Source organism: Protopterus annectens, chromosome 11.part0 (assembly GCF_019279795.1).
Source record: "Protopterus annectens isolate FY-2018-M chromosome 11.part0, PAN1.0, whole genome shotgun sequence".
Taxonomy (NCBI): Eukaryota; Metazoa; Chordata; order Ceratodontiformes; family Protopteridae; genus Protopterus; species Protopterus annectens.
Genome location: NC_056745.1, coordinates 271,649,172 through 271,721,260, shown reverse-complemented (window position 1 = coordinate 271,721,260; position 72,089 = coordinate 271,649,172).

Genomic DNA, 72,089 nt, shown 5'->3' with positions numbered 1-72,089 from the left:
ACCTGAGCCTGCCACATTAGGCAGAAGGAGGCGTGCCCAGTATGCCCTGGCCTTGGCAAAGAGGCAAAAAATAGCACATACAATGACACAGAAGGGACCCAGGGAATGACACCTCTCTCTGACTCATACATACAGTAAAAGGGATGCCAAGCATGACACTACCTGTGCTCAACCATGTGTAGGGAGTGTACTATGTGCATCCAACATAGGCAGGCCTTTAGCACCACCCTCAATACTGGCACACCCACAAGGTCAGTCACTCAACTTACCAATTGCCGAATGTAGCAGTATTTGTTGTTACCTGTATGTATGGTATGGATGTGAGCATGCAAGGGAATCGGGTGGCTGAATGTAATGCCAGCAGATAGTAGACACCTATAGTGAAATCATGAGATCTATAAAAAATATGGGTGCCACCATAGTAGCCAGTACTACACATGGTAACAAAATCCACTGCAGAAAATGTGCTGGGCCACATGTGTATCCATATGACACACACATGCCAGTCAGGGAGGTTCATATACCCAACAACAGTCACAGCCAGCAGGACGGGTGTAGACAAACACAAGCAAAGGCTGTGCTAAGGCCACTGAATGATGCATATTGGGTAACCTCCCCCCAGGCCTACACAGACAGACTACATCAGGTCAGGCAGTGGAATGTTAGTTCTGAAGGGTAGGAAGTCAGAAACTAATATGTAGGTCAATGAAACATAAGACCTGTAGTATACTGACATGCCTCTAGTCAGCATGATAGGTTAGAAAACATAATGGAATGGAGTACCTGACATACCAGTACAGTCATAGCAAATGTGGACAAGTATCAGGTGTGCCCCCCCCCAATCCTGTGTATCAATGTAGAAACCATCAGGTGTGCCCCCCCCATATCCTATGTAGACAGTAGCAACCATCATGTGTGCCCCCCCAATCCTATGTAGACATGTAGTAACAGTCTTGTGTGCCCCCAATCCCATGTAGACATGTAGTAACAGTCAGGTGTGCCCCCCCAATCCTATGTAGAAATATAGTACTGGTCTGGCATGCCTCCCCCAATCCGATGAACACACATTGTAACAGTCAGATGTGCCCCCCCATCCCTATGTAGAAATGTAGTAACAGTCAGTTGTGCCCCCCAATCCTGTGTAGCAATATAGAAACAGTCAGGTGTGCCCCCCAATCTGATGTACACATGTTGTTACAGTCAGATGTGCCCCCCAATCCTATGTAGAAATGTAGTAACAGTCAGGTGTGCCCCCCAATCCTGTGTAGCAATGTAGAAACAGTCAGTTGTGCCCCCCCCATATCCTATGTAGAAATGTAGTAACAGTCAGGTGTGCACCCCCCCAATCCTATGTAGAAATGTAGTAAAATATATGTGTAGGTATACTACCAGTGGAGCATAGATGCCCAGAGGTGGCCAAGGTCGCAGGATAGATTGTAGCATTTGCACAATATGCAGGTATGTGTGTGTTAGGTTGGTGTGTGTTTCATATTGTGTGAGAGTGGTCAGTAGGTATGCATGTTGAGGTATGACCTGGTGGCCATTGTCCACTACTGCTGATGACAGGGCCAAGTCCTCGCAACTGTAGTGCCAAAGACAATTCCCACCAGTATAACACATGCTAGCAGTAAGCCATTGTAAATGTATGGTAGTAATATGTGTCACCATCTGAAAGACTGACATGGCATGGCTGTTGGGCTAGATATACAAGCAGTACACAGGGGAAAGTACCCCAGACATACAGTATATAATATGTAACTGTGAAAAGGACACACACTTAGAATTATACATACAGGTATGCATCACATTATCTGGGCCTGTAGTAGGGGATACCAGTGTCATCTGCCCAAACACTTGCAGATCACAAAGATGGTAGGATTGATGTATTGGGAAACAGCTGATATACCTGCACATGCCAGCATAACTGGAATGCCCCATGCATGTCTGTGCATCAGATGCAAGTAATGTCCATAGCACACATGCACCCAGCTCACCCAAACACCATCCACAGGTACCTCTCTGGTTGTATCCCTGCTGTTGGGAATGGGTACAATATGACCCCATCTGTATATGGCAATAGCGAAGGAATGCAGCATGCAGTGCAGGTTTTCCATGCAGGTGTGTCATTAGCCATAGGTAGCACCCTGCCAGCAGCCACACCACCTGATCAAGACTGATAGTAAGTATTGGCATGAACACCTAACACACCTACCCTGTCACCCCAGGGGAATATACTGTATGGGGGCCTGAGATTGTAGGACTGACAGAATGCAACAGCCTGCCACAGCTGGCCCACATCAACACCAAATGGCCTACAGGCCTCTGCCAAATGCCTGTGTCTCACACGTACTGCCAATGCATGTTATGTCATAGGCACCCAAATAACAACATAACACACACTCCACATAAGTCATATGCAAGGCCATGTGGACAAACCACAGTAACATGTCCACCATGTCCCACTGCATGAACTGTGGACCAACACCAAAACACAGCTGTGATGAGGTGATAACCTTAGGGAAAGTATCAGAGAATGTATGCATAATGTATGGAAGAGGATAGAATAATAGAGGGGGTGGGAGCATGGGCAGCATGGAATGTGCAAGGTCCGACACACAGCTGTGTGCACACACTATCCCTGGCTGCAAACACATAAATGGGTGGCTACATACCTGCCCATATACCACAATAGGGGTAATGTCCTGACTCATGTTCCCTGCCTCTGGATAACCTGTGTGAATCTGTAAAGCTGTGAGGTATTGCCATGGCAAGATAAGGCCATACTGTCATGTCGATGGGGGTACAAGTATGGGATTCTCTTCCAGCACTGTACCAAGGTGCTGAACTGGATACACAGTCCCAGCAGTAAGTGTCTGCAACTCCCCTTCCAGAATGGCATAACTTATCATGAATATGTAGGCATCTGCCCACAATAAGGGACACAGCTGCAGTCACCCATGTCACCCAGGACATCACTGTGAGCAAGAATGTCCACCTGAGAGTACATGAGGACATAAAACATCACAGTGTATAACAGTACACATGTCTGAATATCTCTGCTAACACCAGTAACATGTAGCAGAAGCAGCACAGACACAATTACCTACAGTACACATTATCCCCTGCACAGTTTGTCCCCATATTGCCAAATGATCTACAGATACCCTGCAGAAACAGTTTGCTACCTGTAGGTGTACAGCACAAAGGTCTGCACTGGAGTACAACTACCTGGAATGGATCCACACATTCTATACAGAAGGGCATACTGGGCATGCTCACACACTTAGAGAAATGAAGGCAATGTCAGACAATAACATACTGAAAGGTCATACTGGGCATGTTCACACACAAACAAATGAAGCCCATGTCTGCAAACAACAGTGGACCATACATATCTGACAGTTGCAGATGTTAGTGCATACACTTCTCATTATGCACCAGTCATGCTTTGCACAAACAGTTGATAGGGACAGAGACATATATCCAAGGACAACACACTATAATAAGCCAAAAGTAGACATACATAGATGTGTGGAAGAGAGTGACTGTAACAAAGAGACATCCATCATGAGGCCCATCCCACCCAGCACACAGCCAAATGGCTACAACCACGTGATGTGTAAATGTCACTCACTGTAGACATTAGCCACCGGTATCCATCAGCATTACAAACTATGTGCTGCAAGTGCTAGCTGTGTAACATGACTGTACAAGGCAGTAGTCATCTAGCAGCTGTATACATGTACCTGTGGAATATAACCCTGCGTGTGCCCGCATGTGGTGTGTCAACCTCTAGATGAATGGATTATGGCCCATGCACACACACACTGCCCTCCCCATAGCCCTACTATGACAAGCCTGCTGATGTCATCCACTTTGAAATACACCTTTGGGAATGGAATAGCCCAGTAATCTCTGTGGCGCATCCTAAAACTGTGTAATGCTGTAGTGTGATAAACTAATTAGGTAGGAGCTCTAATCCCAGCCATGGCATGTGTGTTTGTGTCTCTGTCTGTATAGGGAGCAATGCTTTTTAGGCTAATCACAATCACTACAATTCAAATGCCGTACTTTGGCAAGGCTGATGATGTCATTCACTGTGAAATACACCTTTGGGAAAAATGTAGCCCATTAATCTCTGTGGCACATCCTATAACTGCGTGCTACTGTAGTGTGATAAACTAGTTAGGTAGGAGTTATAATTCCAGACATGGCAACTGTGTGTGTTTCTCTGTCTTTGTAGGGAGCAATGCTTTTTAGGCTAGTCAAATTCACTACAAGGCTGCTGATGTAATTCACTGTGAAATACACCCTTAGGAAAGCTGTAACCCGTGTATTGCTGTAGCGTGATAAACTAGTTAGGTAGTAATTCTAATCCCAGACATGGCAACTGTGTGTGTATGTCTGTCTGTGTAGGGAGCAATGCTTTCTAGGCTAGTCACACTCACTACAACTCAAATGTTCTACTTTGGCAAGGCTGCTGTCATTCACTGTGAAATACACCTTTGGGAAATATGTAGCCCTGTAATCTCCATGGCATGCCCTATAACTGTGTACTGCTGTAGTGTGATAAATTAGTTAGGTAAGAGTTCTAATCCCAGACATGGCAACTCTGTGTGTGTCTCTGTCTATGAAGGGTGCAATGCTTTTTAGGCTAGTTACACTCACTACAATTCAAATGCCCTACTTTTTCAAGGCTGCTGATGTCATTCACTGTGAAATACACCTTTGAGAAAGATGTTCCCAGTAATCTCCATGGTGGGTCCTATAACTGCATACTGCTGTAGTGTAATAAACTAGTTAAGTAGGAGTTCTAATCCCAGACATGGCAACTGTGTGTGTGTTTGAGAGTCTCTTTCTGTGTAGAGAGCAATGCTCTTTAGGCTAGTCATGCTCACTACAATTCAAATGTCCTACTTTGGCAAGGCTGCTGATGCCATTCACTGTGAAATACACCTTTGGGAACAGTGTAGACTAGTAACCCCTGTGGTGTGTCTTGTCACTGTGTAATGTTGTAGTGTGATACACTAGTTAGGTAGGTGTTCTAATCCCAGACATAACAACTGTGTGTTTGTTTGTCTCAGTCTGTGTAGGGAGCAATGCTTTTTAAGCTAGACACACTCACTACAATTCAAATGCCATACTTTGTTATTGCTGCTGATGTCATTCACTGTGGAATACACCTTTGGGAAAGGTGTAGCCCAGTAATCTCTGTGGCGTGCCGTATAACAGCGTAATAGTGTAGTGTAATATAGAACTCTGATAGGGGTTCTAGTCCCACACATGGCAAGTGTGGATGTTTGTGTGTGTGTTCCTTTGTTTGTGTAGGGAGCAATGCATTTTAGGCTAGTCACACTCATTACAGATCAAATGTCCTACTTTGGCAAGGCTGCTGATGTCATTCACTGTGAAATACACCTGTAGGAAAGGTATAGCCCAGTAATCTCCGTGGCACATCCTATAACAGTGTAATGCTGTAGTGTGATATAGTACTCTGATAGGGGTTCTATTCCCATACATGGCAAGTGTGGATGTTTGTGTGTGTGTTCTATGTCTGTGTAGGGAGCAATGCCTTTTAGGCTAGTCACACTCACTACAGATCAAATTCCCTATTTGGCCAGGCTGCTGATGTCATTCACTGTGAAATACACCTTTGGGAAAAGTGTAGCCTGGTAATCTCCGTGGCACTTCCTATAACAGCATAATACTGTAATGTGATATACTACTCTGGTAGGGGTTTTATTCCCACACATGGCAAGTGTGGGTGTTTGTGTCTATGTTTCTATGCCTGTGTAGGGAGCAATTCATTTTAGGCTAGTCACATTCACTAAAATTCAAATGCCTTACTTAGAAGGCCTGCTGATGTCCTTCACTGTGAAATATACTTTTGGGGAAGGCGTACTCCAGTAATCTCTGTGGCGCATCCTATTACTGCGTAGTGCTGTAGTATAATAAACTAGGCGGGAAGGAGCTCTAATCCCAGAAATGGCAGATGTGTGTGTGTGTCTGTGTTTGTCATTTGTATGCTGTGAGTGTGTAACAACTGGACTCATTGTGGTGTGGGTTTCACAACTTTCTTATATAGTGGCCCTAGTATATGTCATAATGTCCACCTTGCAGGGATAACAGATGTGAAATAGCTGAGAGGCTGAGGTGCCAATCCATACCCCTACATGTGTCATCAGGGCCTGGAGAACAAAGTTAGCAATCCTTGTACTACCCAGAGAACACTCTCAACCCATGTCTCATACACAAACACACTTGCCTAGGCAACAACTGCTATGTTGGTAGTACTCTGCATATTGCCCACAGATAGTAACCAAGGTATGATTGCAGTGGACTACAGAGTGCATGGCACCCTGTCCATCAGTCCAATAGGCACATACATGCAGACAGTGCACCTTCACTATGTTCTCCACTGGTCACCTGTAACACGTGTGGTGCCATCAAATGTGACCCACGAAGGACATACCATGCCTTAAACACATGCCCTGTATGGCCAGATGCCACTGACACCAGGGAATACCTGTATCATGCTATCAATGTAGGTGCAGGGTCAACCTGTTGTCCATTACCAGCTCCCACCACATGAGGCCAGGACCGGCACATATGATGATAACAATCTGTGTACACAACATGGGCCAGACACCTGAGGTACAGTTCCACATGTCATTGTACATGCATGTGGGACGTGTGCACATCCCAGACACCGTCCATGTTATGGACTAAAGAACACATACATGGCAAGCAATGACCACACACAGTAGTTACCCAGGTGACTGGATGGTGAATACAAAATCCACCTGTGTGGGCCAATCCAGACACTACACCCCTGAGCCACACTGCAGACCATTGTCATGTGGCTTGATGCCAAGGAATACCCATCACCTAGCCTTGTATAACCATCTGGCACAGTCAACCACTACACACCCGTGAAGCAATTCACCCATGCATGTCAGTACTGACACCCTGTGTCTGTGTGTGTGGTGTATGATACTTATGACCACATTCTCATTCACTACAACCTCCATTGGCATACTGAAGCATGCTTTCTGATGTCAGACACCTCCACATACCCTTTGCCCATATAACCTCCTGATAACCCCTGTGGTGCATGTGATACCTGCACGTTACTGTATTGTGGCGGGTTATCTAGTGAGGAGTTGTATTCCTGACTGTGCCAAGTGTGTCAATGTGTGTGGGTCCCTGAGAGAGTGTAGCTGTGTTGACGCTGACACCTGTTCATGTGGACAGGCATGTGTATTACACCTACCATATAGCTACCATATCACTGTTGCAGATGTTACTCACAATCACATATACATTTGGAGAGCTCTTTAGTATGTAACCTATGTGGTGCATCCAATAACTGCATAGACATATGATAGCAATACATAGTCAGTCAGGGGCTTGATACCCTGTACTAGTAAGTGTGTGACACAAACATGCTTAGGTTTTACTTTCCCACCCCTCCCTGAGTTATCTTTGCCTCTGTCTGCCTCTCTCACACTCTCTCTGGTGGATGTGGAGACTTACACCTACTTTGCTTAGGCAGCAGCATGTGTTTTGCAAGTGATGCTCATGATCAGCTGATGGTCTCTGCATGAATTGCAGCCCTCCTCTAGCTGATTGCATGTGGAACAGCTGTGGTAACATTCCCATAGCCAACTGCATGGAAACACACTACAATATGTAGGAACATAATGTTGGTGTTGGGCCTTTTCGTTCACTGTGAGAAGGACCTAGATCTGTTGTTTGGCAAACAGCATCACAGATGGATTGGGGATTTACCTCTAACAACATACACTGTTGGAAACAGGCCAAAATACAGAAGGGGGATGTGCCTGACATGACTTCAGAATGTAAGTATTGCTATTCTGCATTTGGAGTAATGTTGGTTTAACAGGGTGTGTGTGGATATGGCTGTTCTACATGTTTTAATACCTGTCATGACAGTGCTATGTTTCTGAGGAAACCCCCATCGGTAGGGTCAACTGCAGACTGGGCAGTGTGTGGTGCCTTTTGTTTCTTGTCTTACCCACAGAGCACCTATCTGTGAACTGCAGAAGTATAGTGTGAGGATTGCAGACAGTACATGTTGACAGACAAGAGCGTTACTGACCTCATATCCCTCATTGGACATATGTCGCAACAAACCCTGTTACAACAGTAAATATATGAGGATATCATAGCAGCATGTCAATATTTGCCCTGTGTTTGTGCCTCCAGCCACAACTCTGTCAACCTGTGTACAGATGTCATGCAGTAAGAGGTGCATATGTCCTGTACGCCAAACATTATTGATATCATATCTGATAAGAAGCCAGTGGGATATCAGACTGCAGCACATGTTATGTATAGTAGGGGTTCTCTTTGAGGACATAACCTGGGCATACTGTGGTTGTGTGTACAGTACTGAGGTCTGTGTACTTATGGTGATTGTCGACAGTGTGTGTATTGTGAATATGTACCTTGGTCTGTGTAGAGACTGTGGTAGATGTCATTGTTCTTGGTCCTGTTCTATCTGATGTTACAAGTTGCTCCACTGTATGTTACCCTATCGGCTTACATGTTTGTAGGGCCAAACACACACTTGTCCCATACCACAGACAGGCATCGGGCCACACTGAGTAGTGGCCCAGTATATGCAGGATTAGTGTGTGAGTGGCACATATGAGGATGGTGCTGATCAGATAGTCCATATACTGTAATATTATGCTAGCTACCATATGTGACTGTGGCTGTGTTCACATTGGTTGTGGTTATGCACTTTCACACAGGTGTCTGTTACTCTGTGCTGTGACATGCAAGTAGAGCCTGCTATATATGCAGGTACATGTGTATTCCCCCATAAGAAATGCAGGCTAGTGTTGTGGCAGTCTGCCTGTAGCCTGCACAGTGCTTTGTTACATGCCTAGCAGCTTAGCGTACTTATCCAGTGTGATGTTATATCCAGATACTTGCCAGATGTACTGCTGCCAGGCCACCATAACAGTCATGTATGTCAGACAAAGCAGTGGGATGCTGTACAGATGTATGTCACTAACTAGTGGGTAGTATGTAGCCATGGCACCTCTATACCAGTGGGTATTATGTGTCAGGATAGACAGGGGTGTGTGAATGCATAACCTATGGGGGCAAATGTATACCAGTATTTATGTGTTATACCCATCTACATGGCTGTTAACATCCACATTTTCAGGCTTGGTCTACATGTCTTGCACTAAGGGGTTCTGTGTATACCTCTGGAGTGACCAGAGTGTGTCTGACTGTCCACATTTATTGGCCATATCTCTGCTGTAGTCCACAGGATCATTACTGTGCTAGCAGTGGTATTGTACTATGATGTCCTTAGGATGTCTGTCAGTAGCCAATGGCTCACATGTTAAAAGCAGATGTGAACTCCCACACACAACATGTCTGTGAAGACATCCCCATCACAGTAGCAATAGTCTACATATATACCTGCACTACATACTTGATATCCCCTTGTACTAAGAGGCTGGGGCTATTGGGGCTGAGGTAGGGCTCCACTCTATGTTCAGGACATATGGTGGACATATATGTATATATAATTATCCATATCTATATATATATATATATATATATATATATGTATATACACATATACATATCAACATACATAGATCGATATGTATATGTACATATATATATATATATATATATATATATATATATATATATATATATATATACATACATATAAACACTCAGATATATACATATACACAGCAATGTAAGTCTACACATATACAGATAGAGATACATATGCACATGTACTTACGGATTTCTACATATATATTGACAGTAATACATATATCAGAATAGATATGTATGCACATATAGTTATAGATATCTACAGATATATCTACATAAATAGGGATATCTGTACACATAGGATGTGCATACACATATAGCTATATATATATATATATATATATATATATATATGTGTGTGTGTGTGTGTGTATATATATGTATATATGTATATATATATATATATATATATATATATATATATATATATGTATATATACATATATGTACATACGAAGAGATGTACACATGGCTATATATATGTTGCACTATACAGATGTGTATACAGACATATGTATGAATATACATGTGTATGTACATGTAGAGATATATCAACCTATTTTATGTATATATCCATATTCCTGTCATGTGTAAACCTCATGGTTGTGTATACTCTCCCAGATGTATCTCACCATATGTATCTGCTATGTGTACATTATATTAAAACAACATATGTGATGCAACAGACATATTAATAACAAGTACTAAACAATCGTAGTAGTAAAGACAATTGTTCAATACTAATTAATATGTGTACTGACAGATATATTGGAAAAACAACAGCTGTCTTCACAGTAGTCATGGGATAGTGGTCTGTGTTGTGACTTTAGTGTACAGGGTCCTGGGTTCAGGACCTGCAAGGGCTGTTCATTTTGTTGCTGGGCAGAACAAGGGCTGTCAGATACAGAGTGGTTAAGGCAGTTTTGAGCAGCTTTAAGTGCACTTGGGTATGGGTAAACATACGGGTGCTTGCACAGTGTAGGCTGCACTTACCAGTGCGCAAATCAGCTTAGCTGTTATATTGGAGCAATGTTGATACCTGCCAAGCATGGCTTAGCCTTGGTAACCAGTTCACACCACCCATTCTGATAACATAGCAGGGTTATGACATCTGTAATAAGTGTATGTAATGCCATGTACAATACATGTGCCTATGTGCTGTCATTACAGTAGCAAGGGGTGTGAGTGTCATGTCTAGGACACAGATGTATATGACACCTTTGTAGCACTGTTATCCATGTGAATTTGTTACATACAGGGGTAGTAGCCCAGGGTACATGCTATCACACTGACATGTAGTGTATGATGGCGGGACTACTGTTGACAGTGCCTACCCATGCAAGAGTAGAGTGCAAAATGTAGTACTGACAACAGGCACACCTGCAGGCATAGCTGGACTCTGAGGCTTTCATGTTGCATCCCTTGTTTATGAGCTGTGTCACAGTATATAACCCCTACTGGGTAATGATCCGACATGTGGAATGTAACTGTAGACTACCGTCTGTACAGCACATGATAGCGAGGGCTGCTGACATGTAGTTATGACATACATATTGTTGTTAAACGTCTATCTGTCAACACATTCATCCTATGTCATAGCTACTTGCCAAGCGGATGACTGTCAGTCCCTGTACATATGTGCAGATGGCAGGTATCCCGCTGGGATATGTACAGGCATCCTAAGCTTGACTGGCACTGACATGTCTGCCCAGCTGTGTGAGAACTGGCACATATTAAAGATAACACCCTGTATGCACCACATGCCACGGGTACCTCCACTACACTACCACAGTCAACTGAACATGCTTGGGTACAGGTTTCCATCACAGACACTAACCATGTGTTGTAATGCATGTTGCATGCATGTCAACTTGATCATCTCAGTGGCCATGTGCAAGAGGCACCTGGCGGAATGGCTGATGCATGTCACTTCCACCCTGAGGGTCACCACAGTAGTGTCTGTCGATGGCATGTCTGCTGCCACATGGCAAGTGGCAGGATACCACTGTACACACAACCTCTACACAAGCAATCTCTCCTTGGACAATAGCTAGGTACACAGCTATGACAACCTGCAGAGATGCACCCCAGTACTGACACATGTATGTGTGCATGACTGAGTATAGCAGTGTTTGTGTGTTAGCACACCTGTACATGGGAATTCCATGAGGGCCTTCACAACCACCACAACACCCATTTCAATAGCCAGTTGTAGCTGCTGTTGTATGGGATATTACATGTACCCTGTTAAGCACCTCTCCATACCGGCTACATGAGCCTTGCAGTATCATCACAGCAGTGTTGTACAAATGGGTTGATAGGCATGGGATACCTATTGTGTTATGGCAACTGTGTGTATGTGTGCATGTCCATTTATCTGTAGGGTACAGCATTCTAAGGCCACATACTTCTATACAATACCCTTTGCCACATGGTAGTACAGATAGTGTTGTTGCTGCCCATCGGTGAGGCATGACAATGCAACACCCTGCTATGTGTGTGGCATGCGCATCAGATGCATATCACTGTAGTACCACTGTTGGGATCTACAGTGGGTTGTATCACAGTCATGGCCAATGTGTGATGGTGGGTATATCAGAGTGTCATCATGGGTGTCAGGGAGTACAATATCCACTGGGGGGGTGTGGGTGCTCTGTACACTGTCATTACACTAAGGTATACCCGGTATATGTTCCATGTACCACGTTATGGTTACAACTGTCACCATCAACAATACAGGTAACTGATAGCACATTCCAGGCCAGTTATGCATGTGCTGTGTGCAGCCTACCTGTAACACATTGGACACACGGTCATGTTAGTTAGCAGCAATAGGCTCTGGTCTCTCGGATGTCTGTCTGCCTGTTATGTGTCTGTTAATGTGTATATGAACATATGTCACACTATGTATTGTCCATATACACCCATTACATCCCCCATTAGCATACTGTACATGTCTGGGGATGTTCTGCATGTAACATGAAACCTGAGACACACTTCACCCTAAATGGTGTGTGGTGTGTGCAATGTAAGCCACACACTTCAGTATCACTACATATCTAGGTAGGGGTCTAGTCCCAGTGTTGCCAAGTAACAGTGTGCATGCATTTGGATGCGTCTACATCAGGTTGCAGAGTATACATACCCCAGCGGGTCACCTGTACATGTGGCACAGGCAATAACTGTTATACTAACTTTTGACATGTGTTCAACTGTACCCCAGATATGTCACAGCCATGGTGTCACCACAGTGCCATACCCCATTGTGGAATATGACTGCAGACCATCCTCGTGCTGACATATGTACACATACAACACAAATGGATAACATTATGGAGACCACAATCAACCAGTGTTACTAACAGCTATAATGCATCATTGCTGGATGGCTACACTACCTGACATATATGCATTACACTTTACTCCTTAGAGCATGTTACACTACTGTGGTACACTGTAGTACAGTCACTGTGTGCATCAGAACCATATTAGCCTGTCCCTGCATTGATGGTATGGATGACAGGGATGTGGCACATGTATCATCATATGCACAAGGTGTCTTGTTGGTTGGCCAAAGGCCGAGGGTGGGCCATACATTTGACACCATGTGTGTGGGTGAGAGGTGTACTGAGGTGAACTGGGCATGGTTATGTGGTGTGTGTATATGTATGGGGTTGCCCTAAGTGCGTTTGTATAGTGTGTGGGTATGCATGGACACGGTTCTGTCATGTGGCTGCCCTACACAGGTGTTTATGGACAGCTGCAAACCATACCTGGCAGAGTGTGCAGTTCACTGCCTCCGGCCACGGACTTGTGGACTGTGCCTGCCAGGGGTTCCATGGGCATGTCCAGGTACAGGCCTCAATGTGCTACTCTCACCTGATGATGACAAATTTCCACTGGTACCAGGCCCCTCCTGGGACTGGCCAGGACCACGTGCACATGGCCTGCTGTGGTGTGGTGTGGACAGCACCCCCTGCACTACCAGGGCTGGTACTGCCACTATGGGAGCCCATTGGTGTCCTAGCACATCCACGTTGACTGCCAGCTGTTGGTGTTGCTGGCCTACATCCACGTGGCTGCTGCCATGCCCCCACCGCATGTTCAAGCACGGACATACCATGGTCGATGAGGGCCATTATCTCACCAGACCATCTATCCATGAGCTTGGTATAAGCACGGATGGCAACAGACAGTTCATGGAAGTTGTCACTTGCAGATGTGAGAGCAACCCTCTGCAGCTCAGGTCCTGTCTGGTGTAATGTTCCATATGTGCCTTCACCGCATTGACAGCCTGAAACATGCGCCTGCTGGTACCAGCTATGTTGCCTCTGCCAGGGGCATGATGTCCAGCGGCCCTACCACGAGCACTCTGGGACATCTGCCTATGTGGTGCCCTGCCAGACATCCGGCTATGCCTGCTGCAACCAGACACAGTAAGCATGGTTACCACACTTTCCTGTGCACTGCCAACAAATGGTAGCTGTCCCTCAACTATGGCCACTGGTGATGGGGTATGTATAGGCACTGAAACTGTGTGTAGGGTTGGGGTGGCTAAAAGGGGGATGTCAAATGATGGCGCAGTTTTGGTCCCTAACAACCCCACCTGTGCCTCAACAGTACTATCATCATCTTTGGTGTCTGTATGGACACCGACATCAGACTGCATGCAGGAGGGACCCTGACCCACCTCACCACCTGTGGGGAAAACAATAAACACACTTTAAAACCTGTACAGCATTGCCTAACAGTACACACACACACACACACACACACACACACACACACACACACACACACACACACACACACACACACACAGAGATACACACCGCCATAATACCTACCTGTCTGTGACTTTACATACAGTCCCACGTATAATTCCATGTGTTCTCCATCCTGCATCACACTTGGTAACATACACACATTGATGCCACTCATTAACATATCAGTCCTCTAAATACCTACATAAGCGATCACAACACAAGTCCTGTTACTACATTACCTGCCTGACCTGTGTGTATTGGTTTTAAATGACCTCCCTGCTGTCATTTGGTGCTCACCCTGTGTATGTCCGAACATCACGAGCATGGACCCTATATGTGTGGGCTACTATGTTCACTCCATAATATCATGCACTGGTGTGTCATGTGTATGTAATGCTCAATACATGCCAGATATGATGCTCAATCAGCCTATCATGTGACAATTGTAATATATGGATACACTCCCTGGTGTTGACTAGTACTTTCCCAATGCATATGTAGTGCTGCATACTTGGGTTGTAGGTCACCTCTCTGCTGAATGTGATATTAAGGGTATATCTGGTGTCTACCTTCCCTCTCAATGCCTGTTCCATGCTACAGACCTTATTATACTATCAGCTGTCATGTGATTACATATATGACAAGTATTCCTGGTGTGTAATGTGGCAGTTCATGTCCATGTACTGCACAATGCCAAAGGGAGGTACTGCTGTATGAACATCCTACAATCACACATGTGCGTACATGACCACCCACACAAACACACACACATGCACACACACATCCTACATGCATCAACCTCCCTGCACTTCACTAGAGTGACCCTACAGACAAACTAACTACCCACTAGGACACACACGCACACACACACACACACACACACACACACACACACACACACACACACACACACACACACACACACTTGAGGTTGATCAATGATACACAGTCCTTCTATTACCCATCTGTCAACATACATAACATATGGTACACAACAGCATGCAGTGCAGCTATAGTCAACCCATGCTAGCAGCAGTATACATGTGTGTGATGCATGTGCTGTGTCACTAGGTGATGCCCCTTCCCCTGGATACCACTGCACCCATGTACACAGTATTGCTGTACACCTGTTCTGCACCCTGCATTGTACTGTGCACCACAACTCACAAGTGTACAATCCATTGCTGAATGTTTACTACTGTGTCAGCTTTAATGATCACAGCCCCTATGTTTTTCAGCAACACATACCTGGGATGATATGTGGACAGATGTCATTTGTAAATGCCTGATGTCTGATGTACAGCTCTCAACATCAGTGGACCATGTATGACCAATCCAATACTCTTACACTGACAACCATTAGAGCATACCATGGCACACCCTTACTGATATGACGCACCCATCCTTGATCTGCCATGGGACCACATCACCGCATATCTTAACAGTACATGAGCCCGATATGTGACATATGTCCTGTACTTTCACATGCAGTGTCTATGGAATGTGTTCGGTGTGCGGATACTGATCGCAGTGCATACACTCTGTGCGGGCATATGTGCGCACACCCTTATCATGACGGTTTGTAGCCCCTCTTGGTATGTGTACTACAGGAGTCACTACTCCTGGCAGGGGTATACCAGCGTGGGCCATCTGCATTTGCCAGTGTATGTTCAGTCTGCCCTACACATGTCCCCCTAATCTGCATGATTGCAAGATCTACTCATGTGCACATCCCTTGGTGTTCACACACTGCCGTTACTATTGCTGTGGGGGTAGGGTTACGTCTGCCACAGTTTCTGAACCTGACTATGTGCAGATACAGCCATTCTTAGCATCCTCAGGATCCCTGCTGCAGTGCAATGGTGTGTCATGATGACACCCCCCCTCAGCCTTTTTGCAGATGCATGACAAGTAAGCCCTACACATGTGTGCCACTTTGCAGTGTCCCATATACTGAGCACCACATGTTACAGCCTAGTCCCAGCTGATAATGTGGACCACTGTAATGCCTTATTGCCACAATGTAACTCAGCAGCAGTTGCCATTGTCCTACAGGTATATACACTTTTGGCAGTTGGTTGGATGCTTTTTGGTCACTCAACTGGGTTTTCTTTGCTATACATCGGCTTTTGTACAGGTTTCTTGTATTTTGTTGTCGTGGCCTGCTGATGTTAGCGGATCTAGAAGCAAAACATGGACTAGATCGTTGAATTGACTTATGGGCTTTTTCATTTCCATCCAGATAAGGTTCTGAGTGGTTAAATTCTGGTTATTTAACTATCTTTTATTTCAATTTGGCTTGATGATTTGAAGTTTTGGGACTACAATTAATATTTCCAGTTTTGAAAGCAGCGGGACTGTGCAAGGGATGGCAAGTCTATGTGTTTCGTCACTTATGGACTAACAACTACAGGTAACTTTGTGTTTTCATCTTTGGACCAATTCGCTTTCTTACCTTGATAATAAGGTGTTTATGGTCAAATTCCAAGCTATGGACATCTATTAAGTTTTGGATGTTTGATTTGACTTTTTGGACATATTGTGATTATTGTTTCTGTACAGTAGGGCTGAGGGAATTGTCTGAAGTCTATGTGCTTTGCTACTCAATATTTCCTTGTGGTTATACAGGAGGCTTTTGCCAGTTCCACTAAGTTTCTAGTTACGATTCCCTCTTTATGTGGGATTTATAATTATTTTTTTGCTAAGATCTATGGGCCCCGTTTTTTGTTATAAATTTAGTTTTGGGGTTACTATAGGTTAGATTAGTAACTAACCCATAGATGGCGCTATCACCCTCTTTATGCTTTGTATTATTTTTCTATCTTTATACAATATGCAGGTCATTCGTATACTAAGGGATTTTCTAGGTATATATTTTGGTTTGCTGTTTAAATGGGCATTTGAGGGTTTAGTTCCATTGTAATAAAGGGAACAGCTGGTTTGCTTCGGCACTTATTGTTTAGTTTGCAAATCTATGTTTAACAGTGAGTTTTCATCATGTTTTTACATACCATGTAACATATAGATATCATGGTTTGTTTAACATTTCATTTGCATTCTACTATTCGCTGTAACTTTGGTTTAGAGCTTAATGTTCATGCATTATGTTAACTCATTGCTGACTTTAGGGTCATTGTGTGGACATATAATTTCATTATATGCATATAGATGGTTGAATCATAGATATTTTGTCTTCCAGTATTTAATGTGAGGTTATTTATTATCATTTTTTAGCATTATTGTTTTTCATATCAGCTTTCATGTTGTGATCTTGTATTGGGGACTGATTTGGGTCTCTTTTCTCTCGAGGGCCAGGTCTCCTCCAGCTTATTAGTATCATAATATATAGCCACTTGGTGGTGCCAAGGTTGTTATATGGTCTTATGGGGTCGGCCTTGTTGCAATACATATTATAATAATTACATTTCCTTTTTTGGTAAATGTTTTTGAAGATTGTCATTTCTGCCTACAGCAACTTATATAGACTTTATAATTGGGGCCACATATATGTTTATGGGCCAATTTAATATTGACATGATAACTGAGTCCATGATATGAATATGTTTTTTGTAATTTACAGGTGGTTGTGATACTGAGTGGATATTCTGACTCATTTTCATTGGGCTGACTAGTGTGATTCTATTTTTATTTTGATTATGATGATACGCAGCATTGTGGTTATTTGATCAAGAGCACTATCTCTATGTGACCACAGGGGCTAGCTATTGTATCATTGATATTTGTGTATTAACAACCCTTATTTTTGTTCTTTTGGACATTTTATAGGTAGGAGTTGATATTTTATGTCATTTCAAGAGCCACATATATGGTGGTTTTTGGTTGGAGACGCAGCATTGTGATTTTTCTGTTTTATTCAGGCTAGATCACAAGGGCTGGCTATAGTATCTCTGTTGGCTACTATTGATTAGGCTCTTTATTTTTGGGTCTATATTTTTCTATGGCTGCATTCTATATCCACTAATACACACAATTGACCACACATTTTTGATTTGATTCAATTTAAGGTTCTAATCAACAGAAATATATGGTACCAATTTCCGTGGCTTTATCTCTTTTTACATGTATACTTTTCGGTTCAAAAGCTTGGTTTTAGATAAGGTATATATATTTTAGTCTTATTCTTGCTGTCTGCAGAATTGATTGATTAACTAATGTTTTTTGGTGATTTTTATATATGTTTTTTGCAACATGGCATTGACTCCACTTGTAAAAGGCCTAGCATCTGATATGAATGATTTGACCATTTTTGGTTTAGGTTTATCAGATGGGGGTAATGATTCTTCGGGGGTGATTCAAGACCCTGATAAACTATGTGAATTGATGTTATTTAAGTTGGGTAAAGGTATGAAAGGTCTTTGGACCAATGTTCGGCATTTACGCCTGCTTAAGGCTTACCAACTCAAAAAGATCACACCACATGGTTTAAGGGTCAAAGTACAACCCTTGGTACATAATATTGATGAACAATTAACAGATGAGTGGGCCCAGATCCAACAATCAGCATCCTTGGGCTTTGTGGATGCTTTAGCTAGCTTTTATGAATGGGCTGTCAAACTAGGAATTCAGGAGGTAGAAACTATTTGTATGGAGGTTAACAAATTTGAATCTAGTGGATCTTTCACTTCCTGGGTGAATCAGTTAACAACAGAATTACTTAAGTTTGAACAGGTTCTAAAGGATAAAAAATTGAAAAAGTTCCAAACTATGAAAGAGATAAACCATTTGATATGCCTAGGAATGTCACCTTCAGGCTTCCAAGCAACAAACCTTTGGCCCCCCAAGAGAAAAAGACCCAAATCCATTTTGAAACGTAGCTCAGAATCATTGAGCTACACATCAGGGGATGATACGTCCTCCAATACTGAAGGGGAGGGCAACCACACAGATGCCTCACCTGATCCCAAAAGAAGAAGTTTGTCGCACCCTTTGGGTTCAGGTACAGATGAGGGGGGAGGAAACACAAAAAATGCCAAACCCGTGGAGGGTTTGGAAGGTCTGTTACAATTGATGATAGAACATTAACAAATAGCATGAATGTACATAACATTTCATCTGTACACCTTACTGATTTACAAATTAAAGTTCTTAACAAAGGGCTCAATTTTGTCCCTGGCTTTTTTGTTCCAGAATACACTTTAGCACAATATGTGGTCAATTTTTGTCATTTACTCAATTTGAAATTGTTTTTTGAAAATGACACTATTCAGGAAGTTCCAGAGTTTAGATTTAAAAAAATCATCTTTTGTTCCACCTATGTCACACCTAGTATCCACTTTTCAAAATAATGTCCTTAAGGATCTACATTGTAACCTCAAAGATTTCCAGGTATCTTACAATAACCTTTCTAAAGAGGAGGTACAATGTACAGAGGAACTTAAGAACAACAAAGAAATTGTTATCATATAAGCAGATAAAGGTGGGGCAGTAGTGATTCAGGATTGGGTCAATTATAATGAAGAAGCAGTGAGACAATTGGGGGATAACAAATATTATATGGCTATGCCATTGGACCTAACTAGTCATTTCAAGACCAAAATTTACTCATTTCTGATACAGGCTTAGGCAGAGGGCATCATTACAGAGACAGTTAGACATCAGTTGTTGGTTCCATCTCTGTGTAAACAATACATCTACCTTCTACCTAAAATACATAAGGATGCTAGATGTCCTCCTGGAAGACCAACTGTATCAGGGCAGGGTTCTATTACTGAACGTTTATCTAAATATTTGACACACTATCTGAATCCACTACTACCCTTGATACGAGCCAGAATTCAGAACACTACTCAATTCTTGGATATTATTTGTGACATGCAATTGGAGTCCCATTGGCTCTTATGTACCTTGGATGTAACCTCTCTGTACACAAACATCCCACATTGGGCAGGTTTGCAGGCTTTGGACTTTTGGTTGGGAAGATCTGGTTTATACCAACCAGGCTTTAATACTTCTTTAGTGTGCCTGGCTGAATATGTTCTTACCAGTAATGTATTCTACTTCCAGGACCAATGCTTTTGGCAGGTCAAAGGTACAGAAATGGGTGCTTCTTTTGCACCCATTTATGCAGACCTTTTTATGGCCTATATTGAGGAGGTTATTATTTATGACTCCAGTCATAATATATATATGGATGAATTAGATATCTGGAGACGGTATCTGGATGATTGTTGGTTGGTGTGGAAGTCGGATGAAATCTATCTTCAGGAATTTATTGGCTATCTCAATGACAATGTATGAGGAAATGAGTTCAAAGTAAATTTCCATAAATCGATGATTGTTTTACTTGATGTTGAGGTTAGCAGGAACCCTGATGACACTCTAGCCACCCGGGTTTTCAGGAAATTTCCTGAATATAACGCACTTTTACATGCTACAAGCTTCCACCCCCAACATATCATCCAGAATATCCCCAAATCACAATTCCGCAGAGTCAAAAGGATTTGTTCAAGCCAACAAACATTTAAGAACACCAGAGATGATTTAATACACAGGTTTCATGAGAGGGATTACCCCTCTGGTACTGTCAGCACTGCTTGTCATTGGACTTCCAATCAGAATAGAACTGACCTGTTACGATACAAGGACAAACATAAAGACCTATCTAATTCTCTGGTTCATCTGGTGACCACATATGGATGCAACACACGTGGATTTATGAATATCATTAATAGACACTGGAACATTTTGATGGCGGAGGAGAGATTACACTCTTTTTTGAGGGACAGATGCTTTTTTTCTTTCAGAAGAGGTCGGACATTGGGTTCCCTGTTTAGCCACTATAAGAGGGTGGGTCCCAGCTCCATCGTCTCTACTCAATATACACTGAGAGGTGGCCCAGTGGTGGGTTGTATACCATGTAGCCACTGTACTTATTGCAACAAAGTCCAACATACGAGGGAATTCAGTAGTCGCAATACGTCTGAAATTTTCAATATCAATTTCTGGGCTAACTGTAGTACAGAGTGGGTCATCTACCTAGTCACATGTTCATGCTCCTCATTATATGTGGGACAAACCTCCAGGCCTTTTCGTCTTAGGATTGGGGAGCATCTTAGTGGCATTAGAAACAAGCGTCATAATAATGCTCTGTTTAAACATGTCTGTAAACACAATTCTGCTTCTTTTCATTTTACTGTCATTGATTGGATTGTAGGTAAATGTAGGGATAAATCAGATTGGCATGATTTACTTAATTTCAAGGAATGTAAATGGATCATTAAATTAGGGGCTTCATTCCCACCTGGTCTTAATGACCAATTCTAATGTACCAATGAACTGCCTTTATGTTACTATATATAAATACACTTATATGAATGGACATTATTTGCTTTTGTTAAACTCACTGAAGAAGGCTATTACAGCTGAACCCGGTTTGAGACAGGTAGTTGGACTTACTACCCTCTACCTAGCTATGTGTTTTATATTAAACTTTTTGTATTCCACCTTTTCTGCTGACTATTTTTGTTCTCCTATGTGCTGACTTCACAGCCGAGCAGTTGCCGTACATGCACCACGTTGCTTCCTGTCACTTTGCAGTGTCCCATATACTGAACACCACATGTTACAGCCTAGTCCTAGCTGATAATGTGGACCACTGTAATGCCTTATTGCCACAGTGTAATTCAGCAGCAGTTGCCATTGTCCTACAGGTATATACACTGGTGTTGTACTGTATATGGGTGTTGTTCCAAACATGTCTATACTGTAGGCCATGTCTCCCACCATTATGTCACTCCCTGTGGACACATTCCACAATGACAGGATGTTAGTTATCATGCAGGTGTCTGACATACCCTTCCAATACCCCATCATGGCCACCCCTGTGATGCTGTGCATTTAACAGCAACATTACGTGCACATGTACAGCATGCATTCTTGGTAGGTGTGTTAGATGTGTGCAAGGAATATACCATTGCCATTACATGCCCGGTGTATTGGCAAGCATCTACATAAACCACACTCACCAGCTATGGGCTGCTGCCTTGGTGGTATCCCGGAGGGACCTACATAAGAGGGTGAGAGATGCAAAGTCAGTGGCCACACCTGTGGCATTGCTACAGGGTGGGTGCAACATTACAATACATCAACAGTATATTTCCACAACACTACCACATATGGACATCTGTTTATCACTGCTATGCAGCAACAAAATATATCTATGACATGTCAGATATGCATGAGATACCTGTACTGATGTGGAGGTATATGCAACAGTGGTCTACTGATGTGCCCTGTGGCCTTACCTGCATGCTCCTCAGCTGGTGCATGGGTGGCACCCACCTCCACAAAGGTGTTTGGCGATTGGTGGCTAGCCAGATGGGCAGGTGCCACGAGGCTGGCCAGGAGCTCTTCCACATGTGTTGGGGGGGATGGATGGCATGACCCCCCCCCCCATGGTGAGGTAATCCCCTCAGGACTGCAACAGCACTCTGACAAGCATTGAGAAGCAGGTCAGAACAATGATGCCGGACCTGCTCATAACTGCAGTTGTGCAGTCCGACATCATTGACCCTGTGGACTAGGTCGTTCCACAGGGCGGTCTGCTCCTACTGATCATGGGCGGCCTGGCAAAACAAGATTGCATAGTGTTGTATGAGGTCATTCAGCAGTATTTCATTTTCAGCTGCTGTGTATGCTGGCAGCCTTCCATGGGACATTGTGCCTGAAAGACGTAAAGATGGACACAGGTGTGAGCAAGTCATGCAGCAAGGTTACCACAGTTCTTAATACACATCACAGTCACCCCCTCACCATATCAGCCACAACTAACTGTACACACAACTCAATAGGGATGGCTACAGCATACCTACCAGTGGGGCAGATATTGTACTGTACCACGCTTTGTGCAATGTGTTTATAGCCATTTTCCCTGTGTGGACACTATCATTGCTGGCCTGTTACAGACTTTTCACCTGCATGCCATTGTCAGGGCCACAATGGTTCCATATATGCCTCTAGGATGCTTGCTATGTGTTTGCTACACATCTGATATTCTGTGTTATTGGGGTTGTCTATGCATGCTGTTGGACATGTTTCGGAATTGTGTAGACTATTACTACCGACAAATGTTCAATAACAGTGACACAATAGCATGTATACGTACTATTGGCCAGCAGAACCACCTCTCCAAACTCATCTCCCCATGTTATCAGGCCACCATCACGTGTGACCCACCCTGGGGCCTCCTCATGTACTGGTCCGGCAATGCCATCAGGTGGAACCAACTCAGGGGTTTGTTGTCTCCCCTGGGGGCACACACAGACATGTTCCTGTTCCCTGAGGCCAGGTCCAGGGTCTGTTCCTTAACAGGTTCCATAGACACATGTGGGATGTGCTACATCACCTTGAGGTGGCACTCAGTACACATTCACAGCGCCCACATGCTCCTCCTGCTCAGTCTCCAGGCCAGGCACCTTCAGAACGTGGACAGCTGTTGTGGGTAGCAGTGGGTAGGAGGCTTGTTTCCATTGTGTCCATATTGGGGCCCATGGGATGTCCACATCACAGACCACACACACCATCCAGGGTGTTTATCCACAACATGTGTCACATACCACCCCTGTAGGCTGTCCTCTATATCTACCAACCCTGACCACCTCCTCAACTATACCTGCCATACTTCCTCATATTCCCATTCCATATTTCACAGATGAGGACAATGTCGTCCCAACAAGGGGTTCACATATGACATACCTGTCCATGTTGCACACACTGACTGCTGTAGATATCTGTGTGTATTGATATGTGTGCTGTTTCCTCAAACATAGCATGCAGCACTGTGGTAGTAATATAGGGGACATGTATTTACATACATATATATATATATATATATATATATATATATATATATATATATATATGTTTGTGTGTGTGTTTGTATATATGTAGGCATGTGCATATAGGTATATATCTATATATGTGTAGATATATATTATGTTTGTACACATATGCATACCTACCTATAGGGTACATTCAGACATCAGGTCCACAATCTCACAACACCTTTCTGCACAGCTGCATGGTTCTGCCTTGCTACAACACAGACAGGTGCTATATATGGACACAGCTTGACATTAGGGGGATATATGTGTAGGGCCAGATTGCAGGTAACCCTATTGCACACCTATGGCATTCTTGCATGTTACAATACAGGTTAACCTGAGTATTCTGCAAGAAGTGGGCTGCGGAACCCACATATCCATCATTATGGCATTACTTCCACCACCAGCTATTGGCCACGTAATATACATACTTCCCATTACACAACACACACTATGATGGCTTACATCTTAGTCAGTGCTATTCTGCATGGTTGACGGGTATGGCCCACTACCTACAGGGTCAGACCCTATTGTTCTTAGCAGTTGTTCAGGTGAACATCATTACAACAACACCTGAAGGCACATATAAATCATTCCACATCATCTATCCCATTATTATGGACCAAGTACTACAGTAAATTACATACATATATACTTCGCATACCTGTTCTGGGAATGCAGTCTCTTCTGGATGGTCTGACTTATTTATTTTGTTTTTATTTTCTGTGCCTTACACACATACTCTCTCTCTCTCTCTCTCTCTATATATATATATATATATATATATATATGTATATATCTTACTCTCAGTGTCTCTTCAGTAAATGGAATGAGCTGCTTTGCATAGATTGCAGCATGGAATTTGTAAGTGATGCACATGATCAGGTGATGGCCTCTGCACCAATCAGTGTCCTCCACTTGCTACCTGCATGCAGCATGCTGTGTAGTACTTCCAATTACCACTGTCATGGCAACCAACTACTATAAATCCCTACATCATGTGGGCGTGGTACCTTTACTTTTCCTGTATGATAGATATCCTTCCTGTGTATGGGCAGCAGTGTTACAGATAGCAAGTAGCAATACATCTTACAGGAAAACCTGCACACTCAGGCCAGCTAGATATTTGTAGGAGGTTCCAGAACTACAGGCAGATTGTGAGTAGAGTTGTTGCATGCATTGTATAGCACTGGTGTCACAGGGTTTGTGTGTACATACTAGTTTAACTTGGAATGCAGTCTGTCTGCATAGCTCTCAACTGTGGGCCTATCCACTTGATGGCCAGAGGTGTGCCTAGTATGTTTTGTCTGTCCACCACACAGGTCTTGTGTCAGATATATCACTGGCTGTGTGTGTGTGTTGAGTGCTATCAGTACATGGCTACATCCATTTCTGTTTCTAACTTCATATTCCTGACTAAGGGTATGTTGCAGACTATCCTGTAACACCAGCGAATTGCTTAGTGTATGACAACAGTTTTACACATATGGGCCTGTTTTCCAGCCTCTGTCCTCCACCTACATACCAGGCTTTGTACATATGACACGCTGTGAGTATGTCATGCTGCCATTCCAGCCATCAGTCCACTGCTGTTGTGTCCCCCACACATACTGTGGGGTTGGGTCCATATATGTGCGGGCTTCACCTACACAATACATGTGTGCCCTTATGCACTCCAGAGGCATATGTAGCAGTGGTATATGGCCATGTATTATTGAGTTTAGGGGGGATGCACCATAACTAACCTAGGCTGTTACAACATGTAGGGGTATCAGAGGTAAGCTGCCTTAAGGTATCTGGATGTACATTACCATACAATTCACTTTGGGTAAATGCAGGCCTACTGCCTCCTGCCATACAGACTGTTCTATTTGTCAATGTGATTGTGATGGTGTCAGTTATGCCTTTTTATGTAACAGATACATCCCTTTGTGTCAGCTGAGGTCTTTACCCCCTAGGGATTGAGTACAGAGTGTAGATCGAGGCTGCTGGACTATACATCTGCATTACTTACTGTTGATTGATTGGTATTCTGAGGCCCAGTCTGTCTTTACTATTGTAGTACTTGAAGGCCTTGGCCTGGACAGCAACATATGTAAACCTTTCCAGACTACTGTATTAATATAACTGTTTCACAGTTGCATTACTCTGTTTATATTTATGTCATTGTCTAAACAGCTATATGACATGGCATGTACAACTGTAATAGTAAACAAATAAAGCTTTCCCATGTATGCAAACCTGTGTATGGTGTTATATCCTTTGATCTCTCTATGGATATATGTTGCAGGCAGCAATTGTTGTTTGCATGGGTGACTCATACAGTGTCCAGTTGGTAAGGTGGCAACTGTAGGCATAGTAGCTGTTCCGTATTGTGTGCACCTTCTACATATGTATCTTCCTATACATATCTCTGTGTGTGTATGTGTAGTTACATATATATATATATATATATATATATATATATATATATATATTTATATATATATATATATATATATATATATATATATATCTGTATCTGCATAAATGTGTCTGTGTATATGTATCCTAGGGATGTTGATTGCTTCCACATTGTACATTCCCTATGTTAGTCAGACTGTACTGCATGACATGTTACTGATACCAGCCTGAAATCATACAGGTGGGATGGAGTACTAACATCTTGTGCCCATGTTGTGCCAGGTCCTGGTTATAGGATCTGCAACAGTTGCTAGTGTATTGCAGGGCAGATGTGTTTGGCTGTGGGGGGGGGGGGTATCTATAGGTACAAGACGTATGCTGTTTGGGCCTCCTCAACCCCATTAACAGTGCATGTGGACATATATGTTTTTGTTATGTTTCCATTTTTATCTACAGATGTATGTCTGTATATACCTATACCTATATATATATATATATATATATATATATATATATATATATATATATATATATATATATATATATATATATATATATATATATATATATATATATATATATATATATATATATATATATATATATATATATATATATATATATATATATATATATATATATATATATATATATATATATATATATATATATATATATATATATATATATATATATATATATATATATATATATATATATATATATATATATATATATATATATATATATATATATATATATATATATATATATCTAGATATGTATATATCTATTTAGATATAAATATATATATACACACACACACATACATCTACATGTTTAAATACATTTCCTGTACTGTTGAATGACTGGGCTGGATGTTATGTTTGTGAAAACAGCAGAGTTATGTGTATCTGACATGGCTTAGTGGTAAATCACTTTGTCTATGGTGTGTAGGGTCCTGGTTCTATCCTTGCAGAGGCTATTTATTTTGTTTCTGGGCAGGACAAGGGCCATTGGATACAGAGTGATTAAGGCACTTTTAAGCAGTTGTAAGTGGGTTTGCGTGGATGCAAGCACTGCTAACTTCCGGTTACAGTTTCTTATACTTTGATAGCTTCTAAATTGATTAACCTGTGTAGGGATTGCAAACAAGCCTAAACCCATTTACAGCTGCTTAAAAGTGCTTACTCCCTCTTACCCCCATGCTAATTTCTGTAAAAGAAAGAAAAAAGGGCTGATAGAAAAGTGGTGAAAAAGAGGCACAAAGAGGGGAAAGACAGTAAGGAAAATAGCTAGGGATATGCAGGAGGGTGTTGGGAAGGTCCATAGCTGCCCATTTCTTCTACAGCAACAGCTGTGCATATACACTGAATTTGGAGGTAGAGGTGTGAGGACAACAATAATATGTTGTGATGCCAGTTAGACCAGATTACATGTGTCCAGTGGACATGTGTGCAAAATGGACAGCTATGTATGGGGCGAGATTTTTTTTTGGGAACAGATTGCCCTTTTTTTTCAGGTGAGAGTGGGATGTTGGGGAGGGATAGTAAGTATATTTGGGGAGGTAGGTTGGGTAGGTTAACTGACAAGACAAACAAGACGCATACAGGGGCTGTATATGACACATGTGAGGGGTAAACACTTTGATGGGGAGGGGTGTTGGGAAATTGGAAGCCCACACGCCCCCTAGTGGAAACAGTGGGACAGAGATCCCCACCCATGGGCAGTCACCACTGTACCTTCACAGCCCTGAAGGTAGCTGCACTGTGGGCTGAGTCAGAGAACCAGGCCGACCCTCTAGTCATGACACGCGGCCCTTGTGCTGGCGTAGAAGATCTCCAAATGGCTGATCAAGCTCTCTATGCACCATGACCCAGACCTGTTGACATTTCCACCAGAAGGTGGTGCAGTACCAATGGAAGAGGAGGTCCTGGGTTGGACCCCAGACGTGCTGGTGCCTGGTGCCATGGCCAGCTGAGGTGGGACAGGTGGGTCCATTGGGACTCACATTCCCATACATGCTATGGTGTTTATGGTGCATCAACATATGTGAGTTAGTAATAGTCAACACATTCCCAGATTAGGTATAACAGCATGCATAGATAGTCCCATTAACCCAGACACCAGATATGGAACAATTGCATAGCAAATGGAACACATGCATATATGGAACCACAGTGGTAATAACACCAGCATGCAAGTACATTGATGGCACCATGCCACCAATGTTGGAGAATTGCAATAGAGTACATGCATGGAAACAGATTTAAATAATTATCAACCAATAGGACATATGTCCCAACATAACAGTGGAGTCATCACGTACCATTTGAGGTGGGTGTTTATTGTATTTTTTGGAGATATGGTGGCGGAATGTCAATTAACAACTAGTATATTCCTGTAGTTCACATTACTTTCCTGGTCAGTGCTGTTATCTGTACCTTACAAGTATTACTACACTACCCTCTTGCCTTAGTTTGGACAGTGATATGGCTGTCGACATCTATATACATGAACTGATTTTACCTGCAGTATATACCTCTTACCTGGTATACCTGTGGGGGAATTGTTTGTTAACACTAACTGTTTGTACACATACGCCCAGAATCCAGGTTGATGTTATGCACATACCTTTCCATCTCTTTTTGCACAGACTCTGGTCATGTCTTTACCACATGCAGATGAACCGGGACATATGTAGGCTATTGCCCTCTTCAACCTTTAGTGACTTACAACACTCTTATGCAGGATTTCCTACACAGTTATATTATGTAGCACAGTATGGGTGACAGTGATCAGTGATACCTTATTATTCAGAGCGACTGCAACACTCACAATTCCATACAATACCAGAGTAAACAGTACCAGTACAGGGTATCAAGCTTTTATTTCTTGGCACAGTGTTCGTATCCAATGTACCTGTATGAGCAATGTTTCTTAGCACTACCTGACTGTTGCCACACAATGTACCAGATTTCAGATTAGTATTATGCAAATACATCTCTCTCTGTTACTGTACACACTCTGGTTACAGCTTGACAACATGGGGGTGTAAATGGGACATATGTGGCTTATTACTCTTATAAGATTTTGGGGGGTTGCTGGTGTGACAGGTTTGTTCTCATAGATGTGTGACAATCAGTTGTATTTCCTGTTTGCTGCCTAAACATCTGGGATCATCCCACTGATTTCCAAGGGGGACAGGGTGACAGGCAGCAGATATGGGCTGATATACTGGACATTCTGGACTTGTCTGTACAGTTGTGGGGTATGATTCTGTATGCATCCTACTTCCACTCCTGGGATTCAGACCATGGCTGTGTCTGCTAAAACTAAAACACTGTCTATCACAGTTGTGTGTGCTATATAGATATTGCTGTATAACTCCTGCCTGATTTCTGTCTTATAATTCTCCAGTGGTTTTACATTCTGACCTTGTATTACAACACTCTTATACAGGATTTCCTAGACAGTTATATTATGTAGCACAGTGTGGGTGACAGTGATGAGTAATACCTTATTATTCAGAGCAACTGCATCAGTCACAATGCCATACCATACCAAAGTAAACAGTACCAGTACAGGGTATTATTCTTTTATTTCTGGGCACAGTGTTCATATCTGATAGACCTGTGGGAGCAATGTTTGTTAGCACTACCTGAATGTTGCCACACAAAGTACCAGATTCCACATTACTATTATGCACATACATCTCACTCTATTACTGAATGCACTCTGCTCACAGCTTGACAACACAGGGCTGTAAATGGGACATACATGGCGTATTACTCTCATAAGATTTTGGGGAGTTGCTAGTGTGACAGCTTTGTTCTTATAGATGTGTGACAATCAGTTGTATTTCCTGTTTGCTGCCTATACATCTGGGATCATCCCTCTGATTTCCCAGGGGGGCAGGATGACAGGCAGCAGATATGGGCCAATTTACTTGACATTCTGGACATATCTGTACAGTTGTGGGGTATGATTCTGTATGCAGACTACTACCACTCCCAGGATTCGAACCATGGCTGTGTGTGCTAAAAATACAACATTTCACATCTCAGTTGCATGTGCTATTGAGATTGTGCTGTTTGTCTTTTCACTGTTTTTTGTCGGTGTCTCTCAGTTGTACTAAGTGACCGCTGGAGATTACACCAGTCATATACAGACATTCCTACACATTCTATTTATGTTGCACAGTGTGGGTAACAGTGCTTAATACAACAGTACTATTAAGTGATTGCAAATCTACATTATCATTTGATACCAGAGTATACACATGCAATCCAGCAGTTAGACCTTTATTGTCAGGCTATTATGCTTTTATTTACATACAAACTATATGAGACTCTTCCTGACATATTCTCAGGTGTATGCAGGACTTGCCATACACAATACAGGTTTTATACTGGCAATTAATTTACTAATACTTTTAGATTTATTTCATAGGACAGTGCATGCAAGAGTATAACTGATCTGCCTTGCATCGCAACCTCTCCAGGTGACATCCATGGGCCTCCTGGTTCGTGGCCCTCTCACTTGCCACTGTCAAGGACATAAGAAGAATATTTAGCCATACCTATCCATAATATACATGAGTTGGCAATTATTACACAGGAAGTGGACTGATACTTACACACAGCTAGGACCTCCCCTGTCCTCCTAGCCTCTTGGATCCACTGACCCAAGAGATCCCCCTTTTGCCACTTCAGGTTGACATAGTGATGCCCGACCTGCTCACCAGTTCAGGGTATGCCAGTGGCACTGGTGAGGTCACGAGGGAGATTGTCCCAGGCTTCTGCCTTATAACAGTCTCTGCTTATGGTCTTTGACAAGGTGTCCTGCCATGATTCTGGACTCCTGGATGCTCCAGCGCTGTGCCCAGAAGTGCACTCCCTCTCCACTTTCTTCCATGGTGCCTGCAAGGGGAAGCTACAACCAGTTATGAGATGTATTTCCAACTGTTCGGTTTAAGTAGGGCCGAATTCCTGCACTTTGCCATGATTGGCCGGTTTTGAAAAGGCTAAGCTATGGGCAAATCTGCTTACCTATAGTTGGCATTGTTTAAAGGGGTATACCACTGGGCACATTCAGTTAGCTGGCCTACACATTGCTTACACCTCCTAAGCTGGCCTGTGCAATGCTTAACATTGCTTAAATTTGACTTTGCATTATATTTGCTTTTCAGCATTGATTTAGTATTCATTACATCTTATATATATGTCTAGTACCCATGATTCATGTGTACGTACACTGTATGGGGTCCTTGTGTTTAATAGGGGACTTCAAAACTCTATTACAATTATACCTCATATCTGGACTTACTTCAGTACTCCAGTGCACATATTTATGTTATGTAGTAGATTATAGAACATATGACTGTATACTGATTCCTTTCACATGTTCAGTTTGATTTTACTATAGTGAGGGTGTGTTTGGTGATACCTCAATCTTATGTACTGCTGTGATGGCATAGTGGTTAACTTCTGTGACTATAGTGTATAGGGTCCTGGGTTCAAGACCTGCAAAGGCTGTTTATTTTGTTGCTGGGCAGAACAGCGGCTGTTGGATGCAGAGTGATTAAGACACTTTTAAGCACATGTAAGTGGGTTTGCACGAGTTTGCGTGAGTGTAAGCAAGGTTAACTTCTGGTTAAATATGCTTACAGAGAGTTAGCTTCCATATTGCTTTACCTGTGTGCGCATTGCTTACCCCCGTGCAAATGGGCTTAGACCCTCCTACTTGTGCTTACATATGCTTACTCATGCTTACTACTGCTTAATAGTGCTTACACTTGCTTTCTAGTGCTTACTCCCACTTACCACTACACTGATTTAGGCAGTAATGTCTAATGGTTCTTGGGAAGGTGGAGATTTGGAAGCTGTATGGAGTTATCATTCATTACACATTTTACCTTCCATTTGTATCCATGATTCCTGTGTACATATACTGTATGGGGCACATCTGATTATCTGTGGACTTTGCAACATTATGACATTCAGCAATTACTTCGGTAGCACCAATTAGCGCTAAAATCTCCAGCAACCACGGTAGTTGACAACCAGTCAGTTTAATATATCCACATCACGCCACAACGACAACAAATAGTGACAACATCAAACGAATAAAAATAACAGAACACTGCTACAAACGAAATGGCAAATAAATTGAATAACGCCAAAATACAACAGTTGAGCGCTTTCAACCAGCATCTCTGGTTTTCATCAGAACTGTTGTAAATGGACTACATTAGATTTAAATAAATTCTTTGGCGCCAAAAAATTTTGTATCTTTAAAGACACAGTATACACATTTGAATTCTCCCAATTTCAACGTATTACATCAAGTTATGTGCATATACTGTTCATATAAAGTGAATACAAGTACAGAAAAACATCAAAACATTACAAAATAACTGTAAAAAACCCTTTAAATGTACTTTGATTGTGCTTTAAAATAATAAGCTCTAAAAATAATCTTTAAAAATAATGTTGTATAAATCATTGGTACCATCTGGTTTGTTAAACACTGGTATTTTTGTGATAATATGTTGGTCGAGTACCAAACATCATTAACGAGGCATAATTTAAGTTGTTTACATACTGATCTTGTGTAACAAGTATAATTTACATACTGATCTAATATAACACTAATAATGGTTGTCACAGAATCTTGCCAAATAATCCCCGTATACTAGCCCCGTAAGTGCGAAAATAAACAAGTACATTTAAAGGGTTTTTTACAGTTATTTTGTAATGTTTTGATGTTTTTCTGTACTTGTATTCACTTTATATGAACAGTATATGCAGTGTTCTGTTATTTTTATTCGTTTGATGTTGTCACTATTCGTTGTCGTTGTGGCGTGATGTGGATATATTAAACTGACTGGTTGTCAACTACCGTGGTTGCTGGTGATTTTAGCGCTAATTGGTGCTACCGAAGTAATTGCTGAGTTTCGGTTCATTTTTCAAACATTATGACATTATGACACTGACAACTCACAACTGCATTTAATGCAGTACTCCAGTTCACAAATATATGTTATTTAGTAAGTTATGCAACTAAAATATTGGTCATAACGTGATGTGACATGGAAAATGGAATGTGCTGCAGTGGGACTCGAACCGGGAATGCCTGCTCCTAAGGAAAATGCGCTGCCCACTACACTATTACTATGCTGCTTCATTTGCATATATCTTCCTTGTTATCCTCTTCAGCCATTTAAGCTGCATTAACCGTAGCTAAGTGATGGGCAAACCGGTGCACCTACAGTTAGATTTAATCAGTTTCATAAAAAAATAAAATAAAATGGTATCTTTATATTGTTTGTGTTTACTATTGCTGTTGTACATGTGGGGGGATGTTGCTGGGGAATGCGGACACCTATGAACAGTCTCGCTCATTCTTTTGGGCTTTATGCAGTTCTTCATTGCGGGGGCATGTATATTCTTAGAGCTCGGCTCTCAGACATGCCCCCTGCACTCTTACATGCTCCATGTCAGATTAGGAGCTCAGGCAGTGCGCCTTCATTAATATGCATGACATGCTGCCATCCTGCTCCGAAATGGCTGCTTACATGCAGGACTAAGATAGTCTTGAACAAAAGATTAGTAAATCCGGGGGGGGGGTTGTCTTGTCAACCCTCCTTTTTCAACTCTTGTTTTATTATGTTCAGACAGTTTTAAATGCAAAATTACTGAGTTTTGATGCAAAGAAAGTTTTTTCCTTACTCTAATTTGTCCCCTAATTTAAAGCTTCAACCTTGAAGGTAATCTTTAGCCTTGAGTTTTAAAATCAGCGAATATAGTCTACTTATAGCTTTCAAACAACCAAAATGTCAATACAAAAAATGTTGCTGCTATAAACATCATCACATTACTATGCATGTACCAAGCAAAAATCCTAGCGCATGCAAAGTAATAAAAAAAAAATGGATGTACATTTATCAGGGAAAGGGCATATTTCTTAATCCCAAGAATCATCCAGTCTTGGATACTTGTCAGTTCTCTGTTTAGTAGGCAAAACTCTGTCAACTAAACAGATGTTCACAATACCATTGTTTGACAAAGATAATGACTCCGATATATACATATATATATATATTATATATGTATATATATATATATATATATATATATATATATATATATATATATAGTGAGAGAGAGAGATAGAGAGAAGCAGATAGACAGTTCCAGGGTATAGGTAGAACAAGGAGGCCTGGTATTTCCAAAATACTTGTTCTTGTTTGTTTTATTATTTGGGTTAACTTTATTGAGTTTGTAGTCAAGTGCTTAGCTCGAGATTTAACAGTGGATCTCTTTTTGTTTTCTCAAGTTATACTGCACTTCTTGTTTCACAAAATGAAATATTCTGAAAGTCTTTTTGTTATGCAGTCACTTTTTATCTCTTCTTTACTTGATATTTTATTCTCACAGCCACCCATTGTGGCACCTTTATCAGCACGTGTTTTCTTCTTGCTGCTGCATGAAAGTGTATTTTCCCTTATTTGGTATATTTCCCCACTTTCATAAATGGGAATGACTCTTTATTTATTTATTATTTAATTCATACCTCTCAACCTCTTGAAGCAAGAAATCTGGATAAAGCCATGAACAAAAGTGGGACAAAAGCCCCAAAATAGGGACAATTTCTAAATATTGTTCTTACAAACTTAGAAAGTTGATAGAATAACAGATTCTGAATTAGCATGAATTTTCTGAAGGGTATGAAGTCTGAAACTCAAATGTCTGTCATTATTTTCTAACGTTAATCTTTAATGATTTGCCACTAATTTACCAGAAAATCCCAAATTTATGAAAAACGGACCAAAAATTTGAGGCAAAAATCTGGACATTCTGCAAAAATCTGTACAGCTGAGAGATATGATTTAATTGACATTTGTTAACTGTGTTAGTCCAACTGGGCAAGTAGCCCCTTTTCAGTGGAAGCCAGAGGAGAAAAGTTCCAAAACAGTATCATTAAGATAAATAGTCATATAGCAGAAATAATAGCTAAGCTAAGACTTACAAAACAACGTCTCTAGGAGTAAGATAAAACAACATGCTATAAATGGTCAGTAAATTGAACATCATAGAGTACAGAGCTATTACAATAGTAGGCAGAAATACACAACATCACTGAGTACAGAGCTATGTACAATAGTATGCAGAAATACAGAAAATGTTGTCAGGTTTGCAAGACAAAAAGAACCACTAAATTATAAATGTTAAAATCATACAGGAGATAATCGCAAGGCAAAAGCCAAATCTTTAATACAAGAGTTGCCTCATCACCATTCAATGTATATTTTTCTTAAGTTTATATGGCTTCATAACTATTAATAAATGCATAGACTTGAGAATTGAGATTTACTGGTGCATTATGTGCTATGTAACTGTACAGAGGTATACCAAGCCATCATGCCTGTACATGTCAAGCTTATAAATAAAGAGATGAGAAAACATACCAAGGTCTACTCTCCTTTCTTCTGTAAGTGAGTCTATATGCTTAGTCTTTAATTTGCCACAAAGCATGATGACTGCATTGTGTGGAGGAAAGATTTAGTTGAAGGATCTCTGATTTCCAAGAGATCCACTTCTGCAGTGCTGGGATGCCCATATAAACGGTTTTCATTTTATTATTCTTTTTGCATCCCTCAGTCAGTCGATCTACTTTGAGATCCCACCAACCATTTTAGGATAATTCAGCTGATTAACCACACAGTTTCATGACCTAACATAGTACTTGAATAGTAAAGACGCAGCAGACAAACTCCTAATGCTTTTGTAGGTGGGCTGTGTCCCTGTATCCCTAGTCTGGGGGCTTTGTCTCTACATTCCTATTCTGAGATTTCACTGACTTCACTCAAAGGTAGTAATATTTTAGAATTAGTATACTTATTAATCAGAGGCTGTCCGGTTCGATTCTCAGCTAGAGCGTCTTCTGCATGGAGACATGCGTGAATGGGCGTACCTTCGTTGAAGGTTGTGCGTCAGGCCTGGCAAGCCAGTACGTAAAAATCAACTGCCCATCATTAGCTGACCGGAGTTCCACTGTGGCGACCCCTAACCGGGAAAAGCCGAAAGACACAAACAAACAAACATACTTATTAATCAGAGGATGTGATGCAAAGCTCCCACATCAGTGAGGACCTCAGAATTGGCTTGTCTAAAGGAATAGGTTTAGGAAATGCACTTGGTGGACTCTGCAGTTGCAGTTGGGATGCCAGGACACCATAGCTGGTCAGTTGGACAGTGTGCAAATGTGATCAGCTATACTTCAAATAGATTGCTGTCAAATGGATGCATGGTGAATGACACTTATTTATTTCTCTTTGTTTACTAGGAAAGGCCAACTGATGAAAGTGCATTTTCAGCAAAGGACAGGAGAGAAAAGCTTCAGCACAAATAATTAAGATACTCATGACATAACATTTTTTTGCAAAGATATATTACATAGATAGCATACAGTTTGCCTTTTCTCCCCAGTGGCCTAAATTTACAGCTTAAAGTTTGCATTTGGTATCTTTGAGACAAGGGGGTAGAATTTTATTTCGTGAGTAGTGGTTGATAATCTTAAGGAAAATTATGTCTGCATATCAAAACATTGAAGCTGGAGTTAACTGTTCATTATTCTGCCTTTTCAGCTATAGCATTTGTCTTCATTCCTTAAGGTACAGTGCCAGAAAATTTGGAACTGTATGCCAGCTTCAAGAATGTAGTGTCTCTCCCTCACAATTTTAGCCTCCCAACTTTAGAAAGTAAAAAGCAATGTCTTTCTGCTTCTCCCATTATGGGTCACCACAGCTGATCACCAGTCTGCAGACTGATTGGTAGTGGAGTATTTATGGTGATGAGTTGCCAGCCTGGCACCCAACCTTCACAGAAGGCACACGCGTGCACACACACACACACACACACACACACACACACACACACACACACACACACACACACACGCGCACCTACCTGCATGTCTTTACTCTTGCTGTGGGGGGGGGGGCAGTGTTAACCACTGCACCACCATGGCCTCCCAACTGTAGAAAGTGTAGACTTAGAAAATAGCTAACCAGGTGTTCTGAAAAAAATATATATATTTAACAAAATGTATAACATTAAGCCATGAACATTATTTTTATTTAAATTCTAGTATAACTCACTAGCGAAAAAACATTTTTCACAAGTGTATGCTGTGATGCATATAGTGCATGCCTGGTTATGACCATGATTCCCTCACTAGCTTCTTCTCTTTGCACGATTGTCTCTTTACACGATTGTTCCTAGGTATTTTGTTTGATGAGGTTGTCACTTACTTGAAAACCTCAAAGAATTATTGGTCCATTCTAACTAGGGTGGCCATTGTCATGTGCACTAGACTAAAGTAGGCATTCAGAATGGATGGATGATTGATAAATAGACAGATATGGATGGATGAAGATGAGTACATTGGAAAAAGAAGCTTACTTACCCATGACACAAAGGGGTAAATAAAAAGGGAGCTAAACTGCACTAATTATACAAATGAAAACATGTGATAATGAAATAAACTCTACAGTCATTAATAATGTTAATTTGGCCTTAATGAAGCTATGCTTGAGGTATTGGATCAAAGAGTACAAGAACAATGACTTCTTGTATGTATACACACACACACACACACACACACACACACACACACACATATATATATATATATATATATATATATATATATATATATATATATGTTTTCAAAAGTGGAAAACATTCAGGTTGAATTATTCCATTAATATGGGAGAAGGGGCTAACCCAGCTGATTAAAGAATGGTTTATTTATTTATTGGCATTTGTTTACCAGCAAAGCCCACTGGGCCAAAATAGTCCATTTTCAGTGGAGGCCTAGGGAGAAAAGCTCCACAAAGCAGTTAGTATAACAGTACATGCTATTCAAGGCAGTTAGTAGATAATACACAAAACATAATGATGCATGTAAGATACAATTTGTACAGAGTAATACAGTTTAAGGCATACATAGTAACTTAAGCAATCATATTACTATACATTTAAAGGAACATATCATGGTCTTATTAATTTGCTTTTCAAGGTGCTCTAAGAATATCAGCCAGAACAATGGTGCTTAACAACGTGTATTGAATTAGTCCCTGATGGTTAGGGGTAGATAGGTGTCTTATACATGTTTTAATTAGTAGTAAAGGAAAGATTAGAAGGGTTCCTTTGCCTTGATACCACTAGGCCATACTGTACCTTGAAGTGAAAACAGAGACAGAAAGAGAGAGGGATAGAAAAATATATGACTTAAGGTATGGAGACTTAGGTTATGGAGGGATGAGAACTGAGGTATCTACATTGCCTTAGTGTGGAGAGGTGTTGCACAGAGATTTTTTGAATGAAAAGATATTACTGGAGATCCTGAGAGCTATTGGGAGAGCATTCCATAGTTTGCAATAGAGAAAGGGTAGGGCATGCGGCCAGCTGGGAGTTTTGTTTTTTCTACTTGCAGAGAAGTTGATTTTTAGATCTGAGAGGTCTATTTGGGTGATAGCAAGTTAAAATGGAAGAAAGGGCTGGCAGTCTAATGGCTTGTAAATAATTTTGTGTGCTGTGATTAGTTGTAAGTAGGTTAGGTAATGTGGAAGTTCTAGCCAGTTAAGCAAGTATAAGGAGATGCAATGATGGGAAGAGTATTTTGCATTGGTTGCAAACTTGGCAACCTTACTGTAACAGGAATCAAGCTTGTTTTTAGGGAGGACTGGATATTAATAAGGAGACGAGCACCATACAGGATAGAAGGCAGGAGAAAGTTTAAAGTGAGAGTTCACTTTGTAGATCAGTTAAGAAAGTGTTTATGTCTATAGAGGGTGTCTAATTTTTGGTGTGTTTTTTTATATTATTATGGACACGGAGGTCAAATGTCAGGTTTTCATCCAAAATAACTCTTAGTAATTCTGTGTGGGAGACAATCTCTATAGTGGAGTTGTTTTGAGAATGAATGTTAAAATCTGTCTTGTTTACTGAGAGGTTTTTCTTGGGAGAAAATAATAGCAATTTGGTTTTATTGGGGTTTAGGGTGAGCTGATTAATGGCCATCCAAATTTCAGTAGCAGTAAATGCATTCTGGGTTATTTGCAGAAGTTCTGTTGTTCATTTGGCAGAGCAACTACATGTAGTCCAGCTGACTGCATTGCCAGTCTTAGCAGTCTTCTATACTAAGCAACAGCTTTCTTTGAAAATTGGCAAAGAGGCCTTTGCTTTATACAAGAAAATCTTAAGCAAACTCACTATCCTAACATAGGAAGGGGAGAAGATAAATTCTTTATAGGGTTCTATATCTGAGCCTCAGGTTAATGAGGCAAAGTGGCATGTGATGGGCAGAAGTGAACTGGAGATGGACACTTTTACCATGTAACCTCAAATTTGAAACACATACATATTCCTGACATACACTTAGTAGTAGCATAAGCAGTCTTGACCTGCAAGGAGTATGTGAGGAGAACCTTGGTCTAGTATTGATTCAACAAGGCCCTGCACTACAGAGTCACATCTAGCAGCAATAGTGTTATTGTCTCTTACCCCCCAACTCTTGTGTTGCTCCTTTGCCTTGATACCACCAGGCCATTATGTACCTTGAAGTGAAAACAAGAGACAGAGAGTGACAGCGAGAGAGAGGGATAGAAAACATATGTCTCAAAATGTAATTTGTTGAAGGTCACATCTGAACCACACTTATCTCACCATCTAGCTCTCAACAGGTCTCCATTAGCAACAAAGCCCATTTTTATAATATTAGAAAAAATCTGAATTCAGTAAAAGTAGCAGCTAGTTTAGACTGACTCCATGGCTCAGATGAATATTGCCCTGACTGTGATCTAGGTAACTATGGTTTGATTAGAGGCCCTGTAAGTAGAGAAGCCAGGTAGAGAAGTAGAGGAGTGAAGGGGTATGACCTGCTCACATATCCCAGGGAAGGGAGCAGATTGTTCACATTAGCAGGCACAGTGGGTGGAGCTAACTCTCTTGTAGAGACAGCGACTCAAGGGGAGGTGCAAGATTGTTTTGAGGGAAAGACCTCTGCAGAACTGAGGATACGTCCTCTGCCACCAGCCCATTGCATGCCCTTCCAGTGCCTTACTAGGTGCATGTTGATAGGGAAAGGGAGAAAAATAAGAAAGAAATGTCAAACCACCATGAAGGTTGTCTGAATAATGGCCCTCATTGTCAACCCTTGCCCTGGTGCTTCCTTTGTCCAGTGGAGAGCTGACAATCAACAGTGAGAAGGGGCAAAGAGATAATAAATAAATAAATAAATAAATACATAAATAAACAAACAAATAAATAAATAAATAAATAAACAGCAGTGAGTTCAGAAAGGTCAGATCACTGCTTTTGCTGTATTATGACAAATGCATAAAGGAAATAATTTGTTTGAAAAATTCTCAACAAAACTTTCAAGTGATGTCACATGTTTTAGTAATGAAAGGAAATGCCTTGCATTTGCACTTCTTCCTGCAATCAGTCATACAGATCAACAACCTATCCCCCACAATGGTACTAAGCCTTAAAAAGCTGAAATCTCTGATAAATACACCTGTTGGATAGTTCTGGTGCCAGCATTATAAAGTTACAATCTACAAAGCTAGAGATGTGGGAGATTGATGTATTATATATCAGTGCAGTAGGAGCATTGTAGGAAGTTTCAAGAACATTACAGAACAGGGACTGAGGTCTTATTAGTCTCATAAAGTCAAAGTGATAGTAAAAACTTCCAAAAGTAGATAGAAAGGCCCAGACTGCATGCCTCAATGTCATTCTCCATATAATGGAAATGTTATCTTATTTAATTATTTGTTTACATTTGTTTACCAGAAAAGTCTGACTATGTAAACCCCCTTTTCAGTAGAGGCCTTGTTAGAAAATCTCCACAGATACACAATAACTAAGAAGCACTACAAGATTAAATGAAAGATACTGAAATTTGGGAGGAAAAAAACCTGCAACTGTAAATATATTCAATAAGAATGAGTACAGTGCCACTTACAGCATATCCATATAAATGTAAGCATTATTCCAAGAAGAGAATGAAAGTGAGAAATAATTGATAAACTGAGGCATGGGTGGGATACCTCAGAGGTTACTGTAAGTTCCCTATACCTTATTTTGTGATGGTATGCAGACTGAACTATGACTGTATTACACAGGCAGAGTAAAACTATCTTATAACTCAGTAAGGCCTGGCATTATGTGGGATCATGCAGTATAGCATATCAAAATACTAATGAGAATTCACATATGATGTAATGTAAAAATTTTTGATTCAGGAAGTAGATGATCCACATAGTCCTTGGCTATACATCATCAATTAAAATGCTTGCAAACGTAGCAGCATGACTTAATTGTATCTCTCAACGTCTTAGCACAAAAAATCTGGACAAAGCCAGAAATAATGGGGGGGGGGGGTCAAAGGCCCCAGAATGGGGACAAATTTTAAATATTGCTCTTATAATCTTAGAAAGTTGTTAGAGTAACATGTTTTACATTAGTATGAATTTTCTGAAATTCCTCAAAGATTTGTCCCAAACACAAATTTGATAAGGAACAGTCCAAATTATGGGCAAAAATCTGGACATTATGTGCAAATCTGGACAGTTGAGAGGTATGGGCTTGCAAGGCAAGTGACCTCTTATGCATCCCTTAGGGGGACCTGCCACAGATTCCCATGATTATTCATCTCCTGTCATGCTCCCCTTTTGTGTTACTTCTTCAGCTTGATACCATTAGGCCATGTAATATTATACAAGGTGCACAGTGCTATGGTGACCCAGTGGCATGTTTATGAGCTTCATACTAAGTTCCATTTAATAAATGCAATTCGAACTTTTAAGTTACACTTAGGTTAAATGAACTGTACAGTACTGTGAACACACAGAGTACATATGATTTAATGAGTGTTTTACTCTATCACATTCTCCATATGCCTGGAAAATGTTGGAATTAAATTATTCAATGTACACCAAGTGTAACAGTGCATTGTACAAGCTTAATGTATAGTCCAGAACAACTCAATACATTTTGGGATTTTTTTTATGAACTCCAGTCAGTTAGTATGTTTACTAGAAATGAAAAACAAGTTATGCATTCCTTTTAATACAACACTGCACCAACAGCAGAGAAAGGAAATATGAGAGGAAGAACCATTTTACTGCATGATTAATTATATTACACAGACTAGTATCTTATTTTGCTTCTTCTGAAAAAGGGAATAATTCTATGTGCTTCCCCTCCTCCACTTGAAGCATTGCTCTGAACCTTTGCATTTGTATACACAAAACTGCCTACATGTTCTTCTACAGTTCGTAGCACATCATTTATCTGCCTAAGGTAATACTGGACAATAAAGCAGATAACAATTAGTCTTACTGCTTGGTATATGGTATTATAGAGCAGGAAAACACCTTTTTCTTTACAATATGAAAATAATAAGGATTTTCTCTGGGATTTTGCTGCACTGGTGGCCGAGTTGCTTAAGTGTGAGAATTTAATGTTGTAGTGAGTTTTGCTGCAATGCATTGTATTGTGTGAACCAGAAGTGCTCTTTTCAGGGTTTCCCCCCATTTTTCTTCACTGTGGCATGACCATGAAGTTGGAATATATAATTTAATGAGGTTTGCCCCACACATTAGGGGACTTTCCTCCCTGCAAAAAAAAAAAAATATTTTTATATTTTTTAGTTGTTTTTTTTTTGGCTCAGTGTTTATGGTATTTAGTTACCACTAAATAGTGAGCCAAAAAGAAGATCATCAATGACTCTTAGGTAAACCACATGAAGACAAAGCTGATACCCAGGTTTGAAGGTAAGCCACATGAAGACAAAGCTGATGGCCAGGTTTGATTCCATAAAACATATTACTGATGGCATTTATGTAATATTACATCCAAGCACCATATCCATTTGCCTTAAGGGTTGCAAAACAGCAGGACACTGCTCTACACCAAATAGTGTTTTATTTAAAATTACCCAAGCATTTTTAGAATTGCATACATGATTCTGCATTTCTTACAAAATAGACATAGTCTGAACACTTGGAAAATAGAGTCTTGATAGTATCTCTGACTTGGACTGATTTGATGCACCTTTAAAGTCAGTAATTAACTAAGAGTATAAATTCATCTTCTTCCTGTAATGTTTTTGCCCCACTGAAACTTAGCTTATAGCTGTAACAAAGCAAACACAGACCCTTGCTTCCTTAAAAACTTTATAGTTTTCTAAACATCGAAGGTGGAAGAAGGAAGTGCCATCTATAATATGAAAAACAAGGCCAGAGCTATGTCACAGCATAAGTATACATGGGAGAGCAAAATTTGGATGGTTCCACACTATAGCTTGAGCAGACATTTGGCTTAGGTACAGTAAGTACAGATAAGGAGCCATGAATGAATCGAGCTGACATTTTGTTGTGGTGCACTTCAGGTCCTTGACATAGCATGTCTGATTAGTTCCTAACCGACTTTAAAAGTAACACGTTGCATTTCTGTCATATGACAACGAGCATTACCTAATATAAAATTAAATATTAAAATTATACAAACAGAAATGCCATGCAACGGACCCATACAAAATGTAAAAGTATTAGCACTTTCGTTTCAATTATGAAACTTCATCAGATGAGTTTGTTTAGCTAGGCTTTTTACTTCAGTTTCCAAGTTTATCTGCATGCTAACATGACATGTTTATATAGTTAATGAACATTTTTATGTTTAAATTGTTTAAGTGAAATGAATCAAACACATTCCTAAATTTAAACTTAGGAATGATCCTTGCAATAATACTGCACACTGTGTTCTGGAGACCTTTAGACCCAAGTGAAAACAGGAACCAATATGCCCTCACATCACCCAGCCAGTAGGTTAAAGCCATGCAGGATTGGATTAATTTATGAAAAGGGCAGCATATTTGCAAGTGTCAAATGAATAACAGATAAAAAGAAGATACTTAGGTTAAGCTTCCAACTAACCTACATATTTATATCATTATTTATAAAAAATTAAAAATCTGTACTAAAATAAAAAGAAATAACAGAATTTCTGAATTTAAATGTACAAAATACTCATTGTATGTCATTGCACATTACATTCAGGAGACCTTCAGACCAAAGTGAAAATGGGAGCCAAGATAATCTGATATCATGTATTTAACAAGGTTAGTTATTCAAGACTGGGGTTCACTTCTAAAATGGATGACTTATTTGCAATTAGCAAAAGAACAACCATTAAAAAAAAGATCTAAATTTCATTAACATATTTAAAAAGGCAAAACCAGTAAGCAAGGTTTTTCAGTAATCAGAAAAAACACAACCAGCACAGCACCCCTGTAAATGTATTTCCAAAGAACATAATTACCAATTGAAGTTAACAGGATGAGACAAAAGGGTAGCATTCATAGTCATATTGTGCTTAGGCATGAAGAATGTTCTGCTTGCTGCACCCAAGGACCACTCAGACAAGATTCATAGACAGGACCTTTCTTAGGTGCAGCAGGTTTAGCATGTTTAAGAACTTATGCAGATGAGGCAGTAATTATATATAAATGAGGACTGACTGACTGATTATTCTGCAGCTATCTTATGTAAATAAGCAGGTTTCCTGCCTTTGTGCAATTTACAGTCAGTTTTATGCACATCAATGTCATGTGCAGAAACCATATAAATGGTGGTCACACCTTTTCTGTTTACTTTGTACCTATGAAGATGCTTGCTTTCACTGCTAGTCTGTCTGTTTTCCATGCAGACATAGGCAAACACTGAACATATAATAGCTAATATGTGTTAAAAGTGAGAAACTGGAAGCTCTTGATTATGGGTATGGATAGTAAGATACAAGCAGTTGAACTATTTTTAGTATGTTAGTTTTATATGTAGGTCATGCATATTTTTATCAACCATAGGAGAAGTTGTAGATGATAATTAATAAAAAAAGTTTATTTGGGAGGGGAAGAAGGCAAGATTTTAAATGGGATAAATTGATCCTCCCCATAGAATGAGGTGGTACAGGAATACCTGGTTTGAATAGATATTTTAGAGCTCTGCAGTTAATGCTTATATATATATATATATATATATATATATATATATATACATACACACACACACACACACACACACACACACACACACATATATATATATATATATATATATATATATATATATTTATATATACGTATATAAAACACAAGCAGAATGTTAAAAATCAAAGTGGAAAGGGATGATAATGAAATGGGGGATGTGTGAAAAAAAGAAGAGTAGAATTATGGATGCAGATCCTTAAGGAGAATAACAACAAGCATACAGAATATTATATTCATAAAGCAGCAGAACATATTTAAAGAACTAAGCCAACACAGGAATAGAAAAATAATTTTTCCAATTGGGATGCTTAAAAACACAAGTATTCCACAACACAAATCAATAACAAAAAAATAAATAAATAAAAATAAATAAAACAAAACAAACAAACAGAAAAAAAAAGACATTGATCCGAGCAAAATGTCAACAGGATAGTTTTAATGAAACAAACATTTTTCTTCCTCATTACAATGGAACTTCATCAGATACTTAAAAAACTTCTAACCCAATATTTAAATACATATGTCCATCCAATCAGTTTTCACAGAAAATTGATCAGTTGTCATATAGTGCCTCCTTTTTATGCACAATTAATAAAAAATAATAAAACATGCTTCGACTTTTGGGCATTTTTTTTGTTAAGACTCCTGGCACTGAGTGGTCCCACATTAATGAGCTCCAAATTGGAATTAACTAGGTTGGAATGCCCATCAGATGGACTCTGCCTAAAAAGGCACTTTGAGGACAGCAAAGGCATTAGGTAGAATGAGAACATCTTGGTAAGAGATTACATAACAAGAGAAAGAAGCTGCTTAGTGCTTATAAGAGGTTTCATTCTACCTACCTTAAGAGCATACTTAAACTAACAAAGAGCTTAAGGGAATCATTTGGAAGCTCAAAGGTGAGTATAAACTTAAAATAGCCACTAAAAAAGTGCAAATATTTCTTTAACTATGTGAGGAAGTTAAGAACTAACACCCAATAGCATTCAGAGCTACTCCACAATAATGCAACACTCTCAGCTTCAAAGAAAATATCTAATATCCTAGCTGAGAAATGTAGTGCAAATGTTACCCCCCCCCCCACACACACACACAGTTATAGCTATCCCACAGGTTCCACAATCTCAGCCACCTCCTTTAATTATTATAGAACAAGTTGTTTCATCCCTTTCAAAAACTAAGAATACTTCATCCATGGACCCTGACAACATACCAAATTGCCTGATTATCAGGGCCAAATATGGCCTTTCTGAACCTCTAATTAAACTCTTTAATCTAAGCCTCTCCATTGGTTACATTCCTGAAGCCTGTATAACAGCTGTTGTAATGCCATTACACAAGGGTGGCCCAACCATAGACCCTGGTAACTATAGACCCATTGGTTTCACTAGTTGCATTTGTAAAGCTATGGAGCACATTATGTCAGACTTCATTAATCTGGACATTGAAAATCCCTTAACCCTGGACCCTTATCAAGCTGGCTTTATTAAAGGAAGGTGCTACCTCTTTAACATCATTAACTTTTTTGAAAAAGTAACTGAAGCATCGGGTAGTGGTTATGCAGTACATACAGCATATCTAGGCCTGACCAAGACTTTTGTCACTATTTATTTATTTATTTTATTTATTTATTTTTATTTATTTATTTGGCATTTGTTTACTGGGAAAGTCCAACTGGGCATTAGCCCATTTTCAGTGGAGTCCTGGGGAGAAAAGCTCCATAGACAAAAGTAAAAATACAGATACAAAAGACAAGCAAAATACATAGATATCAAAGCAAGATTACATATATACAGAGATTTCTCAGCATGCATTATTGATAGACTCGAACATCCAAATATAAATCCTTATATCATTTGATGGATAGTTAACTAGTTGTCTAACAGAACCCATGTGGTTAGGGTAGCAGGTACCACTTCTAAAAGAAAACAGTTGCCAATTATGTACCACAGGGCTCAGTTTTGGGCCCTCTCCTATTTGGCATATATTTCTCAGACCTTCAGGTGAGCACTTCTGGTCTATGGTTAACTAAGTTTGCAGATGGCTGTAATTTGGGTGTTGTTATTCAGTCTTCATCTCACTCACAATTGCTCCAACATGGCTTAGACATTGTTAATAACTGATGGAAGGGCAAACGTGTCAAATTAAATGTAAAATATTGTAGCATAGTTCATTCTGTAAACACACTTTCAATTACTGTATAGGAGATGCACTCCTCCAATCTGACACTGTTGTAAGGGATCTGCGTACTCTTGCTGTTAATTTCTTATCATTTGACCATCATGTCTGCAAAGTAGTTTGGAAAGCCTTTTATCTGGCCCATCTAATTTCCATAGGCATCTCTGCTAGATCCAAAGAAGTCTTAATTACCATTTACTCATATTTTATCGGACTGATTACTGAATAGAATGCACCTTTTGGCATGTATTTTTCTAAGTATATCACACAACTTGAGAGACCTCAGAGATTCATAACTAAAAATAGTGTCATCAAAAATCATAGTTATCAGGAGAGATAATAACCCTTTCTCTGTACTCAGTCTCTTAAAGGCAGCTCTGTAGAGATGTATGTCTAGCCTTTTGTGTCATGAAAGATCCAAACCTATTTGGTGTTTGGTCCCCTATTTCTTTGCAGAACTAATAGTACATCAAATACTCAGTTAAGGGAACTAAACCTTCATTAGCAGATAAATAAGATATGTTGGAGTGATAGATTTATAACCAAAAATATACCTCAGCTCTGGAGCAAACTTCCACTACATCAAACAGAGTAACATCTTTGCCACTTTCAGTGTAAAATCCAGATAACTGGATGGGCAGCCTCAAATTCTCTTCCAGTCTGTCTTGTCTTGCCCTCGTTGAGGCTAGAGGGAAATTTTGAATACTTTTTTTGGCTAGGCTTGAAATCGTCTACAGACCGATTGCCTAGTATTTACCAAAGCTATAAATAATACATGCAAAATAATGTTCAGGAGAAGGAGTGAGGTTTAAGGAAGTGCAGTAACTGAGAAATTTATGTAATGCAGGAGTGAATGACAGCTGTTAAAAAGAAAGAAAACATTTGATAACGTATAATGCATATAAATGAAAATGTTAATATGGTTTGTTTTCTTTTTTATTAATGTATGCGTGCCTATGTCTTAAGTGATAACTTAATAAAAGATATTTAGGGAAAAAAGACATTTTGGTTAGATTTATAGTGGACAGGAATATAGTATGGGCTTTAGTGAGTATTTCATAGGTTCATAGGTTCATACTAGGCTATCTGCCCTAGGGCATTTATAAGCCTAGCCAGAATGTGTTTGGCTTTCGCCACCCATTTTAAATTTATTTTGCTATGCCCTTTTTCGAGGTTAGTATACTGTGCCTCTGTCTAACAGTGACACAGAAGTGATACCCAGGGTAAACCTACGATCTCCCATCCACTCATCAAGATTCCTCTTGAAGAGAGTCAATGAGGGACTCTGCCTAACCTGGACTGGGATTTTATTTCAGAGTGAAGGGAGCCTCTGGGTTATGAATCTGTGCCTCCAGCATGTCCTATTTATTTCAGTGCTGAGGTTCAAGTCTCTCGAGCGTGTAGCTCGATGGGATTTGGATTTTCTGAGGTGCAGCATGTCCATTAATTCCGGGTTGGACATGGCTTTATACGTCAGGCACAGATCGCCTCTGAACAGGCGGTATGCCACTGAGTAGAGCTGGAGTTTCTTTAACCGGGCAGCATATGGCATCTGTTTGAGCCCTTTGATCATCTTGGTGAGGTACTTTTGGGGTCTTTCCAGTTGCTGCAGGTGTCTGGTAAGGTACATCCCAAAAGGGGCATTGTACTCAATTATGGGCCTGATGAGGGATGAGTAAAGAGGCACGATGACGTCCCCTGATCTAGATGTGAATCCCTTCATGATTAGGTGGGCTATATAAAATGTTTTTCTAACCACTTTGGCCACGTGGTTGTCAAATGAGAGATTGCTATCAACTTGGGTCCCCAGGTCCCGAATTACTTCTTCTGTACTTACTGGATTACCACCTATGTGGTAATTTGTGGGCACTTTGTTTTTGCCAAAGGGGATGACTATGCACTTTTTGGTATTTAGCTTGAGGCCATGGCTCTGGCACCAGTTGTCTGTTTCTATGAGGCCCTTTTGGAGGATGCTTGTGTCGGCTGGAGAGTCAATTATGGTGCCCAGTTTGCAGTCATCTGCGAACTTGGTCAGCCACAGTCCTTCCGTGTTGGCCTGTACCTCTGAGAAATATATACCGAACAAGAGAGGTCCCAGGACTGAGCCTTGTGGGACACCACTTGTAACTGGTTTGGAGTCTGACATGGCTCCAGCAATTCTAACCATGTGGGTTCTGTCCTTGAGCCAGTTTGCAATCCATCTAGTGACATAGGGGTTTATATTTAAGCTGGTGAGCTTATCTATAATGCCCAAGTGGGGTATTGTATCGAAGGCTTTTGCGAGGTCCAGGTAGGCTGTGTGGACCACCTTCCCCTCGTCAATGGCCTTGGTGACTGTTTCAAAGAAATCAACCAGGTTTAAGAGGCAGGATCTGTGGATATGTCCCATAGATGAATGACGGACAGGGAATGCATGGTCTTTCTTTATCTATGAATATCACAGTATGTATAGCCCTCACTATACTTGCCACAGGGACCTTCCAGAGACAAACTGGGGGCGCATTGGATTTCTCACAGGCATCTGCCAAGAAGATACTTTAACAGATTCGCAACATACTCTTGTCTCATGTCGATCAGTATAATTACAAGCTCGTGATGCCTCTGGACCAAGCTAAAACCATGAGCACCTTTTGTGTAATGGCATGCTTTCCTGAGGTGCCTAGTGGTATAGATTGTACTCATGTTTCCATTAGGGCTACATCTGGAACATAGTGGGAACTGTATTGAAACAGGAAAGGCTACCATTCCATGAACTGCCAGGTGGTATGTGATGCATGGGGATATATCACATACATGTTTTTGGGGGATTCCTTTTCTCCCCTGCTAAATACTGACAGTTGTTCCCAGTGTCCTACATCCATTGCTTGATCTACCAGTATGCCAATTCACCTACGGACTATATCCAGAATTTAACCAGGGCCAATATGTATCCTAAGGACATGGGGAGTGCATTGTGCATTACATGCTGTTTTTTTTTTCATTTTAGACCTACACAAGATCCTTACCCACTCCCAGCTGCATGGTTTCATTATGGGGGCAGGCATACAATAGGAATGAGTGACATCTTTCCACCAGCTGTGCAGAAGATCAGCCAAGTTCTCACCCTAATTCCTACTTAGACCACGCTTCCTGTGCACTGTGAACTGCCCATGCAGCCACCCTTTCTTCCCTGGGTGGACACACCTGTAGCCCTCTCTGCTGCTCCATCAGTTACCCAAGCCACTAAGAGAACCCGGGTAGCCTGGGTTGTAGCCATGGTTTTATACCAGTACACCGCCAGAGCAGCTGGTGTATCAGTAACATGTTGATTCAGTATTCTGATAATACCCATGATCCTCACATCCTTCACACAAGCTCAATAACTCATCCTGCAAGATAGGATACTCCATAGGTACCTTGTAGATAAGTGTAAAATTGTTCTACTCTTTTGTAAATGTATATTTTAGAAAATGTATTGCCTATCCTTCCTTGTTTGTTTTACAAGTGATGCAGGCTAATCATCTAAACCCTGACTAATGACACCAGTCCATAATTCGTGGGGATATGCAGTGGAGCACTTCAGCAGTGCCGTGTGCCTGACATGGATTCTCATTGAGTGAGTATTTGGCTTACTGAAACCTCATTTCCATTGCCTGGATGAGTCTAGCAACTCTTGCTGTCTTTCCTAAAACTAGTGATGATAGTGATGGTGGCTTGGCAGTTGCACAGGACCCCAAACAACAGACTTGTGCATAGCATATGGCTGTGCAAGCAAAGAGATGGCATCTAGTACACAACTGTGGGCCATGACATTCACTTAGTGAAAGTGTAACATCAAAAATCACACAGAATGCTTGATGTATACAGTGTTACTTTAGGCTATGCTGTATGGTGCATAGTCAACTTAGAGTGTACATCAGATAGTTTTTTTGTTATAGGTAAATGTTTCTCTAGAACATTATTTGAATGCTTTATTACACACTGTATTGTGGTATGTGGCAGCATAGTTCCATAGCCATGCTTAACTGTCAAGTGTTTTATGGTTAATGCAAAAGGCTTTAAGAATGTTAAAGTACATCTTTTAAAAAGCTGCTCATATGACTTTCTTCATAAGCAATTTCTAGTTTTACTAGTTTTCTAGTTTTACTAGTGGTGCCATAGAACTGATGTTAATTTTAGAGGTGTTAAGGAAAAATGGTAACTAATAATTCCAAAGATGGTGTACCTCAGCATGCATAGGTGCTGTTTTTCACTTACATTATATTGCAGTTTTTCAGATAAAGGTCAGTTTGTGATTATGAGAGTGAGTTTCAAATGATATGTGGTAGTAGTATTATAATAATGTACCTTAAAATAACATACCATAAAGTAATAATGTTACCTTATTATTTAAGATGTATGTCATTGAAAAGGGGCAACTATGGTGGGGTGAGGTACCACAGTAGTCTGATGTACAGATTAGGAATTTGTGGTTATTCCCTATTGCGCATCAGTGTGGAAGATGGTATACAGTTCCAGAAACCCTTTATTACACCACAGTAAGCTGCTTGCAATTCATTCCAACAAAATTATGTTAAGCAAATCTATTTTAAATTCCCCACCCCAAATTTTTTGTACCATGGCAAAAAAAAAAAAAGCAGTCAACACTGCAATGGACAATCCTGTCAACAAATATCAGGATATCAAAAATGTTTAAAATGTTTCCTTTACCATTATTACTGCACACATATCAATAAAAGTAATATGTCATCTATGTCTACATATAATTCTCCATTATACTCTTTGAATTTCCTGGCATACTCAAGCCTTAGTAAGAAATTCAGCATAGGAAACTGAATACAAATCATTCCTATACATAAATGTCTTATTCCTTGACACACCTTTCAGCCTGTGACACCCACACCCTCTTAAATGAATTTCAACATAAGAATAAGAGACTTCCAGTGAATGTTCATTTAAGGTATAATCCTGGGATTTAGGTATGCCTCTAAAATTGAACCACATGACTAGATGTGAGAGACTTAATGTACTACTATTTATAACTGAGGCAAAAGCTTTACTTGTATCAGAGTACAGAATTTGTTATCATAATATGTTGAACAGCAGCATATCAGCAGAGCTTCCCTAAGAAATCACATACATTAAACATTACCTTGCTGTCTCACATCTGGACTTTGTAAGATGCAATCACTAACTCAGCACTCTTCATTGTTTCTATGCTGTCTCTTCAAGTCCCTCCCCTTTTTTCAGTTTCTGGATACTATAGATGAAAATAATTGGCATCATATTGTTGACTAATGTCTATCCATTGCATATAGGTTTTTGCACTGGGTACAGTGCTATCTATAGGAAAAACCCAGGATTGTGCAAAATGATTAATGTCTGTCCACTATATAGAACGTACTGTTTTGGGTGCATGCTTTCTGCCTCAACAGGCTAGGGGGGTGTAAAGTCCATGGTATATATCCACTGTACATAGGTTGTAGTTCTGATTACAGTGTTATCTATACAGACCGACTTCAGAAGCATGTTATGTATAAACTGCATATAATATATCTTACCAGGGTGCATTGCCTACTGTGATAGTCTCCACAGTGGTGTTGGCAAACTTGTTGCAGTGTGACTCTTGCAGTAAGCAGAATACAGATGTACACATACTGTGCTTATCACACCATATGTGTGGTGTTGCTTCCATGCCATCTTTTATGGTGTACCATGTGTATTATTAGTATGCATCACTACTATACACACTGTGATACTTCATGACAAAATCAGCATTTGCGTTTTCCCAGCTATCTCATTCATCATAATATATTATTTTCATATGTGTGTCTCAATTTGACAAGTCTCTGGCCAATCTTTGCAAATATGTAGTGTGACATTAAATGGACATATGGCCAACATTCACTATAATGTCCAAATATGACTATATCTATATATTACTACATCACCATAGGGATGGTAATGATTATTCCAAACACAGCACATTTTCTTTATCACTCCAGCTGTGTGTGGTAGCCCTGTCACACCACCACCACATGTATGCACTACAGCAGCATATATTGGCTAATAATAGGCATGTACATTTATGCTATTTTAGGCATAGTGCTATGTTAGGCATAGTGCAAGTGGTGAGTAACTGCCATATAGTTTATTCAGTGCATATAGCTGTGTGAAGTCCAAGCTTGATGCTATTTCTCAATGTCTGTAATACAGACTGTCAGAAGAATAGTGGAAGCTCTGGCATGAGATGAATAAGCAGGCTGTCATGGTGACCATTTGGTAAATAGTGAAGCAGGGCCATGGAGTCAGATATAGCCCTCTTCGGGCAGATGTGGCATGCACTGTTGTGGTTGAAAATGTGAGGCATTGGAAATCTTATTGGCTAGGACAAATGGCAGATGTGGATATGGGGCAGGCTGTGTGCTGCACAATAATAAAAAGACAGTCTGTCAGACAACCTAGGACAGCTGTTGTGGTCTAACATCATTGGCAAGCCTGATATAAGTTCTTTAAGAAAGAACAGCTAGCCCTTTCACCCTTATAAATATGCTGCACAGTTCAGTCAGAAATTTGCAAGTCAGAAATAAATAACCAGCAAAATTCAGATTAATTTCATTGCATGACAGCATTTCAAAACAGCAAATAGCACCAGCCAGGTCCCTTACATGGGGATCAGTTGACTTACAGCATTTGTCTAAGTGAAGTCATTTTTGTAGTTATGTAAATTTACCAATAAAACAGCAAAATTCAATTAATTGTGTTGTTTTAAATTCTGACCAGCATCTGGTACCCCAATGTATTTTGCAGCTGTCATTATGATGGAGAGTCTGTGTTAGTAGGGTTGCCTCAGCAGTTTTTTTTTTTTGTCATCTGTCTCACACAACTCTGGAAGGCTGTGCTAGAGGTAGTTTCATATGATGGTGGTGATGGCTTCTCACACAATTACTCAACCTGGCCTGGTGTTGTGTGCTCACTACTGATGAAGCCACCATTATCTGTAACCATTACTAGAGGGGCAGGCCAGTTGACACACACATTAGATCAGTCTAATGTTGTATAGATTTGTCCACCACTGCTACCTCTGTTTTCACCACCAATGGAAACCACAACAAAGATTGTGCCGTTAGGGTCTGTTTGTTCAGGTCTATATTACATGATCGAAGTTTCAAAACTTCGAATCTGAAATGGTCGACACCATATGATCGAAGTTTTGAAACTTTGAAAATGTAATACAAAAACAACAACCTACACAAACAAACCATTTAAATGCTCTAAACAGGGGGGCAAGCCACCCTGCACCCCCCACACCCCCTGCTACTTAAATATACCAACTCTGAGATTGCACTACAGTGCAGAAAAGGGAAATCTTCCCTTTGCTGCACTGTATGGAGATCTCCGTTAAATGATTTGAGGTTCCAAAACTTCGATCATATGGTGTTGACCAAAACAGATTCAAAGTTTTGAAACTTTGATCTTATGATATAGACCCATTTGTTCATGGGTAACAGTGAAGGCAGCAGAGTTAGAAGGGAGTCGGTCAGACAATAGTTAACCAGAGGCCAGCAGTAGCAGCAGCTCATTGGAAGTCTCTAATAACAGGTCTGTATGAATACTTACTCCACCTATTCATATCTGCACTGATTTTATTTTTGTACATCATATTCTGTGCATTACCTTGTATATGATGCTGTGCCACTGATTCTGATATATTAGCCATGGTATTGTATGTACTGCCCCCATATACATGTGTCTATGGCAGTTGCTACTGCCTGAGGGTGTGGTTATAACACCACCGTGTGGCCTCTATGAGTGATAGCTCACTATGTTGCTGGTGCTCAGTATGGGTTTTATACCACTTTAATGCACCCGTGTCTCTCATATTTTACATTCAAATCCCAGAAGGTATGTTCTTTGCAGCAGGCTTTGGTTACACAAGGGTGCGCCTCCTATCATCTGTGTACTGCAGTTGTGTAACATGTGTGTCATGTTACTGGACACTGCATTGCATATCTGTGTTCCTTCCTGGTGCATTTCCACTGCTCCTCCAGGGGACATCCCTTGAATTGCTCATTTAATTTGTGGCCCTCATTCCACCAGTTATTCACCTTTTTGGTGACAGCTATGTACTTGTGTATATTTGAGCTGTATGTCATCTGTGCTTCAGGGTGAATGTATTGTGTGGTGCCCTGTTTTCTATATGCAGTTTGTAGTGAATGTGTTTTAATGCATAGCCTATGTACAGTAGGACTCTGTTTCAGGGATTATTGTGACATTTCTTGAAGACATGTTGACTAAGTAACAATTCACTCTAGGCAGTTAAGCAAATACCTCAATGGATAATTACTGGGCATCCAGTCATGACAAATTATGTTTTATTGCACAAAGCCATGACTAATTGGATGTATATCATTTCCAGTATGGCATGCATTGGAGTACGTACTTCTCTATATGCAAATGGTTACCTTTTTCCTTTCTTTCTTTCTTGTCATTGCTGAATGTAAAATTCTGAATGGGGTTAATCCATCTTCTGACAACATATGGCTATATAAGGTCCATATTAAAACAACACAAATGTAACATATTAAGCAAATTGTGTTTTACAGCTTGCTCATAGTACCATCATGTAGTGGTTAAAGAACAATATAAAAGAATAGAAACAGCAACATAATACATATATAATTTAATAATTATAAATATGTATCAACAAGTATCAGGTAGTACTAAACAGGGTAGATATTAAGAAATAAGCAACTTTCAAGATATTATACCAACAAATATAATAGGATATGAAACAGAACAGGTTTCTGTCTACAGGCTTGTACTAGTAGTTATATTAGATTTTGTCCCAATTACATCAACTACGCTAGTTATTTGAAAATGTATGATGATAGGGCTTTCCAAAAACATCATTATCTAAGGTAACTTGCAACTTTATGGGAAGGCTATTCCACAGTTTACAGAGATCAAACTAAGAGCAAGGTACCTCTGAAGTTATTTAGTGTGGATGGATTAGATGAATGTATGAAGCTGAAATATCTAGACTGAAGTGTAATGGATATACCACTCTATTAATGGTATAATATAAAAGCATGTGTTATATTTTTACAAAACAGTATAAATAAGCCTTAATTGAAACTTATGAATGCAAAAGAAAGGTACACACATTCTAGCCAGTTTAGGTACCTTAATGAAAAGCAAAGATGAGATATAGAATTACTATTCAAGTTAAATTTTGCCCACCATATTATTACATTTGTCAAGGCCTTACAAAAGTCCTTCTTGGGGCTATCCTTGCCTTTTGTTGTTTGTCCTTCCTGCAGATGTGGGAGAGGTTGGATACATGGGACCCTCAACCACGGGTGTTGTATCTTACTCCTTCTGTATTTTTACAGACATGCTTTCTCCTAACACTTATTTTTAATATAAATATACTGCATCATTCTTTAAAGTCTGCATACAACAACCTGAGTAGAGCCTGTTGTCACATACTTGTAGTTCATTATATGGTTTATATATATTTTTTCTGCATTGCTCATGCCTTCAGTTTTTAACTAGCTAACCACCATGAGGTTGAGCCAAATCACTGCTGTAAAAGGTATCACTCAGGTGCAGTGTGCTATCGTAACTTGGAAAGGCAGCTCCTAATTCATTCATCAGTCATAATCTTTTCATTGCAATGCAATTCTCCAACCATGTCTGAATATTTAAAAAGCATCACTTGATTTTACAAGTTCATGCTTCAAGTAACCTCTCATGAATAAGATGCGCAGAGGTATTACTAAACCATTTCTACCTTGTCCTAGCATGGAGCTCTGCCTACCTCTATCACAAGGTTTTCTCTTACCATTAATTAATTTCTCAGTCACCAATGGAATGAGACAATCCTCAGATGTAAAGTAGAGAAACAGCCTGCAATATATACTACTCCATGTAACTTGATTACCTGTGGCTACAGGGGTTTCATAAACAATCATCTTTAATATGCATTCAGTCATATCTGAACCTCCAGGTGATCTCATCTAGGCTCAGCTCTTCTCCATGTATGACATTATTAAAAAGCTGACGTGTAATTATGGACTCAGATCCTAAAAATATAATTTCACAACTTTGACCCCCCCTCCACCTCACAGAGATAGATAGATAGATAGATAGATAGATAGATAGATAGATAGATAGACAGATAGATAGATACTGAGAAGGAAGAACAAAGTGGAAAGAAAACAGCAGGGTCACTTTTAAATACTAAACAGTCCAAAGGCCCGTCTTGTGGGTGTTCCTATGTTGCATCTATCTTAAACTTGCTGCATTATTTTCAAAAAAGAGAGAACAATAAGAAAAAAAGGACAATGTATGCCTGTGTGCTCCTTATTTCTTAAGCCTTAAATAATCTATTCAGGTTGTTTTATGCAGACGTTAAAGAATGATGCACAGAAATGAAACACTGATTTATTCTGGTGACTTACTATCTACCACAGTTCCATAAAACATTCTATTTGGGCATCCTGAGACAGTGTAGCAACTGACTCATGTACACTGACAACCCTCTCCTCTTACATCCCAATATTCAGACTTGTGAGAGATACACTTATATATCTGACCTGGAAGCCACACACTCTCCAGCCAAGACCGGAATAGCTGGTCAAGAGGAGAAGTTCAACACTTGCTCCACACCACATGGAACACATAACCCTCCAGAACACACACCAGCACTGCCTTCACATAAAAACACAAACTACGCACCCACCTTTGAGAATGCTCTCAATAAAAATCTACTCAAACAGCAGAGGCCTCCAAGGCAGAAACACACTCGACCACCACAACACAACACTAATCATGAGACACATAACTCTCCTAAACAGTGTGCCACTCAACCAAAGCCCCTAAGGCAAAACACCATGCCCCAACACACTAGTCATAGGTGACTCAATAGTGAGGCACACTGATGTCCTGCTTACTAGGTAAGGAGAAAGTAAGAGTCAGCTGCCTGTCAGGTGCCAGGATCCACCACATAATGCACGCACTGAGGTCCATCAACAACAGGTACAAACATGACTCTGTCATTGTTCATGTGGGTGTGAATGACCTGAGATATACCTCCCTGGACTAAATGAAAAGAGACATGGAGGAGTTCTCAGATTATGTAGCCCAGGTGGGTATGACCATAGCCCTGAGCAGCATCCTACTATCACCCAGAATGTTACTACAGTGTAAGCAGAGAATGCTTGATTTCAACAATTGGCTAATTTTCTGGTGTCATTCCAAGGGGATCCAGTATCTATCTCCCTGGGATGACATGATTGACATTCCCCGATGCTTTGCCAGAGATGGCCTGCATCTGTCACCCCTGGGCTTCCGGATGCTTGCCAAGGATCTTGCCGCCCCTATAGTGCCTTTTTTTGGCTGTGTTCCAAAGACTAAATTACCACCGTAACAGCTACAAACAAATGCAATCTGAGGGGCCTGCTGCTTAATGTTAGAAGTCTAAATCTCAAAATGCACTCGCTTGAAGCACTCCTTAAAATGGAGAACATCGATATTTGTGCTGTAACAGAGACCTGGTTCAAAGCAGCAGAAAGCACCCCTGCACTACCAGGCTATAACTCATTCCACACCTTTCGGCCCCAGAACTTGGACCGAAGCTCCAAAGGCAGTGGTGTTTCCATATTTATAAAGGATGCACACACCTCCAGACTGGTAGCCCAACATAATGCATCAGAGATACTTCAGGTGCAGCTAACACTGGGTAAGACAGCGATTCAGGTCATAGCCTGTTATAGGTCCTCAACCATGTCCCAAGACTCACACTCCACGTTCCTAAGTACCCTGGGGAATATTAGGGTCCAACCTAACACTCTCATACTGGGTGACTTCAACTACCACTCCATTAACTGGGAAAACTACTCATGTACCAATATACTTGCCCTATGTTTCCTGGAATTCTTTAATTCCAAAGCCCTGGACCAGCTCATTCTTACCCCCACTAGAGGTAGCAACATCCTTGACCTGGTCATTACTAACATGGGCGACCGTTACTCTACACTAATAGTCAACTCTTCCCTGGTTAGATCTGACCACAAACTGATCACCTTGGAAATCCACACCCCCCCACCCCTTGCATAGGTAACCACCATGAAAAATTTCTCCAAAGCTAACTTTGGGCTCCTAACTTCACAGCACCCATGCAAATGGAGAATAGTTGCATGACTGCTGAATCATACACCAATGCACTGCACAAACATGTACACAAATGCATGGATCTCACCATACTCAATAGAACCAAGACACCCTCCTCCAAAAAATGGAAGGTGATCTGGTGGTCCCCTGTCATAAACAAACTCTACAACAGAAGGAAGAAACTGATGTGGAATAAGGTAAAGTCCCAAGACTGCAAAAACTCCCTTATCAGCCTCAACAAAAAGTTAAGATCCCCCATCAAATCCTCTAAAGCTAGCTATGAAAACAGAATTGCAGTAGATAGTAAAGACAACCACAAGGTATTCTAGAATTATGTAAAGAATCTCCACGGCAATACCAAGATTTGCTCTGAGCTACTGCAGAATTGTACATCCTATACCGAGCCAACAGATATTGCCAATACACTGGCCGACAGATTCAGTACCAACTTTACCCCATCCCCCAAAGGACCAATCATAATACCAGTAGATTGCAAGGCACCCAGTATTACTGCTGCACAGGTTAAAACAGCACTGTCCAAGGCCAAGAATACAGCTTCTATGGGACATGACAATATCCCTGGCTATGGTCTACATAAACTACAGAGTGAACTGGCACCACACCTGTGTGCCCTGTTCAGTCACAGCCTCACCTCAGGCTTTGTCTCTACCAAATAGCCCACAGCTACAGTCAGCCCTCTCCACAAAGGAGGAGCGACTACAGACTCTGCAAACTATCACCCCATTAGCCTGATGAGTCTGATATGCAAAGCTATGGAACACATCATCATGGACCTAATAAACAAAGATATAGGGACTCTCCAAACCTGGATCCCACACAGTTGGGTTTTGTGAAGGGTAGATTATGCCTGCTCAACCTGGTCGACTTCTTTAAGTCAGTCACCAGAGCTGTGGATGAAGGCAAGTTGGTTCATACAGCCTACCTTGATCTGGACAAGGCCTTTGATACCATTCCCCACTCAGGAATCATAGAAAATCTCACTAAGTTAGGCATCAACCCCTATATCACTAGGTGGGTTGCAAACTGGCTCACAGATAGAACCCACTGACCAGTCACTAGTGGAGTCCCACAGGGTTTGGTCCTGGGTCATCTCCTGTTTGGTATCTACTTCTCTGAAGTTCGCAGATGATTGCAAGTTGGGACCTATTATTAACTCGCTAAGTGATGTTGACATCCTGCAGAAAGGCATCACTGAGACCAACGACTGGTGTCAGAACCATGGCCTTAAGCTCAATGCCAAAAAATGTGTCATCATCCCCCTTGGGAAAAACGTAGTTCCCATGAATTACCACATTGATGGTAGTCCACTGAACACAGAAGGTGTTATAAGAGATTTGGGAACACAGGTTAACAGCAACCTCTCTTTTGACCACCACATTGCCACTGTGGTCAGAAAGTCCTTCTATATGGCACATCTCATTACTAAGGGTTTTGCATCCAGGAAGAAAAGGGTCATTGTCTCCCTCTACTCTTCCCTCATTAGGCCAATCATCGAGTAGAATGCCCTATTTGGCATGTACCTCACTAGACGCCTGCAACAACTGAAGAGGCCACAAAAGTACCTCATAAAGATGATCCTAGGCCTTAAACACTTGTCTTATATGGACAGACTCAAAAAACTCCAACTATTCTCTGTCTCATATTGCCTACTTAGAGGCGATCTCTGCTTGACTTACAAAGCCATGTCTGACCCAGCTCTGTTAGAAATTCTACATCTAAAGAAATCCCAATCCCTCCATACCACATGCTCCAGAGGCCTCAACCTCATTACCACAATCAACAGAACATGCTGGAGGGACAGGTTCATAACCCAGAGACTGCCCATGCTATGGAATAGACTTCCCATACATGTCAAACAGAGCACCTCACTGGCCCTCTTCAAGAGAAATCTTGATGAGTGAATGGGAAATAGAAAATTCACCCCGAAGATCACTCCAGTGGCTCTACTCGATAGAGGCACTGGGAACTAATGTCGGGTGGCATGATGCCAGAGTAATCCTATGGGCTAGGCTTGTAAAGGCTCCAGAGCCATTAGCTTAGTACACACCTATGGACCTATGAACCTATAAAACTCAAAACTATGGAAAAATTCCTCAAGGGTAAAGTCATTATGTTGTGCTCTTATTCTCAGCCCTGTTTCAGTACCATTCCATACCTTTTATACAACATACTCATATTTTACTCTTGTGTTGCGATTTTCATTGTTTTTTTAGACATATTCCATTCCAGTGACTTACTGCCTAAATAAAGATGGGCATCATAGATATGGGGATTTAAACCATTTAAAGAACCTTTTTTTTTAATTTACTTACTCAAAATGTCCCCTTGCTGCTTTGATACTTCCCTGTTTTCCTTTTGCACTACAGTAACCTACCTAACATACAAGTTAATTATAGAGAGCAATGGCGTTGAACACCAGCAATAAATCATTACATCAATTCCCTTGTTTCTAGTGTTTAAAACCATACAATTTTTGCAGTAGCAAGATCAGTATACTACTCAGCTCCTTGGAAATGTTTCTATTTACCAGCACTTAGCAGCTTACTCTGCATTCATAAGCTTGAAGAGAAGACAAGCACAGTTCTTTGGCATCAGGCCTACACCCACACCTGCCAGAATTAAATTAAACAACCCATACCTGAAACCCCACCATGTGGGACCTCATGTACCCCATTAAAATCTTCACACATCATAGTAAATCTATAGAACTGCTTAATGATTTGCTTATATATCTTTTAATTAATTAGCCAACATGCTCAAAAGTTATAATGCAAAGTATAGTTCAGTATTCATTATAGACACCTCTCTATTTACCACATGCACTGATTTGCAATTTTAATGTGAAGTCCCCTCAGCAGAATGTTTTAATTAGTATTATTGAACAGCTCTGTTATAACTTATCATGTTGCCTGACTTTCACATTTTGCATTGCCATCACCAACAGGTATATTACAGAAAGACTAACAACTTCTACTATATAAAATTTCCCCCCAGTCACCAGCTTCTCTTGTTTCTTCAATCTCTTTTTCTCTTATATGACCGAGCCACAACACAATGAAACTACAGCCAAACTTGAGCAATCCTACCTTGACTTAAATTAATTTATTGTTCATAAAAATGTGTTTTTTTCTGGTTGTGGGCAAAGTGAATTATTTTGCTTAAAAAAAGTTTGCTTCACCAAGTCCATTGAGTAAGACGCTTGACACTGATGCACATCATGATCTGGGTTTCCTTTTCCTGTTTCCTTCTTGTCCCCTTGCTGTCAATACACACCTAGCTCCTCCCCTGCTTGAATACTTAAACCACTTGCCTGGGATTACCTGCCCCTCATTTATCTGAGTGAGGGGAGGCCAGAAAAATGTAGACTGTTCTCAAACTCCCTTCCTTAGCATGCATTGCATTATAAGTAGTGACTTTTGAGACCCAATCTTGTGCTTCCCTGATATGTACTGTATTTGGATTGTACATTTTGTGCTCTGTCATCCAAAGGTGTTCCATATTAGCTTGGTGCACAATGCATAACATTGTTTATGAGTCTGGGTGTCAAGGTCTTCCAGTCAGTTGCAAAAGCTCTTATGTGCATTAAATGATCTGAAAGGGAGGATTTGGTAAACAACTGCATGGCACATCTTCCAAGGCAATTATTGTGGTATTGCAACTGTTCTGAAAAACATAGCCAATGACTTGACATATACTTCTTTATATACACTTAGTGATTCAGACTCTTTAATCTTTTCAACCTGCAGAGACAAATGCGTTCTTTTTACCATTCTACTTAAAATGTCCTTGAGGTAAAAATTCCCTTCTGTAGATATAACCTTTCGATGTGTGCCTTTCCAAATTATTATTCATGAAAAGTGATAGCAAACCATAACCTAGTTGCTTCATTGAATAAATATTCATCTTCAATTGTCTTGTCTTCCTAAAAGATAAAAATAGATGTAATAATAATAGCACTTGAGTAGCCAAAAATAGGTGACAAACAATCCAGTTCTAATATATGCACTTTCCATCATTTATATTTTGCTTCAATGTCTTATGTGTCCATTGAAAGTCTGCTTATAAACCATTTCCATGCACAGTGGCAACATAAGCCATGAATAAATACACTCATGTTTTACTATATTATCTACCCTTTCTTGTCTTGAAGTAGAAAGTTGTAAAATACCCTTAAAGTGACAGTCCCATAAGAACTGATCTTCACTATAGGATGCCTCAAGAAGTAGACGAAGAAGAAGAAAATATATATGTATAGCCATTTTAGACAACAGCAATCAGGGGATGAGTATTGATGTAAGGGTACCTGTTGGAGGTGAAAATAACCTAAGGGTCAATTATAGGCATGCCTTCATTACTACATTTAGTTCAGATGGTGAAAACATTAGACAGATTTTGCAAAAGAATTGGAATATTTTCGAAATAGACAAAAAATTTATTAAATTTTGACCTGCACCAAATGTAGTTTACACAAGGGGGATTAATTTGGAAAACCTCTTGGAACTGCCATCTCCAAAGATGATACATATTCCAGGTATGTACAAATGCGAAGCCTACCCTTATTGCAAGTCTATGCAAACAGGTAACCGATTTAACATCCTGGATGAAAAATTTGCTTGTAAGGGCAGATTTAATTGCAATTCCACTATGGTTGTTTACTTCGTTTCCTGCCAGTCTTGTATGGGTTTTTACATTGGCAGGACTGAGCGTAAACTAAGGGAAAGAGTGTACGAGCATATTTACCACATTAGGAAAGCCAAAACAGACAATGCTCTCGCAAAACATATGGTAGAAAACCCTGGTCATTCCTTCACATTCAGGGTGATCAACCAAATTGAATTTGATATCAAGGGTGGTCCATTACCCTTAAAACTTGAGATGAAGGAGCTGATTTGGCAGCTTAGAACTAGGGCCTATGTGACACCAGGGTTGAACGACGTATGTTCTTTGGCATGTGTCTTGAAACGGAGGAGTTTAAAACGTTAACACAAGGCTACTACTCAGGTGACTAGACATATAATTTGGGGCACTCTTTGTGTTTGTTATATACACACAAATCCCCCCCCATACACAAGTACATGCATTTATAGTTTCATAGTTTAGTACTAGGCTATCTGCCCTGGGGCATTTATAAGCCTAGCCATAGTGATGTGGCTTTCGCCACCCCATGCAATGGTACAAAAGTGTACAGAATAGATTTAGAATACTGTGCCTCTGTCTAGTAGTAACACAGTGAAGACCCCCTTACATAATAGAATTAGTTTACTGTGCCTCTGTCTAGTAGTGACACAGAGATGACCCCCGGGGTAAACCTATGATCTCCCATCCACTCATCAAGATTTCTCTTGAAGAGAGTCAGTGAGGGGCTCTGCCTAACATGAACTGGGATTCTGTTCCAGAGTATAGGAAGCCTCTGAGTTATGAATCTGTCCCTCCAGCATGTCCTATTCATATTTGTGCTGAGGTTTAAATCTTTAGCTCTCGTGGTTCTGATGGATTTGGATTTTTTGAGATGGAGCATGTCCATCAATTCCTGATTGGACATGGCCTTGTACATCAGGCACAGATCACCTCTGAGTAGGCGGTATGCTACTGAATAGAGTTGGAGTTTCTTTAGTCTGACAGCATATGACATATGTTGGAGACCCTTGATCCTCTTGGTGAGGTACTTTTGGGGTCTGTCCAGCTGTTGCAAGTGCCGGGTGAGGTACATACCAAATGGGGCATTGTACTCAATCATGGGCCTGATAAGGGAGGAGTATAGGGGTACAATGACCTCCTTTGATCTGGATGTGAATCCCTTCATGATAAGGTGGGCAAGGTAGAAAGTCTTTCTAACCACTTTGGCAACTTGGATGTCAAATGAGAGGTCACTATCGACTTGGGTCCCCAGGTCTCTGATTACGTTTTCCGTACTCAGTGGGTTACTGGCTATGTGATAATTGTGGGTACTTTGTTTTTCCCAAAGGGGATGACTATACATTTTTTGGCATTTAGTTTAAGGCCATGACTCCAGCACCAGTTGTCCGTTTTGGTGAGGCCTTTCTGTAGGATGTATATGTCAGCTGGTGTATCGACTATGGCGCCTAGTTTGCAGTCATCTGCGAACTTTGTCAGCCACAACCCTCCCATGTTTGCTTTCACATCTGAGAAATAAATGCCGAACAAGAGGGGTCCCAGGGCAGAGCCCTGTGGGACACCACTTGTGACTGGCTTTGAGTCTGACATGGCTCCAGTGATTTTGACTTTATGGGTTCTATCCTTTAGCCAGTTTGCAACCCATCTTGTGACATATGGATTTACATTTAAGCTGTTGAGCTTGTCTATGATGCCTGAGTGGGGTATTGTGTCGAAGGCTTTAGCCAAGTCCAGGTAGGCTGTATGGACTGCTTTGCCCTCATCAATGGCTCTAGTGACTGTTTTGAAAAAGTCAACCAGGTTCAAAAGGCGGGATCTGCCCTTTACAAAGCCAAACTAGGTGGGATCAAGTGTCTGTAGGTCCCCAATGTCTCTTTTTATGAGTTCCATAATGATTCTTTCCATAGCTTTGCAGACCAGGCTGGTTAAGCTTATGGGGCGGTAGTTACCAGGGTCTGTAGAGGCCCCTCCTTTGTGGAGTGGGACCACTGTTGCTGTACGCCAGTGTTCAGGTACATATCCTGTAGTAAGGCTAAGGTTAAATAGCATTTTTATGTGCGGGTTTAGCTCCTCTTGGAGTTCACGTAGCACACAACCTGGGATACCGTCAGGTCCCATTGATGCTGTGTTTTTAGCTTTGCTGAGGGCAGTTCTCACCTGGACATCTGAGATGACAGGGAGGTTACATTCGGCTGGGATAAGTATTTCTTCTTTTGGGGGTGAGGGAGGGGAGAAATTTGCACTGAACCTGTCTGCCAGAATGTTGGCAATATCTGTGGGTTCAGTGTATTTTTTGTCATTGTGAACTAACTCTGAGCATATCTGAGGGTTTCCGCCCAGGTTTCTAACATAGCAGAAGAAGGCCTTGTGGTTATCTTTAGTGTCCATAGGGATTTTTCTCTCAAAGTTGGCCTTGAATGTTTTTATGAGAGAATGTAGCTTTCTACTAGTGCTGATCAGAGATGCCTGCTCTTTATGGGATTTTGCTCTGTCGTGCAGTAGCTTCCTTCTTTTGTTATACAATTTGTTTATGTTGAAATTTATTCAGGTTGATTAGTGACATGTAACAATTTTTATGTACACAATAACAAATATTGTTTTTTGGATGTTTTAGCTGGCTTTTTCATGTATATTTATGTATTCTTTTTATATGTACATATGAATTTGAGTATTAAGTCAATAGGAAAGTGTATATACATTTTTTACACAATTGTTTATACAATTTTTAGGTACATGTTATAGAAATGAGAATTGTATCATGTGATATGGTGTCATGTGAGGTGACTGAACATGTGACTATGAATCTGGTTTTAAATATGGCTACCATTTTTTTAACTAGTGTCTGATGAAGTTGAGTGTAAGAATACTTGACAAAAGCGCTACCCATAAAAGTTTAAGAATTTCTGTTGCCTGCCTATTTGTTGTTGTTTTTCAGTAGTTTGTTTGCAGTTTGACTCTGTGTGTGTATAAGGCCAGTTATAACTTAATAAATTAAAGTAACTAATTTTCAGTAATGTGGTATGGTGCATTTCCCTAAAAATAAAGTTATATCTATTTTGAATAGGAAGCTATGGTGTCTGATATCTATTCCCAAGTGTTCCTTTTCTTCCTCTACCTATCTTCTCTCTCCTTCATCTCTTCTCTTAACTTTTCATTTCATTCTAATTCCCTTTGCTCCCTATTTCAACTAACTTTTTTTCTACTTTTCCAAACTACAATTTATTTTTCCTTTCTGTCTCTTTCCACCTTTAACATCCAATTAACTGAAATGTCATCCTAGTTTCACCCTTCTTTAAATCTACAGTACTCCTCTTCTGGTGACTTAATTCACCCCTGGATTCATGAAGCTCGGCGCAAGGCCGGTGTAAGGCTTGCGCCGGCCGTGCGGCGTATATATGGAGTAGTAGCGCCATATGCATATTAATGAAGGCGTGCAGCTGCCACAGCCACGTGCATAGGAAACATGCACGAGTGCATGGGGCATAACGAAGTTGCGGAGGGAGGCGTGTCAATGTCGGCTGTCGATGAGCAACCTAAACTGCTGAATATTATAGTCCACCTGCAGTAATACTCACACCTATCAGTGTCCATGGAGACTGAAACATATACAAAGCATGCAAGATAGTCCCTGCGAACAGAAAATGAAGAAGCAAACACAAATGCACAATAGGGAATAACAGGTCCCTACCCTTGAACAAATGACAGAAAAAACGTGTGCCCATAGTCCAATGTAGTGTCGATAGCTATACCATGTGGAAGTGAAACATATCATATGCTAGGGCACCGCCAGGATGTCCAGCCCAATGGAGAGGATCACCAGCTGACCCATAATGTGAGGGAGGGTACATAGCTGTGCAGATGTTTCCATAACAAAATACACGAGGAGAAATGTAGAGATATGTAGTGACTGTATGTCCGAATCATATCCCACAAGGGATGTAATAGTCACATACAAAAGGTATGTCTGTATCCCACATAACAAATGTGATAGATAATAGAATACACATGTAAATGAATCAGGAGCATAGAAACAGCTACAACAATAAGGACACATGTAGGCCGAAAGGAACAGTATTACCCGTACCATCGACTAAGAATACCACCTGTTCCACTTTGTGAGCGACAGTACCGCTGCGGCCAGATGTGTCCTGACACAAGCTTGTAAACATGGCAAATGTGCAGAGATTATAGGACATAATTATCCCTCAGATGTCATGTAATAGTGGCATTAAACAGTTGTTCTCCACACGTATATTACATAAATGTCATAAGAAAAAGAATAAGCCACTGAAATGCTACAAGACTAAAGCTTAGATATAGGCAAGAGTTGTAAGTTCGATCTGCCGAACTGACCGTGGGTATGTGTCGGCGTGTAAAATGTGTTGTGTCCACCGCAAATGTTACATTGTGGCCAATTGAAAAGGTGGAAACAGTACCGTAGACTATGGGGAGGCATTGTCCACAACAGTCAGATATGTTGAAGGAATAGCATGGACATAGGAAAAGGTGCCATCCCCCCAATGAGTACAACAGGTCTGCAAAACCCGGGAGTCATCGGTAGAAGCCAAACTAGTATGTGACACAGCCGAACGGGTAGTACCCGGGTATGCCAACTAAGTAATGAAAGTGAAGTATGGGCGTGTACCTATGTGTGTGAGGTATAGCACGTGGGAAGCAAACATGACAGGGTAGTCCACACAACCATAAAGGTACCCGACACCTGTAGGGCAATCAATGTGCTACTCTGGCCGTGTCATGGCCCAACAACAAAAGTAGTGAGCTATCGGATGTGAGTAATTTGCATGTGAGGGGTGTATGCGTAATGGTAAAACCCGCAAAGGCGATACTGTGTCGTATGCAGAAAAGGTGAACCAGAGGTATAGGAGGGGGCAGCGGGTGAAGTGGACATAAACACAAACACATGGAGAAACAGCTGCAAGACAAGCAGACAGGCCATAGTGTCGAACACAATCCCACAAACATATGTATCATGTAAATGTGCGATCAAAATGTATAGATATGTCACCATCACATACCCACAGTTTGGTCCTGATGGAACTGGCCATAACAAATGCAACACACCTGGCTGCATAATGGGCTACCCAGCATACCCTCCACATCACACAACCCACCCCACCCCCATAACAGAACGTCCACCAAACCCACCCGTACGTGGCCCACTGGTTCGTTGCAGACACAGCTACACATACCGACCCCTACGCATATGTAGTAGGTATTGTCACCCTAGGCAGTGTCAGGATAGCAAACCATGTATTCCCTGCATGTTAAACCCCCTGCACATTTTCATAAAGCCAAAATACATTTTGATATCATTTCTGTGTGGAATGGTCCAATTTCTGGAATATCCCTTACGGGATAAGTAACCTGTGTAAATAGTAGAATGGGTATGACGACAAAATGTCCAATCCTGTACATATCTGGACACAAGTCAGAACGTGAAGTACAGGTCCAAGACACTGTCCAGACCTGAGTGGTCATGCATAACCTAGTACCCAGGATAAAACACCTTCCCGTGACGCACGTGTCCCCACACAAATATGCGGGAGAATATATTGCACACTCGCATAGTGGCAAACAGCAGAAGGGTGAGGAAGACACCTGACATTAACAGGATAACCCTGATGAAGTGTGAGGGATACCTAGTGTGTGCCGACATGACCGAACATACCTGACAACCTGTGTGAGCTCGATATCTGGACAGAGCCGTGAATACAAGTGAGACAAATGTACAACAGCAGGTACAATATGCAAAGATAGCTGTTAGAAGTTATTCATGTATGTGCAGTCTAAGTACCCGGGAAGTCTACTGGGCGAAGAAGTGCCCAGTAACAGCGGAGGCCCGGGTAGAAAAGCTCCACAAGCAATACAAGGAAATAAAGGCTACATAATGTTAAAGGTAAAATACAAGAGTAAAAGGAATACAGTCAGGAAATACACATGCATAAAATGTGCATAATAAGACAGTGCAAATCCAGAGTTTTGTAGTGGTAATACAGAAATTTACAACAATGACATACTTTGAGTCAAGTGAGTGTCAGCTAAGTCTGGTTAAGCTGGAGGGTAGAAAGGTGCAGGAGTATGGAGAGCTCAGAGGAGTGAGATCCCTAGAATGTATAACAGGTGCAAGCAGGAATATATCCATGTGGATGGATAAACATAGATGTATCATAGAATGACAGTTTGCACAATGGCATTAATGTCCGGAGTATGAAGTCTGAAACTCAACTGTCTGTCAGCATGTCCCGACATCTGTCCCTAATGCCGAGCTACTGCTGTGCCAGAACACAATAGCGTATTACAGAGGTTCATACCATATAACTCAGCTGTCCAGATATTCGCAGAATGACCAGAGTGTTGGCTCATATTGTTGTGTGCCTCCGACAATCTGCGTCTGTCCGGTAAATAGATGTGGATTGATGTCACGAAATAATGAGGATTAAGTATAACACTCCACATCCCGCAGAAGAGTCATGATAATGCAAAACCTAGTATTCTATCAACGTTATAAGCTTGTAAGGAAACTAGTTAAAATGTGTCCCTCCTACTCTCCCCATCATGTAGGGTTTGCGCAGATTAGTTGCTCAAAGTGGTCGAGAGGTATGTACAGTAACAACCCATGACATTTATGTAATGTACAACTGCACACCTGTAGTCACAACATGTCCAAGAAAATAATCCCCGTATGAATGAATACAGGTAATAGTCAAATGTGATGGGAACCCCCCCCCCTCACCGTGGAGTATGGACCATAACAACCCCACCCATAATATGTACAGCCAACAGAATTAGCTCATGATAGGTGCCCAAACACATGTGTTTATAAATACAGGTAAAATGTTCATAATAGGGAGAAGCTCCCTGTCCACATGCGTCATCTGACATTTGAACTCGGCCAGGGAAGTTCCGTTCACCAGGCGGACAAGCCTATACCCAGATCAATACATGAACACCCTGACAATCAGAAATGTGTATGTGATACGACTATATGCCCTGGTGTTCTGCATATCCTCGGAGTGATTAACAATGCAGCTGGGGTCCACAGCAGTAGGCAATAGGGAATGTGTAATATGTAGTACCGCATTTCCCACAGCAGGGGAATGGATGACTGTGTTGTAAGTGAAGCGGTGAGGCATATGTTAATGTTGCTAAGTACTATGGGTATGCATATCAATGAGGCAGAACAGCAACAGAATACTGTTTCCGGCATCCGTCCAATGTGAATGCAGTCCCGGTTGACCTACAACCACTGCAGATATCCCTGTAAAGTGTAATGAATGCGTCCGTGCTGTACACACAGTTAAATACGTAAAGGTGAACCATGTGT